General features: G+C 30.8%; 4 protein-coding genes across 5 annotated transcripts; 1 reads left to right on the top strand and 3 right to left on the bottom strand.

Annotated features, from left to right (window-relative positions):
* Window positions 1-10,882: 10,882 nt before the first annotated feature.
* Window positions 10,883-13,455, top strand: LOC148201677 (aluminum-activated malate transporter 2-like). Its single transcript, XM_088110281.1, has 6 exons — window positions 10,883-11,232; window positions 11,359-11,499; window positions 11,618-11,890; window positions 12,013-12,140; window positions 12,228-12,371; window positions 12,779-13,455. The coding sequence occupies exons 1-6, from the start codon at window positions 10,959-10,961 to the stop codon at window positions 13,247-13,249; spliced, it is 1,431 nt and encodes a 476-aa protein (XP_087966407.1). The 5' UTR covers window positions 10,883-10,958; the 3' UTR covers window positions 13,250-13,455.
* Window positions 13,456-27,582: 14,127 nt separating this feature from the next.
* On the bottom strand, window positions 27,583-30,472 carry LOC148201678 (uncharacterized). 2 transcript variants are annotated; one of them, XR_015784673.1, is made up of 5 exons: window positions 30,228-30,472; window positions 29,637-29,893; window positions 28,713-29,164; window positions 28,135-28,603; window positions 27,583-28,041 (listed from the first exon to the last, which is right to left on the bottom strand). XR_015784673.1 is itself a non-coding variant. In XM_088108376.1 (4 exons), the coding sequence occupies exons 1-4, from the start codon at window positions 30,323-30,325 to the stop codon at window positions 28,328-28,330; spliced, it is 1,083 nt and encodes a 360-aa protein (XP_087964502.1). In that variant the 5' UTR covers window positions 30,326-30,472; the 3' UTR covers window positions 28,075-28,327. The 2 variants fall into 2 exon arrangements, 1 of the variants encoding a protein (XP_087964502.1); XM_088108376.1 differs by lacking the exon at window positions 27,583-28,041 and having other exon boundaries at window positions 28,075-28,603.
* A 2,063-nt stretch (window positions 30,473-32,535) lies between these two features.
* Window positions 32,536-35,254, bottom strand: LOC124831248 (uncharacterized). The gene is made up of 4 exons (XM_047305174.2): window positions 34,947-35,254; window positions 34,226-34,482; window positions 33,287-33,738; window positions 32,536-32,958 (listed from the first exon to the last, which is right to left on the bottom strand). The coding sequence occupies exons 1-4, from the start codon at window positions 35,048-35,050 to the stop codon at window positions 32,686-32,688; spliced, it is 1,086 nt and encodes a 361-aa protein (XP_047161130.2). The 5' UTR covers window positions 35,051-35,254; the 3' UTR covers window positions 32,536-32,685.
* Window positions 35,255-43,566: 8,312 nt separating this feature from the next.
* LOC148201679 (uncharacterized) lies at window positions 43,567-46,699 on the bottom strand. The gene is made up of 4 exons (XM_088110116.1): window positions 46,458-46,699; window positions 45,660-45,916; window positions 44,722-45,173; window positions 43,567-44,047 (listed from the first exon to the last, which is right to left on the bottom strand). Exons 1-4 carry the CDS (start codon window positions 46,565-46,567, stop codon window positions 43,766-43,768), a joined length of 1,101 nt encoding a protein of 366 aa, XP_087966242.1. The 5' UTR covers window positions 46,568-46,699; the 3' UTR covers window positions 43,567-43,765.
* Window positions 46,700-60,948: the final 14,249 nt, after the last annotated feature.

Genomic DNA, 60,948 nt, shown 5'->3' on the forward strand with positions numbered 1-60,948 from the left:
AATTTTTTACCGTTCACGTGTAATCAGAAATGATTATAAATGCAAGAATGTTGTCTTTTATTATATTTACTTAAAATAATTATATCAATGACTATCAATAATTAGATAATTCTGTAAAACATTTTTTGTTTAAATGCATATGAATGACATCACTTTTTTTATCCTAATTTATATTTTAATCAGATCATTTGACACAAGAAATTTTAGTAGAAGTTAAACGTAATAAAAGTTGCAAGAGAATAAGAGAAATTTTGAATTGAACTCTTCCACTAATATTAAAATGGTTTCAAAAATTTAAAAGAAAAGTGAAAGAGGATGGAAGAGGTTGAGCTTTAAACTCTCTCACTAAGAAAACTAACTACTAAAAAAAGTTTTATTATGAGTAGAATAAACTATTCCTCTAAAAATATATAATTATTTTTTGTTTTTTTTTAAATGGTATCGTGTCATGTTATCCCGTAGTATTTTTTTTTTTACTTTCGAGGCAGTCAGGAGACAAATTAGCAACTACAACCCATAATTGATTAATAATTACACACTTCATTATTTATCAAAAAAATTTCTTATATAATATTTATTATTGAGTGAATTTAACGTTAATTTCTTACATAAATCTTGTACAACATGTATTAATGGAAGGCCACGTGAAATTCATCCAAATAAAGAATTTGGCTACAGATGGTATCAAGAGGAATATATTCCGAAGAATCCTTTTTAAAGTTAAATAAATTATAGAGCAAAGTTGTATGGCAAACAAGCCCTAGCTTGAAATCTAAGATTAGATTATATGCTGTAATGTTCAGTTGATGTTTCTACCATAAATCCAGGTACCAAGGAATCACCAACACTTTTGTTTCTTAATCGTCCTTCTCAACCGATTATAAGTTATTTTCCTACATATATGAACCTTTAGAAGTTTATAGTTAGAGGGAAAGTGCAAAAACAAAAAGAACAATGATCTAATATGCTCCAATATTTGTCAATGGCCACAATTTCATTTCAGTAAAGAAACTGATAGGGATGGATATGATTCTTCTACTGCTTCTTCTTCTTTTAAAGTATATATTTATATATATATTTTTAAAAATGAGGGAACAATAACTGAAAAAAATAATGAAATGAAAAATACTTTATGTCTCATATACAAAGAATATATTCAAATAATATGCATGTATGTATGGATGTTCTATATTGTGTTCATAACCAACGTTATTGGTTTCACGAAACTGACGAGTTCATGGTTAACGTAGAATCTCGACCACGAGAATTGTTTTAACGTACGATGTAAAGAATAAAATAGGTTAAACAGAAGGCATCTTAGCCCATGAAAGGTATAGAATTAATGAAGAAATCATCGAAAATGAGGCTTCACATCATTTCTAAAAAGAAACTCTTTTATATGCACAACCTCTTTTTATGTGATTTTTATGTTCTATTGTTGAGAATGTTTCCTTCTTTGTCTTTGCCACAATTTCAATTTTCATCAATGTGTCTAATACATGTCCAACACATGATAATGTACATGTCAATTTTATTCCAATTATGGCACCGTCAACATTTTGTTTCTTTCTCGTTTAATTCACCTTAGCAAGGGAGACATTAGTTATAGATGCTTGGATTTTTTTTATTCCATGTTTATTGATCTAAATTTGTGGGTTTTTTTTCTTTCTTCCTTTATATATATATATAAAGTATACCATGCATACGAAATTTTAACCGTTGATATTTAATCACAAATGATTATAAATGGTAAGAATGTTGTCTTTTATTATATTTACTTACAAAAATTATATCAACGATCAATAATTAGATATTCTGTAAAACAATTTTTGTTTAAATATATGAATGACATCATTTTTCTTACCCTAATTTGTATTTTAATCACATCACACACTTTGACATAAGTTTTATAAGTTATAAAGTTGATTTAGTAATACAAATTAAAAGAGAAGATAAGAAAATTTTTGACTTTAACTTTTTTCTAACATTTGAAAAACGTAAGATTAATGGTTTGAAAGATTTATAAGAAAGGATAGAAGAGATTGTGTTTTAAACTCTTCCACTAACAAAACTAACCACTAAAAAATATTTTTAATTATGAATAGAATAAATTATACCTCTAAAATTATATAATTATTATTATTATTTTTTAAAAAATGGTATCGGTCTCATGTTATCCCGTTAGTATTTTTTTTCTTTTTTACTTTCGTGGCAATCAGGAGACAAATTACCAACTACAACCTATAATTGATTAATAATTACACATTTCATCATTTATCAAACAAATTTCTTCTTCTTTTTCTTTTTCTTGAGAAAATAAACTCATGAATTCTTTCATGAACAAAATCCCCCCTCTGACAAAACCAGGTTGTACATGTTGCTCAAAGAAAATAAACCTATAGTCCCTTTTGTGGCCAACTTTAAGGATTTAAGAATAATTTATAAAAATAAAAACTCATAATAATGTTTTATTTTACAATGGATTCACATATTGTAGTTGGTGACATATTCCTCATTTGACAGGTAAATAACAACCCTAATGGACTGAAAAAAAAAACGACAGCTGTTTTTTTAGTACTAATAATTTCTACATATTCTTTTAAGGACTAAGAAAAATAATTGTGTTAAATTGAAGAACTAAAAATATATTTAAATCTTGTAATTACAATTATTTCATAGCTTTAGTACTTGATGAAGGTTATTAAATATCTCAATTACTAATGTTATTAATTTAGTAAAGTTTTTCATTAAGTGTATAGTTTTTTTTATATTATTCATTTAATATGAATGAAGTGTAGTTCTTTCTGTTTCTTACAAAATTATAGCCTTTATTCGAATTGCACATAATCGAAAATATTCTTGAATAAAATTGAGGCATAAAAGATTATGCAATATTATTAGACATAATTGTGAGAAAAGGGAAATATATTTGGATACATATAAAAGTTATGGATTAGGTGTGTTGAGATATTCGTTTTTGTGTATGAAGGAAAACTTTAAAGCTGGATGCACAAAATATGATAGTTTAGAAGGAATCATTTTGTAGTGGAATCAACTACCTATCCTAGAAAGTGAGTTACTAGCTGTATCACCCAACGCTCTACTTCAAAATTTCCACCAAACACAATACCTCACACAATCAATAATGAGTTCAATTAATTTATTTTAATTGTATTACAATAAACATATAAAATAATTTGAAAAATACTCATTAACCTTGTTGGAAGTCCTAAAGATAATGGCAAATTATAATATATAAGTAAGGTGCAAACCTCATCTTACAAATCGGGTCTTTGGGATTAAATTAGACTTAAAAATCATTTTCTAACAAACTTCTTATTAAAATAGTTTAAGTAAACATCAAATAATATCATTATGGTTATGAACTACCGAACCCGAGGCGTAATCCAAAAACATGTATAAAAGACGAGCAAATAAGTTTTTAATATTGATAATTTTTGTATCACTTATCCAAGAAAACTAGTTCGCATAAAAAAATTACATTTTTTTCAAACTCAACTCGGCTCAAACCCGTGACGAGTCGGATTGGCTCGCGAGTTTTGACACCACTAATAATACCTTCGCTTTCAGGTTGTTTTTATTATCTTCTTCATCTTTTACATAACTCTACCTATAATATAAAATAAAGCAAAAATCTACTTCATATATATGTTTGAAACGGTTAATTAAATGAAAAAAATTAAGTGATATATAAGAAAAATAAAACTTATAAATATTAAATCTTAAGATTTTGTTAAAAATGATGTAAGATTTCTTAGTTAGACAACATTATTTAGATATTTTGGTTTTTATATTGAAAGTGGTGTTAGTATCTCTTATATAAATAATTATTATACATGAGTGTTTTTCCATACATTTCTCTATTCGTTTTTTCGAATCTCCAAAATTCTATCTTAATCATTTTCATTAAAAATCAACAGTGATTAAAAATTTTACAAATTTCAAAAATCATTAAAATTTAATAATTTTTAAAAGTCAACAAATTCTTAATCAGTTTTAAAAAGCTGGTTAAGGAAATTTCTTAACCAGTTTTTGAAAAAAAAAATCATAGGATTATTTTTATTATACAAATAATGTGTATTCACTTTTTAATAATAAGTTGTGTTTTGATGACACACGCATCGACAGAATCCCCTTTAGGATTACATGATAATTCGTGAGATCTTTTCCCTTATTGTTTCCTTCATTTTATTTATTTATATATGGCAAAGAGTTTATATTTTAGAAGTTGTTTGATTCCTTTTAAGCAAATGCAACTCTAGTAACTTTTATGGGTTTAAAAGGATTAGAGTGTGCTAGTTTCCTTTCTGTTTTATTTATATTTTAAAAACAATTTCTAAAACAAATTTTCAAATTGAAAGATTATAGAAGCTAGATGTTGAAGTGCAAAAAGGAACATACGTAGCAGAAAGCTGAAAAATAATACTAAAGACATATTAATATTTTAGTAACAAATAACAATTATGGCTATATAGATTCTAATCTGACTGTGATATTATGGTAAGAAGTGAACTTTAACTCCCACAAAACTAATTTATAAGATGAGGTTTGCATCACTTATATACTTTACATTAGTCTTATCTCTAACCAATGTGAAACTTCCAATACATAATACTTGAACAATGTTTTCTTATAATTCTTGTTTAAAGGAATATAAAATAAAAAAAATCAATCACATTGAAAGAAAGTAATATGAAAAACTAAGAAAGTTAAAAATATTTTAACACAATTTATTTGAATTTACGTTTAATTTTAGTCTTCACAATTTCCGGAAGATTATTTCAATAGATTGAATATTTAATTATAACTACACTTTATATATGACAATTAATATTCCAACTTGTACAGAAGTTTTTGAACTTGGCTAAAATTATTATAACACCGTATAAAAACCTCTACATGAATGCATTAATGATAGGTAGAAGAAAATTGAAAGTAAAGTTAGAAAAATATCAAGAAAAAAATATCATTTATAGTGATGACTATTCCGATAAGATTACAAGCAAGACATTATGAAATATTTTCCAAAAAAATCTTCAAATCAAAACTCTCAATAAAGATCTTTTTTACCAAACTAAATTTTTTGGGGATTTCTTAAAAGTGACTCATCATGATTTTAAGTATAGAATAATTTATTATTTTTAATACATACTTTTGTAATTCACAATATAATCAATTATATGCTAAAATTATGATAAATTTGTATGTAATATTATTAAATATATAAAGACATATTCACACACAAAAGTTGATCATTCAAACCAAAACTGAAAAATTATAAACTAAAAGTGAACAGTGGTATTGATACTATAACAGTAGCTTTCCTCTTGCCATCTTCTTTTTGACTTGATTTTTCTTTTGGTGATATTTGAAGATATTTAATTGGTGGTATCTTTAATAGCCCAGTTCATGAATACAACGAGAATTATACATTGGTTATATTGACATTGAAAGTTCACATTTAATGACAGCATATGATCGTGTTCATGGATTTGAACATCTCATAACTTTATTTATTTTATAACTTTGACAATAATTTAATTTCTACAAAATGTAATGGTTAACGGATAAGGAGAAACGAAAAGAGATTGATGACAAAAAAGGGCACATATGATGTATCACATTGTATTATTTGAAGCTGTTACTCTTACGGGCGTTTCGACAACTTTCGAAATTTTTTAACTTAGTCAAAAATTAAAGTGTGGCTACATGACGAACGCTAACTTTAGTTAGATTTCTACACATCAGCGTCAAATTATGTAACGAGTGACTTTCTATTTTAAGAAATGTGAGAAAAAAATTTTACATGGAATGAGACAATACAATTGTTTTCATTCAATATATTTATTTTTTTATGATAAAAAAAATATAAAAAAAAAAGTGATTTTATTACAAATGCCGAGATATACTCTTATTATCTATATGTTTATTTGTTCTCACCTTCGTGTTAATAATATGTTTATCAATATTTTTATCTATCTATTTCGATCAGGTCATAGAGTTCTTAGTATAAGAATATATTTCGATGCTAAAGTCAGTAACATGATATATGTAATAAATATTGTAATTAGTGAATCTATTAAAACTTTTGGTGAACATTAACAATTTATATTACTTGTATATAAATTTGTCCTTTTTGGGACTAAGATCTATATGTTTATTCTATTTTATGGCTTCTTGACTTAATTAATTATCTTTAATTCTTTATTATATAATATAAGTTAAAAATAATGTTATTGATGTAGATGTCTTAAGTGATCTCTTATGATGCTAATGTGCTGGTTGATGTGTCATTCTCCTCTACTTTCCATACATTACAAATGAAGACACAACAAAATTAAACTAAGAGAGGAGTGTAGTGTTATCACAAAAAGTATTAAATGTGTTTTATGTCTCATAATTAACATGTGATTTAACTTTTGTGATGCAATTAATTATTGAATCAAGTTAATTGTACAATTCACTACTAATATTTATTTTGGGAAGACAAACTAATAAGAAAGGTGATTGGAGCAGATGAAAAATTACATTAACTTTATTTTTTTTAATGGTATTCCTCAAATAAGTATCTTGAAAGTAGATGATGTTTCGTTGTTTGAGTGGTTCCTATTGAAAGTTATTGTTGTGACTAGAACTTCGATATTTTAAGGAAAATTACCAATCGAATTTTGAGTTGAATGTGTGTTGGTAACATCTCATTTAATTAATTAATTGATACCGGCTACCTTACTTAAAGAATAAATTACCACATGAAATGTTTGTTGGAAAAAGTGTTTTCTGATGATGTTATTTGTGTACTTATTTTTATTGTTATGCTTATAATTAATGATAAAATGGTCATAACTTTGCATGTAATGTATTATTAGCGGATTAGAAAATAGGAGTTAAACAAAGTGAGAACTTATATCAATATGTTATATTATGTTGATGACTTGATCGAATGATATATTTGTATTGACAGTTTCTAAACATTATTTAGTAGGTGATTTCATAGAATTTAAGAGTTTTAAAATATATATTGAGGCTAAAAATAGCCAGAAAATTAGAATAAATTTTCTTTGCATCGAGATAACTTATGAAAGGAAGCAAAGTCTATAACATTTTCTATAAAACAAATTTATAATATCTATAGTCTTCTAGATGTAGGGAGATTAATTCACGTGTCTTTCATGAAGCCCGCCGTACTTAACACATTATCCTAATTTATACAACAACCTTGTATTATTGAAAGATAACTCTAAGACTCGTAAGATATTTGAAGAAAAAAGTTTGAAGCAAGTTTTTTACATGTATAAAACATTGCAATAAGTAAAATTTAAGCTTCTACTCGTAAGATCTTCGTATTTCAATTTCTAAGAATATTACAATATTATGGTAACATTTTTTTCAAAATATACATATATATGTGTATATTTAAGAATATTTTTCCTTAATTTGGAATTTATATATATATATATATATATATATATATGAAGATTTTTAATAGATCAATAATTGTTAAAAATAACAAGAGAAAATGATGGAGACACAATATAAAACTACATGATTCAAAGCATGTAGTCACTTTTTTATTTCATAGTGTTTTAGTTATGACTGGAACGAACATAATGCAAATACAAAGACAAAATGTAGACATGGAGACAATAGAAAACAAACATTAGAACTTTTCAAATTTGTTTACTTTATCTCACCAATATATATATATATATATATATATATATATATATATATATATATATATATATATATATTATTTATTTATTTATTTATTTTCTTGTCTGTTTTTAAGTCTTCCTGAAGACAATTATAAAATAAGAACAAATTATACTAATGGAAGGATTTGCATACCTACCCACTTAGTGCATGTTTAAATTTTAATTACAAAGTCAAATTAAACTCAACCGTAAAATTATCATTGATCAAAGAAACTCAGTTGTAACTTTTAAGTCAATTAGAATTTGAAAGTAAATTAAAATTTGAGCTAAATTCAACTTTTAATTAAATCTAAGAGAAAAAAAAGGAGAATATGGTGACCTATTTCTGCAATATGGTGACCAATTACAAGATTTTTTTGTAAAGTTTAAATTTACATATTATATCATTACTGATTCCCTTGTTAGTTATAATTATTTGATAGTGAGTGATAATTGAGATAAAAGTTGACGTAGAAATGTCTAATCTTTGAATGATAAAATTACATCATTTATCCTTCATATATAAAAAAAATATATGTGATGTTAAAAAGTGAACTTTAAGCTTAATTCAACCTTACAAAATAAGTTTGTAAAATGATGTTTATACTTACTTATATACTATAAACCATTGGTACAAAAGAGATACTAAAACAAGTCATTAAATTGGTTATACGAGAACCGATGTAGTGCAAAATGTAGTAGCAATTTCGAGAATACTGAAAAGTATACTAGATCGGTTGCATTTTTAACCGATCTAATATGCCATCTTTTTACTCAGGCACGAAACTCCTTTTCACTTTTCGACAAGTTCTTTCTCTTCTCTCTCAAGCCTCCACTACTCACCATTATTCAGCATTGTTGCTCACCATCGTTGCTGCAGTGCTTCACCAAACCCTTTGGCTCCAAGCTTTTAGCCATCACATTGCTTCGTTCAACACTAGGCTCCATTAGACCGTCGTCGCTGCATTGGACCACCACTCCACCTACGTTGTTGCACCAATCCAACTACGTCACACACCACTCGACCACAAGTTAGATATTTTAAACCAAGTTCTCATGTTATCTAGTAACGGATCAAAGTTATACGAATGTGATTCAAATCAATGATCTGTATGAGAATGACGTTGAAGAGTTTCTACAATTTGCTCTATGGCATGAGACTGCTTTAAATGGGAAATATTATTGTCCTTGTGTTAATTGTTTGAATGAGAGAAGACAAGAAATTAAATGGATATAAAAACATCTATGTGATGGTATCCTAAAGAGTTATGCAACATGAATCTATAGTAAAGTTGTACACCTTTCAACCATATCTCAAAGTCAAGAGTCAATACATTGTGAGGATCGCATGGAAGATATGATTCAAGATATTGAAGAAGACAATTTTCGACGAGCACACTAATATTTGTTGTCTTACTTTTAAAATTAATGCAAATATTAGATTGGTTAGTGTCATAATCGATCTAACAATCCTTTTTGAAAAATATTGTTTTAACTTTTTTAGCTAAATGTATAAGATTGGTTTGTCCATAACCAATATAATAGTTAGATATATTACATTAATTGTATATAACTGATCTAATATATCTAGGATATATTACATATTATATCTAGAATCGATGTAATATGTACTTTAGAACCAATTTAATAAACATTTTCTGCACTAGTGAACTCGCTTTATCTCTAATTAATGTGAGATTTTCAAGACACCCTGCTTAAGCTGAGATATATATACATTTTGAACACAAAACTAGACATTAATGGATGGTTCGATAACGGTCTGATAGTAGATGACACGATATGTCAAACAAACAACAAATTTTCTAATAGCGAGTAACACAATAGGTTCAACAAATAACAAAAATTCATAGTTCTAATACCATATTAAAAAGTAGATTTTAAATCTAACTCAACTAATAAAAAAATAAGCTTATAAAATAACGTTTGCATCTACTTTCATATTATAAAATCATCTTAACTTTAGTCAATGTGAGATAATGTGAGATAATGTGAGATATCTGACCATTGAATGATAACTTTGCATCATCCATGTATCAGAAAGAAGACAGAATTTAAATTTGAAGTGGTGACTTGAATTTTGGGGTTAATGAATCTTTGTTTAAAAGGGAATCATCATCCACACACGACTTCGTTATATAATTAGCAAGTTCAGATTGAGAATAATTGTTTGCAGCTGCATGCTCACTGTTGACATTAATTACATGGGTTCAGCCACTGGACCTACCTTCCGGTTTCCACGAACAATGACATTCCAAGATACAGATAAAATCCCCGTGTCATAAATTCCATTGAATTACCAAGGACTAGTCCTTTTCATCAGAACCTTTGCCTTACTATCACTGATGTTGTATAAGACGAACTTCAACAGTTGAAAATGATACTAAGTCCCAAATAATTACACATGGATGGCCATGTCCTTAATTACAAGCTCATGTTAACTTCCAACAGATGTTATTGGCCTCTGCATGTGACTGTTTTTCCAAGAAGATTGCAATTATGAGTTCAACTTGAGTTCAAGCCTCTCCTACCATGATATCCATTAATAAGCTCCAAAAAAAAAAAACTTATCTTAATGTTAAAACTTTTGGTCCTACTCAATTCCTTGTACATATCATATTCTTTTTATGAGAAAAAAGACTACAGCTAGCTACAGTCATCACATACAAACTTTTTTACCACTTAAGCTGTACTCCAATAACATTTTCCAGTTTTCACCACTTGAATGCATCCAAGTGGGTGCAATATTTCTTGTTTCACCTACCTGATTTAAGTTGTCACTGAAGCCAAGTGTCTCCAGCCATCAGTTTTTTTGCAATTCTAAGCTTGTGGGCTACTTGCAACATGTAACACAATCCACACACGTCTAAAATGCACCATTATTGTCAACTTTTGTCGCATAGCACCAATCTATTTATTTTCTTTATTAAGGGTCTATGTCAATTCAGCTACCTTTTTTTTCCACCTTACAGAGTTCAAAAACCCTTTTGGTATTTGGATAGTCTTTGTACTCTCACCGTACAACTATTAAGCGCATTAAGCCACTAACTAATGTTTATTACTTGCTTTAAAACATCATTCTCCAAAGTCCGAATCAGGTGCTTTCTCTTGCCCCTCTCACTCTATAAATAAACAAGGAAGGTGGCTAGTGTAGAACCTAATTAAGCAACAACAGCATCATATCTATCTTTGTTCCTCGTTGCCTGTTGTTTTCTTTCAAGAGAGATGGCATCTCCAAACACAAACCAGGAGAAATCAGGGGTGGTTGGTCGAGTATTGGCCTTGCCAAAAGTTCTTAAGAAGAAGGTGTTGGGAATTTGTAGGTTAACAAAAGAGATAGCCCAAGATGATCCTAGAAAAGTTATTCATTCACTAAAAGTGGGGCTTGCAATATCACTGGTTTCTCTTTTCTATTACTATCAACCACTATATGAGAATTTTGGTCTATCAGCAATGTGGGCTGTGATGACTGTAGTGGTAGTTTTTGAATATACAGTCGGTAAGCTAATAGTTTCTTCATGTTTTAACCAATCATCGTAATATACAAAACCCATGTTTGGTTTTGTTTTTATTTATTCCACAGTTAAACTAACCATTCTATTTATAATTTTTGGCACATGTTTAGGAGCCACTCTAGGAAAAGGTTTGAATAGGACAATTGCAACATTGGCAGCTGGTGCTCTTGGTGTTGGTGCTCATTACTTAGCCAGCCTTTCTGGAGCAACAGGGGAACCAATATTGATTGGTGCATTTGTCTTTGTGCAAGGTGAAAAAAAGTTACAAACTTTATAATAAACAAAGAAAAAGCCAACAGAATACGTCTCTTGGTGTAGCCATTTATGGTATAATTGTTTTGATGGATTTTTTTTTTGTTTGTTTTGCAGCTGCCATAGCATCGTTTATAAGGTTTTTTCCGAAGGTGAAGGCGAGATATGATTATGGGATGCTTATATTCATCTTGACATTCTCTTTGATATCCGTGTCTGGTTTTCGAGAAGTTGAAGTGTTGGAAATGGCACACAAGAGACTCTCAACCATATTTATAGGGGGTTCAGCTTGTGTGATGATTTCCATTTTTGTTTGCCCTGTGTGGGCTGGTGAAGAGTTCCACTATTCCATTGCTCACAAGCTGGAAATACTCGGCGATTTCTTGGAAGGTTAGTTACATAGTACAAGTTATTGCAAGTGGATAACCATACAGATAATAATATGCTGTCTTTCTAACAACAAAATGGAAACATTATCTTGAATCATGCATAACTTGTTACGTATTTTACAGCTTTTGTACATGAATACTTCAAACCACAAGAAGGAGAATCTGAAGACAGCAAAGGAGATTCTAAAGACAAATCATTTTTGGAAGGTTATAAAAAGGTTCTCAATTCTAAAAGCATAGATGACTCTTTGGTGAGTGTTCTTTGTATATATTTCTTCACCTAAATGAAATCTCATGCATGCACATGTCTCATCTAATTTAACTTTCTTATTGCGCAGGCAAATTTTGCAAAATGGGAGCCAGGTCATGGCAAGTTTAGATTTCGTCATCCTTGGGACCTATACCTCAAGATTGGTGCTCTTTCTCGCCAATGTGCATATCGAATGGAAGCTATAGATGCAAACTTTAATTCAGATATCAAAGTATATATTCCTCCATCAATCTAATACATCTTCTATTATCATGTCCAAGTAAAATATCATTAAACAGTATTAGCATGTAAAGAAAAAACTTATTACAACCATTATATATTTGTAGTCTTGATCAATATTTTTACCTGATATATAAGAAAAAAACCTCCAATATTCAATTATATGTCACGTGACCTTGATATAAATGTATTATGTGTAATAATTTTTTCATCTGTGACAACACAAATAAATAATTGGAACTTTTACTATTGTGATTCAATTTTTTACAACCTTGCATGTATTTGAATATATATATATATATATATATATATATATATATATATATATATATATAAACTTTGTTATGGCTCATGATGATTACATATATATTGACATGTTACTTGTCTCAACATCTGTAGGGATCCCAGGATTTTCGTTCCACCATCCAAGAGTTATGCTCAGAAATGAGTTTGGAATCTAGCAAAGCCTTCAAGGAACTAGGATCATCGATTAGAACAATGACTAGGCCTTCTTCTTCCGACACACATGTTGCAAACGCAAAATCTGCAGTGAAGAGCCTCAAGTCGTTGCTCCAATCATGTACAAGGAAAGAAACAGACCTTTTATCACTTATACCAGCTGCAACAGTGGCTTCACTACTGATTGATATTGTGGAAATCACAGAGAAAATAGCAGATTCGGTGAATGATCTTGCCACCCTGACAGGTTTTGAGGTTGTAGATACAGATAAATCTCCTAAAGTACCATCACAATCTTCACACTGTGAATGTGATGAACCAGTTGCCAAAACTGATCATCTCCAAGTCGTTATTCTAATTGAGGAGTCAGCACTAGCTGTGTCAGATAGTGAAAAATCAAACGTAGTTTGAGTTTGACAATTAGCACACGTAAAGATTGTAATAATATATCATTGCTTCAACTTATTCACAACAGAAAATAATGGTGCATTAATTGCACCTTATAGAGTGTTTTGAAAGCATACCCTTATGTTTTCTAAACCGTGAGGGGTATCTTATGTACAATAATGTCAAATTTGTAATCTGGATTTCAATTCATTTATGAGCACCATTCTCATTATTTTAACTGATATTTTGCATTCTGAATTTGAATCTCTTAATTAATCACTCTCCCTTTTATTCCTTAATTGTGTTGTACATATGTATAATATTCTTTTGCTTGGAACAAATATTACCAAGTTAAATTATCAACCCTTTATACTTATTTATTTTTTAATTCTCGTCATTAATTGTCATTTAGTGATCATCTCTAATTTAAATAGGATTTTTTACTATATATAAAAAGTACATGTAAATTTGGTACCACAAATATTCAGTTTGTTAGTTAACTAATTAGATGCTGCCAAACCATAAATAAACTAGGCATCTTAATTCAACACGGCAACTAATACCACCAATTAATGTTACTCGGTCAAGATCAAAACATTTTAGGCAAAAGTTCGTGGTAAACCAGCAGCTAATGATGATTACTTTTGAAATCACATGCTTAACATATATTCTCTGTGGTAAATGGTCAATAAATAAACACATAACATGAAAAAGTATAGTATATTAGGAATCCAAGTATAAGCCAGAAAAATTGAATACAGTATATAAAAAAAACTTATAAGTTTATTATTTTTAAGGTTTTAGATGGAAGTTGATGTTAATATATTATGTGAGTTGAATTTAATTGACATAAATTCTCTTAAAAAGGTCTATATTTCATTAATTAAGCACTTATCATGATTAATCTAAACGAGGATTTTTTGGACGTATGGTAGAAGATTTTCATATAACACTTCTTCCTACTTTATTCCAAGTTTGCTTAGGTTTCCAAACCTCTTTAGTCAAAATCTCTTCTTTTGTAAGTTCTAAATCGTTAGAGTGTATCTATCTAGTTCTCGACGATCAAGTCAGTGATTAATCCAATCGAGAGTTACAATAAAATCTTAAATTCACAATAAATGCAATTACTTACCTTTTTACCTTCGATCTTTATTTATAAGTTTCAATACCTCTATTTATAAGTTTTAATATGGATTTATGATTTAATGGAATCCTATTCACGACTCAATCATGACCTATTATTCATAAATAATTCTTATTAGTAATCTTGATTAGAAGTAATATTTAGAGATTTTTATTACAAGGAATCGTCCGTTCGATATCCCTTTCCGTGACCCTGAGATTCATTAACAAAGAACGTTCCCTTATCTTAGATGTTTCGACCAGAGCGAATTTGGACCGGTCACCTTGTTCTTACCCAGTTAGTTCCTCTATGCGGCTATGCGGGTATATGGCGATAAGGATTATTTTAATATTGCCTACATGCTGATAGGTATGGTGATGAGTATCTATAGCAAATGACAGGTTACTTCTTCTCAGTTGGAAAGAAAGTGGAGAGATCTAATTAGTGGGTTCATGCTTTTCACCGTCCAATTAATTCAATGAAAAAGATAATTTGCTTTCACCAACCAATACATAGAGTGTCATATCAGATGCATTACACTGCAATTATGGCAATGCTTGTTCTTGCTAAATTTCTTTACCAAAAATAAACTTGAATATTTACTTTTCTTATATATGGATGTAATTTACCACAGCAAGCACAGAGGTGGTTATCTAGTCAATTAGCTATGGTGGACATGATTTTTCATTACCTGCATAATTGTGGCCATTATTCATCAAACATTATCCAACCTCTATATAATCATGCATCACAGAAGAAGCAACATGTATATATTCTAGACTCTTCAAAAATATCTCCATCAAATTTTCTCAACCATTAAAAACAACTAGAATATAAAACATGCAATTATTTTCTCAAAATAAATATTTCTGGCTTATATTTTGTTTTCACTTATAGTATATTATTATATTTCTGGAAATTGATCTTTTATTCTCCATCACCATAACTTTTATATCTTTTTATGTAACTATGGATCATTTTTTTATCTGGTATCTCAACAGTGTTAGATAAAAGAATTCAACTAGAAATGTAAAATTTATTTGACAGCAAAAGAGCACTGAGATGCTTACTAAATAAATAAATAAGAAAAAAGCTGTTAGATGTACATACGCATGCACACTATTCACACAAGGCAGAGATATGCGCACACACATATCACTAGGAACGGTGTTCATCGCCTTTCACCAGATTTTAAACTATTATACAGACACTTATATTGAAATTTAATAATGATGTTACTTTTTCATGTTTTTTTTTATCTTATTTAATGTAAGTGGATGTTCTTTAATTTTAAATATATGTATTTAAACAACTTCAGTAACTCTTGTTTTATTTAACTTAGCATGATCTTCAAGTTTTGTAAATTTTATCATGATGATTTTCTTACATATTTTTTAGCATATTGGAGCATTTTGAAAATGTTAATTTTAGTTGAGCTTTGCAAGGCAGTTATTATTGGTGATATGATCGCTTGTTAGTAATTTTGTTTGAGGTAATATTTCCTTTATTCATTTGTCAAATTTTGAAAGTGTTTTTATTTATTTAACTATTGTTTTCAAAGTTCAAGATAACATTAATTGCTATTTTTTTCATTTATTATCTTATCATTCACCTAATATTTAATTAGTTTACATGTATGTATTTATTGTATGTATTGTAATGTAGATATGAAAAGACCAAAATACAAAAATCTTATAAATATTTAATTAAATTCAATGAAATTTATATACTTTGTGGTTTTAATAAAAGAACCTTAAATGATACTTGAAAGGAAATTAAAGGAGGTGTGAAAATTTCTCGATAACATGTTTCCATGAATTTAGATATCACAATATTTTAAAAATTGGTTGTGTTTCATTTGTTAAGAGTTCTTTTAAACTATTATATTACTTGGTGAAAAATTATGGTAAAATAAAAATAACTTGAGTGTGATAATACCTAATCAAGAATTTGAACATTTCAAGTATCAATAATGGCAAATGGTTGAAAAACAAGTTTGATGATAAAAAATTAAATTCAGATTGGAACTTCGCATATATGTATAACTTAACTTAAAGTTGTTTATAATTTATAAAATTGTTGTGCATAATATAAAAGTTAAATTTGGGAATCAGCCTATGTGAATAATTCAATTTAAACGTAAAATGTAGACTTTGATAACTTATTACCAAGTTCAAATATTATGAAAATAATTGAATTTGATATTGTAAAACTTAAAATGAATAACTTTATTTGTCAGCTAAGCTCACTACGTAATAATAATAATAATAATAATAATAATAATAATAATAATAATAATAATACTAATAATAATAATAATAATAATAATAATGATAATAATAATAATAATAATAATAATAATATATTGTAAATTTTTAAATTATGTTATATTAAGTTGTAGTATATGATATTTGTTTATTCGTAAGTATAACTTAATTTTGTTATTCGATGTGTGGCATAGCTAAATGTTTACGCTTAGTTTAATTTGTACTTTTGACTTTATGTGTAACGTAGCTTGATAGTTATGCTTATTATAACTTAGTGTGTAACTTAGTTGGATAATATATCTTGATGTTACGATTCAATGAGTTTAATTTTGTAAAACATGATTTTAACTTTTAAATTTACATACTGTATTACGATGTTTGTGCCAGGTATAATTTCATGCTTTTATTATTTTGATGCTTACACTTTGTAAATGAAATTTATATTTTGAATTTATTTAGTATAGTGTGATGTTTATACAAGATATATAATAATATAGCTTGATGCTATGACTCAATGTCTTTAAGAAGGTGACTTGTGCATGCTAATAAAAAGAAAGTTAGGGCACGAACTAAACTAAATTAGTGATACTCAATGTGGGAAATTAAACTAAAGATGTTCAAGGTGAAGATAAATTAGAAATACTTAAGATGTGAAGTCAAATTAAAAAATTCATGACACAAGATTGAGCTAAAAGTATTTCAGGTGTGAAATCAAGCCAAATATGTCCAAGAAAAAATAAGGTTAAGTTAAATATGCTTAAAGTGAAAAGTTAAGTTATAAATGTTTAAGATACATTAAAATAAAAGACAAACTGATGTAAGAGGTTCAATAATAAAAGTTTTAGTACATCCTTGTGAATACGAGAATTGTGTTAGAAAAATAAAATTTACATAAGAAATGACAAAATAAGTCACGATCTATAACTCGAAATATCAACGTTTTATATCAAGAAATAATAATTTCTTCAAACAAATTTTCATTTATTAGTCGAAAACCTCTGTCTCATCCCATTTAACCTGTTTTGGTTTGGAACCTTAGAGAAATTTTCATCACTATATTAATCATATGGAGGTGCTATCCATCTTATTAGTCCAAAACTTTTTCCCTAACTAATTTTTTCAAGCAACCTCAAAATTTAACAAATTGAAAACCGAATTCTAATAAAATTTTTATCACTAAGGTGGAAAGAAATCGAATTTCTACCTTAAACAATGAAGCTACTAGTTGGAGAAATAAACCCATCCAAAATTCATTTGGATTGATATCTTTTAGAACAATATTTGTGTTGGAAATCCAAGTGTGAGTTTAAGTCTCATATTAAATATAAATGAGAAAGTAGAACAATATATAAAGATGAAAGACCTATTGTCTTAAGGTTTTTTATAGAGAGTAGTCTCAATCCCTTGTATAGTTGGACTCATATCTCATTAGTATTTGTGTCTTCTCAGTGAATCTTCTCCTCAATAGACCCAACAATTTGCAAGAAAATGTCAAAAAGTCGGATAATTTTCCACAATGTAGGTGTTGCTAATGTATTTTTGGGATCAGGTTTAGAAATTTGTTTAGTTTAATTAAATTTTCATTTGTTTTATTTTCTATTTTATCTTGTCAATTTACATGTGCACAGTAGTTTTTTAATTATTTATGTCATGAAGAATTGAAAACTAAACACCATGATTAGAAGCCTTTAATGAAGAGTTAAATTTTGAACCACAAAAGGTTTAATTCTTTCCAACTATTCAACAAAATATTTATACTGAAGAACCTAATTAAACGCAGGATTTGGCTAGATAGAGATGATTTAGATTAACTAAAAGTAAAAGTACGTCTTCAAAGAAACCTAGGATAATTTACATTAGTTAATTTGCCTAGACAGAGATACTGATTCTCCCTCTTTATTTATTATGTAGAGAGTCTCTTTCCTAATTTAATAATTTATAATTTATGATAAAAATGTGCGTTAAAAGAATATATTGAAGATTTAGTGGTAGCACTTTTGTTTGAATTTAATACCATGCCTAATGATTTCTACAGAAACAAAATATTTAATAATTTTTAGAAAAACTGGTCAGTAGTCGTCACCAGTCAATGAGGAGAGTTATTTTATTTTGTAATAAAAGGATGAGTGAGGATTCACGTTAGGTTATGTTATGAGTAAGAATTTAGAATTGTATTTTTAAATAGAAAGTGCGTTTGAGAGTCCATAGAAACCACAGAATGAACATGCTAAAGTGTGAAAAAGCAGAAACAGTGTGTAAGAAAAAAGTGGGTTTTGAGGTGTCTTCCACCATAAATTTCTACTGCTACCACTTTTTCAAAACTCAAACAAAAGTGCTTTAATTATAACCCTTTTTGATTTGTTATAGCAGATATCACTTCTTCATAAATAATAATCTCCTATGCTTATCATCATCTATCTTGAACAACTACCACTAATATCAATTAATCATTTTAACCCACATATTACATTGATTTTTCAGAAAATTATCTAAACTAAAATACAGACACAATTTTATAATCATCATATTATATACATCAATTCAAATTTAATCATTTAATTGATAACATTTACATGATTAAGAAATAGGTTTAAGGTGAAATAAAAAAAAATGAATATTCTATTTATATATTATAAATTGATTTTATTGTAGTTAATATAAAATTTTCAATGTCTAGTTAAATTAATGATTATTAACTTTTCTTAATGATTCACATTGACAATGTAAAAGGTAATTTATAAAAGTTTTAATAATTTTTATGCAATTAAAACTATTGTACATGAGTAGTTGTTTGTTTAAGTAATGAACTTGCACTCATACCCATAGTTGTATTTAAATAATTTTAATATATATCCACACATTTTAGAAATGGATTGCTGAATAACATTTCGTGCATATTGATTTAAATAATTTCTTTTACCATGAATTCCTCACATTGTTGGACTATTAAAAAAAGTTAGGATTGTGGGTTATTATTTCTTACATTTAAAATGTTTATATATATATATATATATATATATATATATATATATATATATATATATATATATATATATATATTTGAGATTAATTTTATCCTAACTAATTTTAGAAAAGTAAAATAAGAAGAAAAAATATAATCCAAAACTTAAATTAAATTATATATTATTTTAAAATAACTTTTGAAAAATTAACATAAGTGATTTTTATGAATTAGTTAATATATGAATCAGTTTAGTTTTTATAACGAGTTTTTTCATTTTTGTTTCTGTAAATAATTGTGGAAAGTTGTTTTTTTTCAAACAAATAATATAGTGGATATGAAATTACGTTATTTAGATATCTGATTAATAATCCAGTTCTCATGCTTGTGTGGTTGAAATTTTTTTTAAAAGGCCATCTTTATAAATGAATCTTTCGAATTTTTAGATAAATTAACCATAATAAATATTTTGAAAGATGAAAAATAAAAATAAAAATAAAAGAAAAAGTACAAAATGGGAAAACGTAATACTTTGCACCTTGCTAGCTTGTTGCGTGTTGAATCATCATCATCTTGTCCCCCATTTTAAGTAAGTCGGCATTATAAACCCTTCCTTAATCTCCTTTCATTCCATTCAGAGTTTTATTATAATTTTGAAACCTTCTAAATGCTTATTTTAATCGGAATATCTTCAACACATACAATTTTTTATATTACTATAAATTGTAATTACCCTATAATATCAAATTTCGTTTTGAAATTGAATTTAAAATAATTTTTTTTCAATAATATAATAATATTGAAAAAAAGAGTTTGTAAAGTGAAAACGAACATGCAACAATAATTACCTGAATTTTATATTTTGACTTTCACGTTACCTAAACTAAACATGATGAATGGCATTACTTTAAAAAGATGTCGTACCACATTAGAAGCGAAGTACAAAATGAAGTTACGCATTTCAAAACCAAAATGGTTACCACGTCATCTCATTTGCTGACTTTTATTATTGTTTATAGTTACTTTTTTTCCTTTTAAAAAAATATTTAATTCTTTTGAATAACTTTGCAAATTTAGGTGTTTTAATTTAAGTTTTTGTGAAAAAAATTTCTACACATGTCCACAATATTTTTTACTTTCAATTTGTTTTTGAAATTACATAAATTAGGCTATTATAATGTTTTGTTTTCAAAATAATCGACCGAGAGGTGAAGAAAAGTAAAAAAAAGAAAAGTGTATGAAAGTTATAATAGGTGGAAGAAGTGGTGAAAAGAGATGAGAGGTAAATGAAGAAATAAAAAATAGAACATTCTAAGTAACAAATGAATTAGATTTTTATACGTGATGTGTTGAAATCAATTTAGTAGAATTGATTAAATTTACTGTGGTTAACAAAGGTCTCACACTCTTAAGGAAATACATATATTTATTTTAATTAAAACTTATGCATGATTAAAAATTTTGTCGTTATTTCGCAACATCTCTCTTGCCTTATACTAAAACGGTACTCACTTCTTCATATGCTCTTTATAACACACGTTATATGATCATCATACAATCATAGGCAAGGGTAAGCTTACATAAAAAAATCATTTATAAAGCAGATGTCTCAGAATAATCATACTAGACTTGACTATCTGAATGAAATGTTGATGCGAAATCTCAGGAGATCGTGAACTTGTGGTGGCCTCCACTCCTCATACAAAACAATGCCCAATACAATACATCATGTCATCCACAAGGTTAGGTTGTTAGCACCTATGGCCAAAATCAACCCATAGACTAAAATCTCATGTCACTCTCACCACATAACTCATCATTCTCTATGTGAAATTGAATGATTATTAGAATATCATGATAACCTCCAACATCAAGACTTCCACATCAACATGTACACTAATTAATTACAAACACTAAATCTCTCCATGAAATCCCTAGTAAACTCATACCATGTCCATATTCATAAACCAATTCATCATACTATATAAAATCAAATCATACACATTCGGCCCAAATTCATTTTCATAATTTAACTCATTACAAAGATTAAGTCATACATACAAATAAGTGATACAATCACTCATGATTTCACCCAAAATGGTCAAGGTTATCAACAACCTAAATTAGTGGAAAATTTATAACCACAAACCTATAGTTAAAGATCTGAATGGTAAAAGTAAATAACAATATAACTAACCCCTATGGTAAAAATTTCAATTTAATTCGACGGTTAATGAAACAAAAATCTTAAGTTTACCGAGATGACTCAAAAATAGAATTAAGATGATTTTAAGTTTCTTAAGAAATAGGATACCAATGTCTATAAACACAGGCATCCAATTAAAAATTTGAGCAGTCAAAGTGAATCAATATGTCTTAGGAACTACATATCCAAATTTTAGGTTAATCTAATTGTTAACTAGGTGAAAATTAATGTTTTACCGAGACAACTTAGAAACAAAAATAAAGTGGTGATCAGTTCACTAAAAAATGTGAAATTAATTCCTTTAAGCACAAACCTCAAATAAATAATCCAAGAAATCAAGGTGAATTAATATGTCTTATATGAACCATGTATCAAAAGTTCAGGTCAATCTAATGGTAAATGAGGTAGAAATTGAGTGTTTATCGAGATAACTCGAAAAATAGAAAACAAAGAAAGCATAGTCATGAAAACTAAACCCTCCACAAGTGGACAAGATATCTCCTCTTACTAAAACCCAGCATGCCCATGTCTCATATATTCAGATTCTTCATCCTAAAATATACAATTATCATGCACAAAGAAAAGAGTTAGCTCATATGCCTTTTTTCCAGCAACTCTCCTTTAGTTGCATTTTAGAGTGATTCTACCTCCTTTTGAAGATGTGCCATGTGTTTTGGCTACTGGGTAGGTTTGATAGTGTTTGGGTTTGGAAAGGTACTTCTCTTCATATAACTTGGCCAAGGAAACAAATTGAATCAAAGTTGAGGGCGATTGAGCAGTTACATCTATTCTAATATCCGATTTTAAGCCTCCCCCACAAAACAATCTAACAAAGCTTCAGTGGTGATACCTTGCACACGATTAACCAGAGCAGTGAATTGAACATAATAATCATGCATAGAATTTGTTTGGGTTAGCTTAAACAAATGAGACCGGGGACACTCATATGAAGAATTACCAAACTCTTATTCTAAGGCTCGAATATGAATGAAATGAATCATGAGGAGTCATCATTTGATACCAAGGTACCTCGTTCTTGTCCAAATGTATGGCAACAATAGTTAATCGATGATCATCAAGAGTATTGTAATACGAAAAAAAATGTTCAGCCTTGAAGATCCACTGCAATACATCGGATCCATCAAACTAAGGAAAATCCAGTTTGACATTGCGCACCTGAAACGGTTTGGAAGGGTTCGCAAATTTTTGTTGCAGTAATGTATCAATGGCAAACTCCAGGGTCTCAAATCTAGTGGCATTTTCTCTATCTCGTGTCTTTATTAATTACAAGATTCGCTTAACATCAACAGTGAATTCTTTAAGACGAGTATTCTCTGTCATATGAATGAAAGCACCAATGTAACAGGATAATTAATAACCAATACACGATAATTTTTTTAATAAGAAGATACTACTCTGAATGATATTAAAGAAATACTCAGGAAAAAAACTAGTAACTATGAGCCATAGTCTGTAGCTTTACAAAGAAAAATATTATGTAAGGAGAAACAATGTGGCACCGACAGAAAAAAAAATGTAGAGAGAAGAAAACAGAATCAATCTTCCTTCCTCTCTCTCCTTAACAAACAAAATATATGTACTAGATCGTGAACCAATAAAAATCCTATGGCCTAGAGTTAGTTATTATGATTTTTGTGCTTCTCCTCACTTTCAGATTATTTGAATTTGCTGCCAAATATTTTTGTTGAACTGTATCTTCAATTGATTTTTTTGACCCTATTGCACTTGTTACACAATGTGTCATTGCGCTACAACGTAAGAAATAACTGAAGTTGCCATTGAGAAAAGGACTATGATATATTAACAACTTTTTTTAACAATTTTTTTACAATAAATTGTCACTATTTTATTGGTCCGTATATTTGAAATGGACCAATTACGAGTTACCACGTACAGTAAAAAGGCTGTGAAAAAAAGTTGTAAAAAAAAAATTTTCCTTGAGAAGATCACTAAAGGAAAGTGAAATGAAAATAAAGAAGTAATGGTGATAGAAATCAAGGAGATGCAAGAAGGTGAAGGGGCTGTGAAGGAGGAGGTAGCACAAAAGGGAATGAGAAATGTATGAACTAAGGTTTCTACCTACTCAAAACAGTAATTTATTAATTTTTAAAAAAATTACAGGTACAGGAAAAAAATGGATGCAGGAAGAAAGCCCCCCACATTATCAATCGAGGTTTTTGCTTAATAAGCTCTCTCTGATTTTCTTCTCAACGGTGATAATGGCGTGGTAAAGGAGGGCATTTTAATCTTTTTGTACTGAAATTAAGTGCAGTTAGCAGTAACAGAACTGCAGGAAGAAAAGGCCCAAAATCACCCCTAAAATCCAAGGAGGTCCAAAATCTCTGCCAAAAAAAAGTAATCAAGGGCAAATTCCAACAAATATTATGAGGTGTTTTCATAGGTTGTGTTCGGTTTAAAGGAACTTCCACAAATTTTCCGCTCTGGACTCGGTCGGATTTATATGGTTCTGAATTAGAATTTCTATTTTTATTCAATATCATATTTTTCAATGTATTAATATTATAATTTTTATTCAATGAATAACATTTCTCCTTATTTCTCCTTACTTACAAAATATGTTTTAATTAGAGCGGTTAAAATGGATAATTCGACTCGAGCCAACTCAGTTCATCACAGATTGGTCATTTAATGAGTCAATCCAATCCGTCTCAACCCATCACAGGTTGGTGGGTTAAACAGGTGGACTCGTTAACTCACTTAATTATGAGTTTTTTTAAAATAAAAATTACAATTTTTTTAATTCAAATCTAAATAAATTTCACTTTAAAATGACGTTAAACTTCAAAGATAATTAAAAAAAAGCAAATATTATATAATCCAAGCGTGCATAAAAAAATTACATTTTTTTCAAACCCAACCTGACTCAAACCCATGGTGAGCCGGATTGGCTCGCGAATTACCGTCCATTTTGACAGTACTAACTTTATATAATATATATATATATATATATATATATATATATATATATAAAATTTTATAATTTAAGTACAAGATTAAAATTAATATATTACATCATTAAATTAGAAAGACCTATTCATATCCTAAATGCGTCAAATTCAGATTAAAAAAATTACATTAATTTTGTCTCAAAGACGAGTACATGCACATAAATATGTTCCCAAATTACTATAAATATATATTTTTTAGAATAAGGATAAGAAAAATATTTTTCATTAATTAAAATTAATTTATGTATTAACGAAGTTTCTCACTATAATGCGAAATTTAAAAAATAAAAAAATACCCAAATTATATACTTATTTTTAATATTAAGTTTCAAGTTTATAATAAATTTGATTATTTTAAATTAAGTCTCTATTATTTTTTTTTAAAGTTTATTAAGTACTTAAAATTTTTATATATTTTAATTGAATTCTTATTATTTAATTTTCTGGTTAAATGGAGACGTGACTGTTATTTTGGTGACTATGATCTTGTTTACTCTCTACAAGAAAGGTAAAGTTCTTTGGTTAATAAAAAAAGTGATATTACAGTCAATGTAAAATGAAGATGAGATGAGAAGATGGATGGACAAATGTAGGGTATATGACTATCCCATTCTTATTCTCATCCATGTGCTCAACTGATATAAGTTTCTTTTTGTCACATTGGAAAACAAGTATATCAATAAGTGCACCAAGTATATCAATAAGTGCACCGTATTTACTTGTTTACTGTTTGAAATATTAATTAAATCATTTTTTTTACTAAAAAATAAAAGTCACATAAAAGAAAACACAATAATATATCAACACATCTTCTTTCATCCAATATTAAATATTGAATATTCGTAAAGAAATTATAATTGTTTTCCAATATTAAATAATAATTAGATAAAGATAAAATAACATTTGCTTTGGTATATGAAAGTGCAAAAAAATTGTATGTCTTCTTATTGCTATGTTTTCATTAGCGGTTTGTGCTTTTTTGTTTTGTTGTTATTTATCCTTATTGTCCTTTCTATTTGAGGATTAAAGAGTAAAACTTGTTTTTGGTTTTTTATTTGTATTTAAAACTTCAATAAGAGCAATAAATAGCAAATACTAAATACAAATATTATATATATATATATATATATATATATATATATATATATATTGATATAGAAATCAAACTAATTATAATACTTGTTTTCTTAACACAAATATTTGATAAGGGTGTTAAAAACTTGTTGATGTTCTAATGCAATAAATTTCTCAACAAGTATAATAGATAGTTTATAGTATCACAAGTTTTGTATCCACATAAATTTGATAAAATAGATAGTATTTAAACTGGTTTGATTTGGATAATACATTGTTTGGTGGTAAGGCAAGCATGTAAAAATATATTTATTGTAGTAAAGAGTTGAATAAAAATGTGTTGAAACAAATTCAATAAAAAAAGTCTATTGCAATATGATGATGACGTGTTGAGTTTAGATTTCACCTTTTTGTCTCTCACTTGTTCCAATCAAATTATTATTTATATAAATGTAATTATTCATGTCATAGAGTACTCTTAAGTGTAACTTTAGGTCCATTCTTGAAACCTAAAGTCTAAGATCATCAAACTTTAATATGATTCTTCAGTGACTAATTGAATGAATCACTTGCATTAAGATTTGGACTCTACAGCCTGCTAGAGCCTTAGATTTATTCCTAACATCTAAAAGGAAGAAGAGATTTGGTTGGACCACAACTTGAAATCAATTTCCACTTAATCTCAAGCTAGTGAAATAAGATGAGTGATTAGTTCGTCAATCAACAAACATAAATTGATTCACAAACATGCAAACAAAAACATACTTTAATAAATAAAACACTATCAATATAAGAGAGTTTCAAAGGATTACATCTTGACCTCAACACAAGAGAGACTTAGCTCTTTATAATGGATGTAAAGATTACGTGATTTGAATAATCATGTTCTCTTATACTCTCTAAGAATAATCAATAAGTATAGATAAAAGTGTTTACAAAGCTCTCTAAAAAAGTATCTAAAATGAAAATCCAAAAATCTCCCTAAAATAGGAATATAACTCTGTTTTTATAAATGGCTCAAGGTGGGATCTCTATAGTCCCCTTGTGGTTCAACAACAGAGGTTTCCTTCCCATGGGTTTGCTTTTATGGTTCACTCTCCTACTCTAGTGCTTTGAAAATGAGTCTTCATGGCTTAGTTTTAGATTTGGTGTTTGAGGCTTTTTCTTCCAAGGATTTACTCTTTGTGGCCGAACTTCAATTCTATTACTCAATTACACAAGTTACCATTTGTCCAAAATTGCTAGAATTTCATCTAATTTTTAAAAGTTTTCACTTTGACTCTCTTTTAATGTTAAAAACTATAGAACCAATTGGATCAAAAATAAATTTAGTAAAATCTTAATATAGTAAAAAATGTATCAAATTCATCTCAAAATTAACTTAAATGAAAAACTTATCAACATGCTAACCTAATTCGCTTTTTGCAAGCTAAATGCAAACGGATCAAGATGGGACGAATGGACAACATTACCATAAATATAGAGATATGACCCATATGAAACTAAACAATGACCAAATAGATTTTTTTTTTAATTTATGTTTTTTTAATATATATTTTTAGTGCTTTTTATTTATTTGAAAATTGTTGCAACTAACCAAATCTTAAAAGAATCAATATTAAAAAAATTTTAAAAAAATGATAAATGTATAAAAAATATACTTGTTTGCATATGACTATAAAATTATTAAAATAAAATAACAAATAATAAAAATGACTAATAGTAGAAATAAATGTATAAAAATATACTTGTTCTTTTTTAGCTCTCTTACCCCAAACTAGTTTTCTACAACGATATCATTGAAGGATTGCCCAAATTAGGAGGGACAGGTTGAGTAAAGCTGCCCATTTCATGACTTTAACTCACACGTATACAGCTAGCGATGTAGCTCAAACATATCTTGATTATGTTTTAAACTCCTTGGCAACCCAATTAGCATCACCAGTGATCGTGACGCCATCTTCATTAGCCAATTTTGGCAAGAATTTATGTCTTTACAGGGAGTGCAGATTCAGTTATCTTCTAGTTACCAGTAATAAATCCTCCATGTTCCAGGGAAATTCGTTGTTGATGATGAAACTGGAAAGGAAAAGGCTCTTGAATCGGGTAGCAAGCAAGGTTGCATGCCTTGTTTCTCAAGTTCTTTTCTTCGAACAAGTTCGAGAACTACCGGAATCTCCAGAATGGTGCACAGCTTAGCAAAATTGATAAATAAAACACACAGTAATTAGTGCAATGAATACACTGTAACACTTGTACATTCAGCCTTTGATTCAATAAGACTTACATTCTGCCTTTGACTTCAATTCCATTTCTCAAGAGACAACGCTGGCCTCAAAATCAACAGGAAATTACAGATACATTGGAATCAGTTTGAATACAATAGGGAAATAATCAAACACATAGAATCAACAGATACACAACAATGACTATGAAAAGAAGAGTTGAAGATGTATATATACACCACTCACTAAACCAAATTAAGACTTCTTAACATTAGGTTCAAGTCCTAAATCCTTTCTGGTTTTCCCCACAAACAAATCTCCAGATTTGATCATGCCAGGAAGCCTTCCAAGCACTGTAATGAATGGGAACTGTGCTACTGCAGTTTTTCTCCCTAATGAGACTATAGAGATTGGTGGTTGCGCCTTGTATGTTCCCAATTTGTTCTCTTTGCCTCCTCCTTCTATCAATAACTTTAGGTTCTTGGCAACCAATTGAGCATGACCACTTGCATACACCCCTTGTTTGATTTCCTGTCACACAATTCAATAGTTCATTGCTAGCAAAGATTTTTAAATGCCACAAATATGGTGCACAGAATCAAATTACCAAAATGATCTTGTTTTGGTTAATAACACTTACTTGAACATCTGTAATATCTCCAATTGCAAAAATGTTGCTCCTGCCCTTCACTCTCAAGTTTTCATCGACCTTGATCCTTCCATCACCATCCAAGTCATCCTTCAGAAGTGTTTCTCTAAGCCATGTGGAACCAACTGGTTTCCCTATGCATAGAAAATGAGCATCTGCTTCTATAGTCTCTCCATTTGAAGTTTCATATGTCTTATTTTCTTCCGAAGAGGATTTCACTTCGACAGATTGCTCTAGTTTCACATCAACCTTCTTTGATTTGAGCCACTTCAAAGTCTTACTTGATGCTTTTTGCCCAATGTATTCCAGCAACCTTACCCCTTTATGCACTATAGTGACCTTTTTGTCAGGAAAATCAACAGCAATCTCTGCTGCAAGCTCAACACCAGTTGGACCTCCCCCAACAATCAAAATTGAACTTGCAGATTTGATTTTTGCATTTTCTGCCATGCAAAATTCTCCTCATAAGTCAAATAAATACATTTAAAATCGCTTCATATGCCAAAATTTATTATATAATGGAACTTTGACTAGAAATACACAGCTACGTGTTCTTTGGATACACTTCTCGATTAAAAAACTCACAGGAAAAGAAATAAAGAAAAGTAAAATTGAATTGAATTATTCCTATGTGTTAAAATCACCTTTTGTACTTAACTTCTATAGAACCTCTTTCATCCAACTTCTTTAGAAGCTAATTTTTGATAAAAACAATATGAACTGTTTTGTTGGAATTTTCACACAGATAAGATTAATTTAAAATATATATAAGTAGAGCAAAACTCATCTCACAAGATTTTATAGGGTTGAGTTTAGTTTAAAATTAACTTCTTAACAAATTTTATTATCTTATTTTCTTCTCTAAGTATTTACGAAAATAAATCTATCCAACCAGAATTCAAGTTAAAGTATTACCTGCTTGGTATTGGTCAAGTCTTTCAGTCCTGGTTTTGGGAATAGGTTCTGCGTGGCCAGTGGCAATAACAAGATAGTCATAGGCAATCTGCTGGCCATCTGCAGTAAACACTTCAGTTTCAGTTATGTTGACTGCACTGGATACAACAAGGTCACCCTTTTTGAAGTACTCTCTATGGTTGATCACTATCCTTTCAGCAAAAGATGGCTCAACCAATCCCCTCAAACTTGCCCATGGAATCTCAAAATATTCCTTCCTGTGTTCAACAACTCAGTCAATGCAACATACACATAACAAGCTCTATGGTAAAACCTACTCTCAAATTTTGGGTCTGCTTAAAATTGGTTATAAACTCATTTGAACTTATCAAAGAAGTAAAAGTTTATTTTTTAAACTTAATTTAATAAACATCTAGAGGTTACTTATTTCATTAAACTGTGCAATCAAGCTCTTAAGTATCAAGCACTTAAGCGTTGTTTGAAATGAGCCACAGTTTTTATACTTGTATACAACATTGAACTTCAATTAGATATAGAAAAGAGATAACAGAGAGACCATGGTACGATTACATATAGAAAGAGGGAACTCACGGATCAATAAGGGTAACGTTGGCTTGATTTTGTATATTTTTTGCTAGGGTGGCACCGGCAACACCACCTCCTACGATGACCACTTTCTTCTCCGCCATCTTTAGTGATTGCAATATACTCACCCTTGATAAGAGTTGGAATTTACTCTGTAATTTGCAATGATTGTTATGTTCCTGAAATAAGATAAGGCAACAACATAAATAGATGTCTCTGCGTCATTGCATGTATCATCAAAATGAAATGTCAAATCTTGAATTTGGACACAAATAAGACTAAAGCCAAATGGAAGCTGTAGCTGTAGTCAACCAATCACCTTCCTAGTTCACAACCAGAAAGAAAGCTGTGTTCCAACAACTTCTTTATGTGAAATTTCTTTAGGAAAATATTATTAAACAAAATAAAATGACCCCACAATTATATGAAAATTTATAATTACATGGTATAATACTCTTGAATCATTGACGATGATGGCTTCTTCAAAAAGGTTCTTAGGTGCCAGCCAGCATATGGTGTAGCTTGCTGATTCAGACTTCCTAGAGGTGATTATTCAAATGCAAAGGATTAAAATAAATCATGTTAGAAGATATTTTCCTTTATTTAATGTATTCTTTTTTCTTTTTCGTGCAAGGTGTCAAGGAGTTGGGGACAATGAGTTGGAGTTCCAACTTGAAACCACAGATTTGGCACTTTGTGATCAAATACTGCCGTAAGTTTTCTAGGACCTTCTTTCTTAGTATAGCAGCAGATTAAGAGCTAAGGATTTGATATAGTCTTGATTCGTGTAGTTTAAGATAAGGTTATTATCTTCACTTTCATCAGCTTTTGACTAATTGGGTTCAAAGTTGACTTATCTTCCTTCTAGATGAGTTAGGCTTTGGATTCTTCTTATGTCCCAATCTTTCTTTTTTGACATTTATGCCTTTTATCCTGAACTTACAGTATAAATTCACCAAGACAACCAATAGCTACAGGATCCAAGTTAGTTCGACCCAAAAGAAATAGTTTTTTCTTATTATTCTTAATACTTTTTCACCTTTGGAAATATCAATTTCTTTTCTGTTCTTATCTTTTATAATTCACCCTCATAGTTTTTTGGCAATTTCTTAGTCTTCCAGTTAATGATTTTTGTTCATTATTTAATATAGTGCAATCTTGATCTTAAGGGTGGAGCAGAAGGTACTATTTTGATTTGAGACTGCATAAATCTTTTACGGAAGACAATTTTGTTCGAATCAGTAAGAACAGAAGGACAAAACTTGTTTTTATGTTTAGTATTTAACGTAACTACATAAGACTTGAATTTAACACCACTCATTAAGCTGAACATTTTTCATATTATTTTATCTATTCACTTAGCAGCCAAAATGCTCTCTAATGCAAGATTTTTTTTTTTTGTTCTCATTCAATTCCTTATATTTCGCTGCTGCCTGTTGTGAGCAATATTGTTTTGAAAGTAACATTTTCGTTCACATGGAAAGTGACTTCTTGATCGTACATGTAGATTGAAATGTGAAACAATCGATTGACCTTAGAACTCCAATGTCATTGCAGATCAAACTTTAAAAAGAAGGAAATAGTGTGAAAACAAACGAGCCAGCACTTTATTTTGGTACCAGATTTGCGGGCGAAACACCATCATATGAAATTCAAATCACATCCTCAAATGCATGGTCTATTTCTTTTCTAATCCTATATGTACCAACAACCATTATTAATCTATACAGCTATACTTATTCGAGGGAAATAGGTCATATGGATTAAACAATACTATTGTGTTCTGTCATGAAACAATAAAGCTTTGAGATCCATTAAGATCTCAGTATTTTAAAATGGCCTCACCTAAAGTTTTTCTTGTCTTATCTTCACCAACATGTCAAAGTTGGAATGCACTCTTAGAAGTGAACAGGGATACCTTTTTAAGTAGTTAGTGGATGATTACACAAAAATGATTAAAGAATCTAATTAAGTATCCTTGCTTTTGGTAGGATTTACTCGAACTGAAGATAAGTTTGCACATTGTACAGCAAGCATAACATGAGATTTTATGCAATACAAGTGGCTTGTATGTTATTTCACCAGGGTCTATTTTGAAGTTTGAATATGTGAATATAAATCTCGACTCCTACAAACTATCAAATTATTATATGTGATATAATTGTCAATTAATTTGGAATTGGAACTGTGTGAAAATATTATTTTTCATTTTCATGTAGTGTGTCAAACTTTCTGCAGACAAACCACCCGATCAATTTTATCAACCGTACATGTCAACGATACGATGGTTCTGAATCACAATTATATCTCATGATTCCAGGAAACACCATTTAAGCATAAAGATATTTCACGTACATATGTATTCTTTAAAGGAAAAACAAATTGAAAAACACCAATCTACAGCAAAAACTATGAAACGGACTGATTTTGTAATTTATGTACAAACCATGCACACAATTTAGCGTCAAGCTTTTACAATATCATAACTGAGTCCCATTTGTCTTCTTGTTCTACCAACAAACAAATCTCCAGACTTAATGAATCCTGGAATTCTTCCAGTGATTGTCCAGAATGGTAACTGTGCCACTGCTTCTTTCCTCCCAAGTGAAACTATTGCAATTGCTGAATGTGGCTTGTAAGTTTCCATCTTACATTCTCTTGCTCCGTGTATTATCACCTTCAGGTTGTTCACAACAACTTCAGCTTGCTGCTGTGCCAAAAACCCTTGCTTGATTTCCTGTTGTATGGATTTCCATTAAAAAACCTCTTATTAGGTGCCTTGTACGAAGATTAAAATGCCAATGATCCTATAGCATTTTAACCAATTTATATGGGACAAAACCAAAGAGACTTCTACATAACGATCTCCAGTAATACACATAAATTATCAGTAAGAAGAAACTAAATTCTGGCCAAAACTCAGGCAGTAAAGCATGACTTCTCAGTTTAGCTCAAGAGAACCAGCCAGAAGACAATGTTAAAAAGCAAGAGATTCAGGAACTTATTGATTTTTTAATAAAACTATATAATTGTGAAAAGCTGAATGAGTTATTAATAGCACTTACTGGAATATTTGTAATATCTCCTATTGCAAAAATGTTGCCCCGTCCATTGACTCTTAATTTTTCATCTACCTTGATCCTTCCCTGAGAATCCAAATCATTCTCCAACACAGTTTCCTTCAGCCATGCAGTAGAAAGTGGTTTTCCCATGCATAAAAAATGACAATCTGCTTCAATTGTCTCTCCTATTGAAGTTCGATATATCTTCTGTCCATCTGTGAATCCATTCAAGTTAACTCTTTGGTCTAGTTTCACCACAACATTCTTTGATTTCAACCATTTTAAAGCCTTATGCCCAGCTTTTGCCCCTATAAACTCCAGCAGCCTCGACCCTTTGTGTACTAGTATAACCTTCTTATCTGGAAAATCAACAGCTATCTCTCCGGCAAGTTCCACACCAGTGGGACCTCCTCCAATAATCAGAATGGAACGAGCAGATTTTATCTTTCGATTCTCTGCCAGAGAAAACGAACTTCATTACTCAAGTACTGACTAAGACAAATATTACATGGTTCAACAGATGAAGCTATTCTAGAAAAAAGAAATATTACTAAATGAGCAATGTCAATCCATGATTCAATAGACTAAAACACAATAATGTAAATAATGACCGATAGCTTTAAACAAGTTAATGGAGAACCACCGTCGGTTCGAGGATGGATAGGATCTTCCACTCCTATTGATTGGTATGAATTTTATTATATTACTTTCTAAGATTATATTACTAAACATATAAAAACCCAAGAATACATCAATGTGTACTTATGAGAGAGAAAAATGATTGAACGCTTGCTTGAAACAGAACATATAATATTTCTAAAATAAGAAAATGCAGAGAGCAATTGTAATATGTAGAACCTTGGAAATTTTAGAATTTTTTTATATGAAGTTGTGTCCTTTTGTAATTGGATCCATTATTATCGGATATAGTTTCAAACTCACCTTCATTGAACTGATTAAGTCTTTCACTCCTAGTTTTGGGGACAGAATCTGCACGACCAGTGGCAATAACAAGATAATCATAGCCAATTCGACGGCCATCTGCAGTCAACACTTCAGTTTCTGTAATATTGACGGCTTCGGACGTAACGATATCGGCATTGGTAAGGTAATCTCTGTGATTGATCAACGTTCTCTCTGCAAAAGATGGCTCAACCATTGACCTCAAATTTGCCCATGGAATCTCAAAATATTCCTTCCTGCAATCAATCACTCTGAATCAGGTGAAAAACCCAATGAAAAGTTGGCAGCAACAACAACCACCACCACCATATGCATGAAAAGTTAGAAACTTCAATATCAATGCAATGTATAGCTCATCACCACTTCAAACCCAACATATTTCCTATTGACAAACATCTCCAAAAGCACACTTCTAAACCTCAAAATTGAAACTTGGAAATTTGGGAGGTAACAAAAGGCGATAAATATTCCCGAAATTGACAAGGGTTGAAAATGGTCACTCAAAACCCTTCTTTTTACCAAAAGGAAGAGAACCAGAGCAGAGCAGAATCTAAAAATACACACCATAATCTTCAACCCACTAACCTCAGGGATTAAATGCAGAAAATGGGTGCCTCAATTAGCCAAATTCAAATAAAAAATATTTCTGCTTGAATTATTAATCAAGAAAAAAAAAAGTTGCGGAAAATATTTGAATTACGAATCAACGAGGGTGACACGGGCATGGAATTGAAGAGATCTAGCGACGACGGATCCTGCAACGCCACCTCCAAGAATCACCACTCTCTTCCTGTCTTTTTCCATTTCGATTATTTGCTTCGTTTCTTCGCCGATCGCAGTTTTCTACTCCTGTTGCTATCTGGCATTATATAATTAAAGGGAAGAAGTAAAAAAATAGTATCTAACAGTTTTCTTACAGGAGAATACCATCTAACACAGTTGTCTGCAAATTTGTAAGGTTAGATAGATAGGTTGGACTGGGGTCACGACAACTACGATTATGTTCTGCTTCTCTGTTTGGGGTAAAGAAAAAGATAAAGTGAGAAAAAAAAAAGATGGTTACTCTTCAAAATTTCATTCAATTTTTTTATAATTTTTGGATGCTTTGATTTGTGTTTACTCTTACGAAATGATTATTATAAAAATGGGAATCTATATACTATGTTTTTATTTTATTTTTGGAATTTATTTAAAACAGATTAGTTGAGTAAAAAATTGGTTTAAATAACCTTATCATTTTAAGGTATTTTTAGTTTATTTTTAAAATATTTATATTTAGTTTAAATTTTCTATAATTTAAAAGTAATATAACGCGTTTCAAATGAAAAATCAAACACGCTAAAAATACTTCATACTCCCTTCTACCTTTTTATTGCACCAAATTAAAAGCATGCTTAAGTTTCTTAAAACAATACTTTTAAGAAAAATCTTAAAATTAAAGTTATTTTTCTTCTTTAAATAGTAGAGAAAAAAAATTAATTTTATGTGTTTTATTAATGTTAAGGAAAACTTTAAGAAAAATATTTCAAATTACATCATCATTTAATTAAAACATATGAAATCAATATTCAGATTAAAATGACCAAATGTCAATAACATTCAAATTAAAAAATCAAATATTCGTAATGGATCACAAAATAAATTAAACAACCAAATAGATATAGATAGTATACATAATAAATCCAACAGACAATGCACAAATGAATACAAATTGTTTTTAAATTCAAAAGACATTATTTTCTAAAAAGAGCTTTCATTCACTCCTTTATTTTAATATTTGTTTTTATAACATTTTGTTGGTAATTTACTATTTTGGGGTATGCACTTGTAGAATCTTCAACAACATTACAATTCAAGTCAATACTTAATATATTGAATATCATCATCATTTGATCTATTTGAAAACTTAGCAATATATATATATATATATGGCCAAGTATCCTTCAACATTGAGATTTTTCTAGAACAAATTATTACAAAACACACCATGAATGTTGTTTATCGAGGATAAAATGTCACATGTCGAAAGTTGAATATTACTTATCAAAGATTAAGAGCTGCATGCCGAAAGTTGAGAATTATTCGACAAAGGTTATGTGTCACATGTTGAAGGCCGAGTGTTTCTTGCCAAAGAATAAGCATATCTATCCTTGTCGAAGAATAAGCATTATCTATTGAAGATGGTAGGCTTCTTACTAAAGATTATGTGTCACTCGCCATAATTGAGTGTTGTCTACTAGTAATTGTTGCTTGTTGAGGGTTGCATGCCTTCTATCATTAATGTGTGTTGCCTGCTAAAGATAATAATGAACTACTTACTAAACGGCCTAGTCGAGTACGTATAGACCTACCACATCTAATGGTGTACCACCTGCTGTGTAACTTAGCAAAATCTAATTAACCATAACTCATTCAAAATAAATGGTTCATTGGGTCATTGAGCCCACACTCAGACCATTTAGATAAAGATCTATAAGTATTAAATTATGTTTTACAAAATATCGCTTCACAAGTTTATGAAGTTAAAGTTTCTTTACAAAATACCTCTTTGATTTTATAAGAAAACTTTGACTTTCCAAAAGTGAATAATAATAACAAAATATTGATTATAATCACTTGAGAAGAACAAATAAACATTAGTATGATAATATAATATGAAAGTTAAACAAAAAGTATAAAAAGAACAAAATGAAATAATATTGATGTTATCCATCAATCTTGAATGAAATAACACTCAACTTTGTTTTTTTTTTTTTCATTTTTATCAATACCGAGTGAAAGAACATTCAACTTTGTTTTTATTTTTTTTAATGTCTTTTTGAAGTCTAACTCTAGTAAGCTCTCTAATAACATTTATATTAACAAATAAATATAAGAACATTAAAATGTAGACCTTCAAATAAATAAATAAATATCAACATTAAAATGTAGACTTCAAGCTCAAGTATGTACTTTTTCATCTAAAAGAAGTAACATATCTACTAAATAGCCATTGTCAAATCTAGAAAGGGATGAATTTTGACAAAGGAATGAATTTTGGGTTAGCCTTTAGAACTAATTCACTATTATCTAAAAAAACTTTTGTTCCAAATTGAAAGTTAATACTATATGATGATTATAGTTCTATAAAAAAAAACTTTTGTTCCGAATTGAAAGTTAATACTAAAACACTGAATACAGTAAACTTTGTCTTTCAAAACGTGAGATTGAAATTTGTAAATTAATGTCTTCATAATTATGGCAGGAATGATATAATTCTGCATTCATATTTTCCATTTTAAATATCAAAAGTACTAAGTCAAGTCATATAGAAAATTCTAACATATTAATATTAATGATGAATTTATATTAATTATGAATGAAGTATATTGTCTATTGAAACACCATAATCTCAATACCCTTACCATTATGTTCTAGTTTTCCTTCTCTAAATTGATTTCATTCAACGAATGAAATGGCTTTTGTATGTTCATCTCTGTATATTCAAAATGTTATGCAAACATCAAATACACTAAATAAAGAAATAGACTCAAAAAAACCAAGTCGTGAACCCAAAAACACAATTTATAAAGCATGTAAAATAAAGAATGTAATCCTGTAAGCATATAAGGCTCCAAAAGGTATATATAAAAACATATAAATCAATGTAAAATATTTTTGAAATTTAAATTCAAAATCCTTAATTGTAGCTGTCAAAATTCAAAATCTCTAATCCTAATTGTGACAGAACACATTGCTTCAAGTATTCCAAAGCAGAGATTACCAAAATTGAGTAAGAAAAAAGGTTTTGAAATCTTGAAGGACTATGGTTGCAGCCTTTTTGCAGTGAACAATGAATGTAATCCTGGAAGGTAAAAGTAAAAAACAAAAACACGAAAAGTTTGAAATGGAAATAGGTTTTTGTAATGAATCTAAAAGAGTTAGAAAAGGAATACAAACATAGAAAAGGAAAATGTCGATGAAAGCAAAAGACAACATCATTTCTACAATGGTGTATGTGAAATAGTTGAAAGCAGAGAAGAGACAAAGAACAACATAAAATGGTTATCGTGACCAAAATCGGAGAGAGAATAATAACAAATATAAGAAGCATGCAATGCAATTTGAAAACCTAGCTCCAGAAGATGGTGAAGATGTTGAAGGCGTAGAATAATAGAAAATATATTTTTAATTGATAACTTTTTTACTACGTATACATGGTAATTTGTTATTGACCATTTTAAATATTTTTTTAAAAATAAATTTAAACAGATTAATAAAATAGTAACATGTGACCTTATTGTAAAAATTATAAAAAGTTACATGAGAGAAAATGTTGAATTTGAAATCGATCGTATATGTATGTAGTGGTCTTGAATAAAGAAAGTGATGTCTAAAAAACCAATTTAAGGTGACGTGGCAGTTAATGGAAAAGCCACTTGTTGAATGGTGGAGATGCCACGTATTGACGGTAAAGCATTCTACACCTTCTGTATTTATTCCAGATTACCATCAGGTCCGACCTAACCCACCACGGGTTGGTCACTTAGTGAGTCAACACAATCCGACTCATATATTAGCGAGTTAGAAAAATTCGGCTCGACCCACTATGCATTAGTGGGTAAATGGGTTGGCTCACTAACTCACTTAATTACAATTTTTTTTAAATAAAAAAATTACAAACTTTCTATAGTAAAAATTTAAACAAATTTCACTCCCAACATATGGATGTTTAATTAATTTTGAAAATAAAGAACTTAAATAACTTTTTCAAGCAAAGACAAACTAATAACTAGTTTTTTATAAAATTAAAATTAAATTTTAATAAAATACAATTATGTAGGTGGGTTGGTGGGCCAACTCGACCCACCACGGGTTCAACCCGCATGAGCCGGGTTGAAATCTGACTCACATAAAAAAAATTCAATTTTTTCTAACCAACCCGGCTCAAACCCGTAGTGGGCCAGATTAGCTCACGGGTTGACCCATTTTGACAGCTCTATTTTCAGATTTAGTTTAAATGTTTATGTTTTTTTTCAATAACTTAAAAATGCTATTTGTGTTTCCTAAATGTGTATAATTCATAGATTACTAACTATTTTTGTTCGTATCTTCGGCATAGTGATTCGTCTATGAATTTATTAAAGCAAAATCTTAATAATAAAACTTACATATAAATATTGCATTAACAATTTTTTTTTAATATTTTAGACTCTTTAAAAGAATGATGAAAAAAAAAAACTAGTTTAGGGATTAAGAGTGAAGTGAAATAAAAAAAAATATGACTAACTTAAAAGTTAAAACATAATGAAATTTTTTATGGGCTATGAAATAGACTAATGCTACTAAGTCTGTCTTGTACTTCTTTAGATGAATTGGTAAACTAACCCACATGATATCACCTTCCGAACAACGACTATCATTAATTTATAATATTTATACATATATATATATATATATAAAATTAAATAAAAATAAATTTAAAATATGAAAAATAAAAAAAAAATTAGAAACAAACTAAAAAGCACAAAATAAAAAAGTAAATTAAATCAAATGCAATGAACATATGAAAAAACTAAAAATATGACATGTAAAACCCCAGAAAATGGTGTCTTTAGAAGTGGTGGTAGTCTAAAATTAGTGAGACTCGATTATTTTAATATTCAACAGTTTTATTATAAATAGTTTTATTATAAACGAGTTTCGTTATTTTAAAACGTATCATCTCTCTAGAAACCACTTTTCTAGAGTTCTCTATCTTTTCTCTAAGAGTTCTAACTCCTGAGTCATTTATTTGACGATCAGGACTTAATCGACCACAGCAACGAGATCTATGTTTCTACCCGATCAGTTTCTTCAATAGAGCAAGTAAGTTTCGACTCCTTTTTTCCCTTTTCGTTCCTAAATCTGTTTTAGAGTAATATTGTTCTGTTGCATGTGTAATCATGCATCTCCTACATGTTCTTGATTCATTTAGAGTTCTAAGAACTCTGTCCGTTTCCAATTTGGTGTTTTATAGGTTCATCTATGTATTCCTTGCAGTTCAAGTAATCGGCGGAGCGTTTTTAGAGTTTGACAGTTAGTTTAGAGGTAAGGGAAGCTAGTAAACTCTTTAATTTTATAACTCCTGGAGTATGTTGTGCATAAGTTAAATATTGAATTGTTTGAGCTGGAATATTGTTTTATGGTATAAGAGTATGATAAAATTTGATGGTTTTTAAGTGATAAATCATGAACTGATATTTTGAATTGTATTGGGTGAGAATTTGATTTGTTTTGGTAATATGAAATGTGAGGATTCTATGATAATGTATGTGATAATGTTGACTGTCTATGAATAGAGTTATCTTGGGATGTTTAAGTTCATTTTGAGGAAATGGAGTAGTGAAAATGAGAATTAGGGATTACAGGCTCAAATGGTCAGTTGTAACAGTTTAGTCAAGTCATTTGTGACTTGTGAGAACTACTTAGTTGATCAAAAATGTGAAAAAAGGGGTAGAATGGGATTTGGGTCTATAAGTTGGTGTCTTGGAGGTTTTGAAGTAGAACAGGGTTAGAAAACTCTTTAAATTGATGTTAGTAAGGTTTAGGAACAATTGTTCAAGTCTAATTAGGTGTATAATACAATTTAGGAGGGTTAGAAATTCAGAAAAATAGTTGGAATTGGTAATTTGGAGTAGGTTGCATAATTCTGCAGATTTGGTGTTGTAGATTATGTAGACTCGTTGAGCGAGTGTATTCGCTCAGCGAGTAGTGGTAGAGGTGGATTTTCTGTCAGAGAACTTTCGCTTAGCGAATGGTATGCGCTAAGCGAATTGTTGAGGTTTGGGAGCACTGTCAGTTTTATTCGAATTGTTGAGGGTATGCGCTTAGCGACTGGTCCAGGTTTTAGTTTACTTTTTTCTTATTTGTTCTTGTTTGATTTAAATGATGTGGTGAATTACTTGGGACTGTGTATGAGTATGTAATGGATTTTATAATTATCAAAGACTTGAGTTGTGATTCAAATGGAAGTAAAGTATAATTTCAAAGTGGTTTAGTAAGTTTCAAAGTGGAATCTCTTGGTGAGATCCAAGTGTGTTTAGAATAAATGCAAGAGCTTAGTCTTGGGGGTTATCCTGAAACTCCAATGGTATTTCATTCTCAAGTAGAGAGGATTGATCCATGTCGTGAGGAGTAGCAGGAGGTCTTAGTCTTGGGGGCTTCTAGTATGCCTTAAGGTCCGAAACAGACTAACCTCGTGAGTGTGGTAGGGCGAAACTTATTAGCAATGGCTTTGTGAAGCAATAGAGGCCACCATGAGTGCACAATCCGCCATAGCTCGACAATCATTCTAAGTTCGGACAGTAAGTCTAAGTCATAATATATTTATGATGTTTGAAGTCAATTATATCATATGCATGAATTAAGTTGTGATTGTATGTTTTATTAATGTATGAATCTTTTATATCTAGCTTACCCTTGTTTTTCTGTTGTCTATGTTGTTTCTCTTTTGCGATGATCACCTAATGGTGTGAGCTTAGGAACTCATATTTTCAGTTGTTCCAACTAGAGGTGAGGGAGTAGCAGATAGATCTACAAAAGTAGATCTCTTCTTTGAAGGAGGTTTGTTTTACCTAGTTGTTCTTTTAGCATCTATGTAATGTTTCATTTTAGTAGTTTTATACTATTAAAATGAGATATTACATGATAAAAGGATAAACATTAAAAAAAATCTAAAAAATATATTTAGATTTTCTATTAACAGTTTACACCAAATATTTATAATTATATATTTTAAAATGTTAATTATATCAGTATTAATATGTAAAAAAATGTCGATACATATAAATTTAAAATTAAATATACAAAAATTTCAATTTTACATAGGTAAAATATACGAACATAAATATTTAATAATGAGATATAAACAAAATATTTAAAATTTCATTAACTATTGATTTTTTATTATGTTAACAAATGACTCAAATACTAAAGAGACCGAGATATCAACGCGTAATAAATAAATAAATAAAGTATTTAAGAATTAATCATAATTGATAATTAAATATAGGGTTAAATATGTTTTTAGTCCCTAAACTATTGACCGTTTCTGGTTTTCGTCCCTCTTCCAAAGTAAGGTACAATTTAGTCCTCAATCTTTAAAAAACGTTCGTTTTAGTCGAAAAAACGAACGTTTTGAGGACTAAAACGAGGACTAAAAACAAAATTTTGAGGACTAAAACAAACGTTTTTCTAAAGAATGAGGACCAAATTGTACCTTACTTTGGAAGAGGGACGAAAACCAGAAACGGCCAATAGTTTAGGGACTAAAAACATATTTAACCCTTAAATATACGAAAGGAAAGTTGCGAATTTGTTTAAAAGAGAATATACTGGTTCATCTTAATTTGAAAGTTAAAACTGATTTCAATTGATTGTTGTGACTACAGTACTGAGCGTATCAAATTTAAAACTGGGCTTACCTCTTTTTTTAATAAATTAATGATTTATTATATTTTTGGTATTTTAATTCTGCGTAGACAATTTTGGTCTCTGTAATTTTAGTTTTTATATATGTTTTTGCAGGAAATGTAGGAAAAGTACACTTTTATTAGAATTGCAGAAAAAGTTTCCTACATTTATTCATAAATAATTTCATATTATATATTATTATGTACGGCGTGTATGACACTTTTCTGCGAGAATAGATATTAAACAATTAACTAAGAGCGGTATACATACAGACTTTTTACCATAAATAATCTATAAATAATTTAATTTACAATTTTTTTAATATTATCTACGGATTTTTGCAATTCCTGATAACAATTTTTCTTGATGTCAGTTGACTTTTCTTCGATTGACATTTTAGTCATGCATTTTTAATGGTTTACTTTTAATTTACACATTAAGAAAAGTAATTAAAACTACGACAACTTTTGATATATTCTAAATTAAAAAATTATATCATAATAATTATACATTTTCTTAAACATTTTGTCACTCTTCAACACTGTAATGCCAACTAGTTTTTTTGAAAAATAATTTTTAAGTAAAGAATAACTTGAACTTTTCAATACTGTTTACAGCTTGTTTTCTTATGTAAATACGCATAATATTTCTTTTAATTAATAATATTCATTTCGAATTTCTTTTACGTAAAGATAAACACTGTTTTTCCAACATAAACATGCCACAAGGTTTTATTTTATATTAATTTTAAGTCAAACTTATACATTATACAGCAATACACTTCTGAGAGTATAAGTTTTTCAATTTTCACATGCCTTAATCTCTCTTTCTTCTGAAATGTAAAACATTGATTCATCTTCACACAGATGTTGTTGACTCTGAGAATATAGTGCAGAAAAAATGAGAAGGGTTAAGGTAGTATGGAACACCATATCAGAAGATTTGATTCTCTAGTAAGCTCACTCTATTTCTTTATATTATATGTACGAACAAACATCATAGTACCAAAATACATCAGTATAACATGTAAAGTATGAAACAATGTTTGGTTTTGTAGTTTGTGTACACATAATGCATTACATGGACTCAAGCATGCACAGTATGAGAATCCAGTCCCATTTGTCTCCTTGTTCTACCAACAAATAAATCTCCAGATTTGATGTACCCAGGAACTCTTCCAATGACTGTCATTAATGGTAGTTGTGCCACAGCATCTTTCCTCCCAAGTGAAACGATTGCCATTGGCATCTGTGGCTTGTAATTTTCCATCCTACATTGACCACAATCTCTTCCTCCATCTATCATCACCTTCAAGTTCTTCACAACCACTTCTGCATGCTGTTGTGCTGCAAATCCTTGCTTGATTTCCTGTTGTATACATTTCCATTACAAACTTAATTCCTATCAGATGGCTTGTCAAGAGCCTGATTTATGCAATTACATAAAACTATAGGAAATCATGCATTAAAAGTAACTTTAGGCCTTGAATTCAAGGATTTAGGACACTTCTCTTCAAGAAAATCACCTAAAGAACAACAATGAAACTCGTGGATAGGCAGTGAATTGTAGTACAATGATGTAATGAAGAGTTCAGATTCTCTATTGAATTTTTTGTTATTGTCCTCTGCGGAGCATTAAAAATACACTGATGGTGCTATATTAAAAATTTTTTTAATATATTTTAAAACATCAAAATCAGTATCCATCAGACATAATAGAAGAATAACACAAAAAATGCAGCAGAGAATCCAAATTCTGCAATGAAACAGATTCCTCTAATAGAATTGGAGAAATACTAGTTCATGAGCATACAAGCAATATACTCATTCATTTTTGCATAGTTATTTATTTTCATTACTAGTTAGGATAAACTAAATTGGCCAAACCCAGGAAACAAAACATGAACTTTTTTTCTAGTGAAAAAAAAAATCTGAAAATCATGTGAGCAGCAAAAGACTAGGTAACTTATTTTGTTACAGAGTAAGTTATACATACGAAATTATGTGATTGTGAAAAAGCTTATACTTATAGCAAGTACTTACTGGAATATCTGTAATGTCTCCAATTGCAAAAATGTTTCTCCTACCAATGACTCTCAACTTTTCATCTACCTTAATCCTTCCTTCCTCATCCATGTCATGCTTCAACATAGTTTCCTCAAGCCATGCTGATGCAAGTGGTTTCCCTAAACATAAGAAATAACAATCTGCTTCAAAGGTCTCTCCGTTTGAAGTTCGATATGTCTTGTTTTCGTATGATAATTCCTTCAAGTCAATTGATTGCTCTAGTTTCACCACTATATTTCTTGATTCCAACCATTTTAGAGTCTTATCCGCAGCTTTTGTCCCTACGAAATCCAGTAGCCTAGGTCCTTTGTGCACTATCGTAATCTTCTTATGTGGATAATCTACAGCTATCTCTGCAGCAAGTTCCACACCAGTAGGACCTCCTCCAACAATCATGATGGAACGAGAAGATCTTATCCTTTCGTTGTCTGCCAGAGAAAAGGAACTTCATAACTCAAATATACTGACTACAATAATTCATTACACTATTAACTGAAACTATTCGACAAAACAGAATAAATTCACAAGAACATTATGGCCAAATGAGCAATAAGAAACAATATAATCCCTGATAGCATGAAACAACTCCTTTGATGAAGATAATAAGCAACAACATAGTCAGCATTTAGTCTGTTATTATGTGTTCTGTGCTTCTGCTATTTCTTCCGGTTGATCCAGAACTTCCTGATCCTTCGTTTTGTTTCTCTTAATGAGCATTATAATGCTTCGTTTTCATGTCATGTAATAACCTGCTCTCCTCTCAGATTATTCCAATACCAGCAACACTAAAATCTCATTTTTATTACACGTGTAGGATCAACTAGTTCTAAATAAGTTAGAGAGTAAATTCATAGTATGTTTTCTAGGTATTTTGAACTGATTATCATAGATAGATGTTCAAAGTTCAAACTCACGTTCTACGAACTGATGAAGTCTGTCCCTCCTAATTTTGGGGACGTCATCTGCATGGCCAGTGGCAATAACAAGATAGTCAAAGGCAATTTTATGGCCATCGGCGGTGATCACATCAGTTTCTGTAACATTGACGGCACTGGACGTAATGATATTGCCATGGACAAGGTAATCTCTATGATTGATCACAGATCTCTCTGCAAAAGAAGGCTCAACCATTGATCTCAAACTTGCCCATGTAATCTCAAAATATTCCTTCCTGCATTCAATCACATTCAATCAGAAAAAAGAAAACATACATTGACGAGTTGAACAACAACAGCCGTGCGCATGAAAATTAAACACTTAAAATGCCAATGCAGTGTTTGGGGGAAAATGACAAACACAATTTCATCAACAAAATTGAAACTTGAAAATTTGGGAAGTTTCAAAATGCTATAAAGATTAAACACTTGAAATGCCAATGCAGTGTTTGAGGGAAAATGACAAACACATTAAAAAACACAATTTTGATGAACAAAATTGAAAATTGAAAATTTGGGAAGTTTCAAAATGCTACAAAAATTTCAAAAATTGACAAGGGTATAAAATGCCCCTTTTGAATTACAGACATTCTCTTGACCAACTCACGTAGAGGGAGAGAACCAAAGCAAAAGAAAACAGCCCATTAACATTATGGATTAACACAAAAAAAATTTGGTGTCTCAACTAGCTAATTTGGAATTAAAAAATTAATTTGAATAATTAAACATAATCATTGAAGAGGGAAAAGAAACTGTAGCAGAAAATGTTTTAGTTACGGATCAATGAGGGTAACATGGGCAGTGAATTGGAGAGATTTAGCGACGAGAGAACCCGCAATACCCCCTCCTACGACCACCACTCTCTTCTTCCCACCATGATTTTCCATTTCAATTCCTTGCTTCTGTTCTTCGCATGTCACTTTTTATGTTTCATGGTACTATTTGTTTTCAAAACCCATTAATAAACAAACAGGTAATTAAGTAAACAAATAGTATCTAACATAGTTTGGTGACATGACAATTCCAGAGAAGCTCCTTTTGGGAAAATAAAGCAAAGTTGATTTAAATTTTGCTGTTTTTATGCTTCTATTTAAATCATAATTTTAGGATGCTTTGAGCTGTTTCGAATAACGTTATCATTTTAAGGTATTTTTAGTTTAGTTTTCTATTTTGGTATTTGTGATTATAAAATTATGATATTTTTTTCTTTTGTTTTTAAGAGTATAAACAATTATATAAAAATAGACTAATGTTGTTTAATTGTTATTGATTTAATTTTTAGTCATTTAGTAAATTATTTCTTGGGGTGAGGATAGTTAATTGCTTATTATTAAACACGATTGATATATTTAAAATAAACTAGTGATTAATTCATTATTTAAATTTTTAGTTTAGTATGAATTAATATATTTGGGATATATAATTTTGCTAATAGTTAGAGGTTTGGTCCTAGATTTATGTTAAAAAGTATACAATAAAAAAGGTTATTCTCTTGGATAGATACTTAAAGTTTATTAGTGTTTACATTGGCATATACCACAATAAATTATTTATATTCAAGTTTTTGGTTGCTATAAAAACTGAGTACATGATATATAGTTAAGGAAGTTATTTCGATTCAAATGTTAATAGAGGAACTCAAACAATGTGTATGATATTGAGTATCTTGCATATTGAAAAGAATATTTTCTTTCATTCCATGAAAAAACGTATACTTGTTCGAGAGGTAGTTGAAGAAATAAGGTTGTGGAAACATAAAATATTCACATAAAAAAAACACATAAAAAAAACACATAAAAAAAACACATAAAAAAACTAACAATGTTATAATAAATGCTTAAATACTTACTTCGTCTTCGATGAATTTTTGTTTAGTATTCGGTTTTAAAAATGAAGACATTGGGTTCCTATGTTATGAAAAATGTATGAATAAGGTCCACAAAGAAAGAACAAGTTCAACAAATCATCAAAAGAAAAAGCCGAACAAGAAAAGCTGGACAGCAGAAGAGAGAAGAGAAAAAATATGGCCACATCAGCATTGACTTAACGTCATTACTATCAACTTAACGGACATGACCTTATTCATATATTTTTCATAACATAGAAACCAATGTTTTCATTTTTAAAACTGGATACTAAACAGAAATTCATCTCAGGACGAATTAAGCATTTAAGTTTATAATAAAATCATTGAGCATTAATCATTTATATCATGCTGATCTTAAAAAAAGGCCAATAACAAGGGGCAAATAATAGTTTGAAGATTTAGTTATTTTAATTAAAACTATCCATGTGATCCGTTTTTTTTCTTCTTATCATCGAAAATCTAATATGCCATTGAAATGAGATGAAATTTTTTATTTTGTACATTAAAATGGACTGAAAATAAAAAATAATAAAAATAAAAGTTAATTTGAAAATTTTCAAGAAAAATGAAAATGGCGAAAAATTAAGCATTAAAAAAAGTACATCTTAAAATGACAGGTATGTCACATGAAAGAAATGCGAGAAGCCGAAAGCGAAATAAATAATGATTATTATTTGTACATCACACTGTGCAGAGGAGGCTATAATAGCTCATATACAGGACACAAACTTACCTAGATAAATATTACATTATTATTATTATTATTATTATTATTATTATTATTATTATTATTATTATTATTATTATTATTGACATACCTCAGAATCAGATAGTAATATACTAATTAAATTGTTTTTTTCTGTATTCAGAGAGATTTAATTATACTATTGGTGATTATATATATATATATATATATATATATATATATATATATATATATAGAGAGAGAGAGAGAGAGAGAGAGAGAGAGAGAGAGTAAATGTATGATATAGTTTGATAAAGAGCATAAATGCTAACATGTGCATGTGCCAGCTTGTTCTGTATAGTTTTTCAACTAAAACTTTCATATTATTCTTGCCCTCTCACGTGCTTTTATTTATTTATTTTTGGCTTCTCTTCAGAACTGTATCCATCAATTTGTTTAACAGTTGCTATAGATCATGAGATCAATAATGGTACCAAACAAGCCCTCCTAAAATAATCACAACAAAAAGCACCCATCTTTTGCTTCCTCTTCACTTGCCTTAAGCCTGTCAAAGTAGCCATTTTCAAAGTTAAATCAAAGGGATTTTGTTTTTTCAGGAAATGGTTTTCTTAAAAACCAGTTTTAAGACTACCAATTATGATTAAAAAGATTGTGGAAATTCATCTTTCTTGATAAGATATCATTTTTAAATCGGTTTTTATTGCTTCAAAATTAATAACAAGTTTTAGCTATATATAGAAATAGATTTCGTGAACGAGTGTAATAAAGTATATTAATTTGGTAAAACTTAAGTTAAGTTTTTTTCCTAACCAAGTGTTTTTTTATTGATATTCATAAAAATGAATTTGTTGTAGTTATATATATGAATTGTTTTGTGACGTAAACTGAGTAAATTAAATTACAATAGTTATTGTTATACTTGTAATTAGAAAGAGTTATTTCTCATTATTAATTATATAATTTTAATCTAATAATAAATATTCAATCTAATAACTAGTATCTACCAATGAATAAGTTATATATGTATAAAATATTGTTGTCTTAATCAATTCTGAATTAGTTGTATATACTTACGGGTTATCTTAGACTCATTTTTAACTTATTTTTTGCATGATGTTGAATAGGTTTAATTAAACTTCAACTATTTAATAAGTTTGGACATTTTTAATTAAGTTCTTATTATTTTTTTTACTAAGTACTCAATTTTCTATATTTTTTAACCGAGTTATTGAGTTTTTGTTATTTAATTATTCTATTAAATGGATGACATAATTGTTATTTTACTCCTCATTTTGCTTATTTATCTTCACATATTAGTAAAATATGCAATATTTATGGTTAATATAAAATTATATTATTGTTAATATTAATTACGACTTTTATTACTCTTACTGAAAATATCTGGAATAATAATATTATCATATTTTTCAATAATTAAGAGATTGTCCTTGTCTCCATTATTGATGAGAGCGATCTTGTCACAACACATGTTTTCAATCAAAACAATAAAAATCACTCATCATTTTATATTAATATTAACATTATTTTATATTAATCACAAAATAATAATCATATTACTCAATTAACGAAAATATTAACACAAAAAAATTCAATTAATAATTAAAAAAATTTAACGTACTCAATAAACTAAAAAAATTAATAAAAACTTAATTAAAAATATTCAAAATTTATCGTAAATCTAAAACCTATTGAATCGGACTAATATTTATTAAAAATATCTTAAGAACATTGATTAATAAGATGTTTTATGTTCATTAATCATTATTATTTATTGGAATACTATTTGGGTAACTTTAGTAGAAACTCTTGGTTACATATATTTCCATCTACCAATTCTTCATAAATCATGATTTTTTCATCATGAATAATTTTATCTCTTCATTATCATATAATATTGTAAAACTTCTCATTTACTAATGATAATTCAATAAAGTTTATAAAGAGTTTCTGCCAAACAACACCAAATATAGCATTAAATTAGAAACCCAAGAGTAATCATTCCCCAGAAGAAAAAAGAACACATTTCTTTTTTTTCACGTGAAGGAATCTGTATTTTAACCTAAAAGTTAAAGAGAAAAAACCAAACATAATACTACTAAATCTGAAAAGTGAGTACATTTGATTCTAAAAACTATCAGATTCCAGTTTCTTCATATATATTTTTTGATAAATATAGTAAAATGGAGGAAGAACACTAATATACTCCAATGGTCCATGTAGATAGTATGAGTAAATTTGATGAAGATAATGGGAGGGAGAGGACCCCTCATCCCTATTATTTCTCAGCTGTTTTAGTCTTTTCTTTCTAGTTTCATATGACGATAACGTGCATGTGATAGTGAGTCCAAGAGAATATAATAACTATCACGTGAAATTACCAAAATTTAGATATAATATATAAATATATATTTGAAGTGTGTAATAATGAAAAAGTTTAAAAAATATTATTAAATTATATTTTTATATCTTTAATATATTTTTATATCTTTAATATATTTATTAGATCAATTTTATCTGAGAATAAAATGGTGAAAGTGGGCACAGTGAGAGAAGGCACTGAAACCATGACATTCTCTAATATCAGCTCTGTTTGTTTCTCTTTGACAGTAATTGAGTGTTCCTATGGCACTATCATACTCTAATCATTGTTTAATATGATTGTCAACTCGTTGGGTTCTGTGCAAATGGTGGGTCCAACGTGTTCATCCCTCGTTAACTCATTTTCTGTATCGTCTCTTTCCTCACAAAAGCACTATGTGCATCTCCCCTAAATCATCTCCCCCAAATCACTCCAAACGAACACAGCCTCAGTCTTTTCTTTTCTCTCTCGATAACAGAATCTCCATAATACATTAGTTTTTGCATGTTTTTTGTTTTTAAATATTTTAATAAAAAATTTAACAATATTTTATTATAGGTTAAATTCCTTGTCTCAATTTTCGTAGGTTTTTCTTAGTTCAATTTCTGTTTTATTAGAATCTCCAATTTAGTTTTAAAAAGTGCTAATTTAAGTTAATTAGATCCTGTCGTTAAATTGTGTTAACAAAATTAAATTTTTGATAAGCTGAGATGTTAACGTGGCATGTTTTTTTAAACGTTTCATGTTGAAACCTGTATACGTAGCATTTTTTAAAAGATTAGATTTTATTAATAGGGTTTCTGAAATGGGATTTAATAATAGAATTTTCGGTAAATCGATTTTGCCATCGTCGGTGCTTCTTCTTCCAGTGAATCACCACTTCCAACGGCTCCTCCACGCGCCAATCACATCGCGGCCTGGTGGGATCTAGTGAAGACCCTCACTCTCAAGGATGTGATCTGGTGCGGCCAGGCGCAGATAATGGGTCTGGTACTCCAGATTAAATGGAAGGGTCCCAAACTCTCGTTTAGCTGGTTGTGTAGAAACGCCATAGCCAAGAACCTCACCAGAGAGGTGCAACCTCAACCTGACGACGTCGTTTTCTGGGACGAGGAGTTTCACATGCTCTGCACCCTCTCTGCCTACAAAGACAATGCCTTTCACTCCTGGAAATCACTTTCTCTCTCTTCAATGTTTGTCTCTCTTTCTCTCCCTCCCTCTCTATTTCGTGTTTTTTTCTCTGCTGCAATTTTAGAATTTTAGATTAATTTTGTTTTGGGTTTTTTTTTCATATCTCGTAAAATGATTTTTTATTTTATTTTAAAGAAGTGATTTTGGGGGTTGATTGGAAAATGGGTGTTTTTCTTTTTTCTTTTCTTGTTTTTGGAGGTTGATTGATCGATGCTGTGCTATTTTTCCAGTTCTTTCATTTTCAAGAATCGTCTCTGATAGTTCTTTTAGATTGACAAAAGCAAATGAAGGACCGATTTCAATGTCTCTTCTTTCTTCAACAACACCATAATGATGACATACCAATACTATCGAAAGCAACATGCATAGCAACAACAACACACAACTAAAAGCAAAAAATGTTTTAATTTCGAAAGGGTCGATAGACATTGTTGATAAGCAAAACTAAACAGTAGAGAACACACTTCAAAATTAATCAAGGAAGATAATAATAACCATAGTTAGATTTTGGAAAATGACGAGAAACGGTTCACTTCCTCTTCCAAAATGGTTCACCAAATGGCGAGAAATGTCGAACCGTGCATCTACCACTAGCGCTCCAACCACCATTTCCACTCTTCTTTCCCATTGCTTCCTTCTTCTCTTTCTGTTGTCTCTCTCTCTCTGTTGTCTCTCAAGCTGAGAAGAAGATTTCTATGTAGGATTTCTGGGTGCTGTTGTAATGAAGGATGATTTTTTTTAAATTTTTTTAATCAAACATTTTTCACGTTAAACTTAGGAACTTACACGTAACATCCTGCCACGTTTAAAAAACATGTCACGTCAACGTCCCAAATAGTTTGTCCCTCATGATGAATTTTATCAATTTATTTGTATCCAATGACTGTCTTCAGAAAAAAAAATTGTGACTTATATAATAAATATTATTTTTTTCTATAACAACTTTTGAAATAAAAAATGTATTATTAATTTTTTTTGAAGTATTATATTACTTGCTCTCAATAATCTTAAATATTGACATGGGTTATGATCCACATTAAATGCATGATATAATAATAACATTAAAGTTTTCTTGATGGTTATTACATTATATTATGAAATTCTAAAAAGTTAATTCATCAAAAACTAATTAGCATGATTATAATAGTTTCGATCATACCCAAATACCTTATGATAGATCCACGGCATTTAACGACAATGTGAATTTACTGTCCAAAACATTGTATACATTAATGACACTAGTAAAAAAGAAAAGTAACTAATAATTCATAAACTTATATTCAATGAACTAAAAACTATCTGATTATTGGATAATTAAAACATACTCTTGAACTACAAATTTCGTGTATATATTTCGTTATATATGTATTTAGGGAAAGCTTAAAGTTTTGGAACCTTAAACAAACTTAAAAATAAAGATATTTTATTTAAATTTTATTTTTGAGCTTTTTCTATGTAAAATTATTTATTAAATTATCATATATAATTTTATTTAACATTTTTTTTCTAAATAGATAATAAAATTAATCCGTTTAATATTTCTTGAAATATAATTTATCTTAAATAAATCTTTAGTTATGGAAAGCTTCTTTTGACTGAAGCAACTTGTGAGAACCTGATAATTAACACACTTAAATCCATCCTATGATCACTGTTTTAATTCACCTTGCCACGTCAAAATTCCACTCTCTTTCTCTCTGCATGCACTGAATGCCATATGTCACTTTGGAAGCTTCTAAAAGCTGTAGTGGAGACCAGGTGGCAGTGAGTAACTGCTCAACCGTTTGACGAGGGAGAGAAAATAATTTCTCTGAAAACTCTTCTCTTCCTTTCATGCAATCTTCTTCTTTCTCTCGAATTCTGATTTCTCATCTTCTCTGTATTTCCCTGCACTCTTTCATCTTCTCTCTAAAATACCTCACTATCAACTCCTCTGATCTAATTTCAGAGACCGTAGACACCTTCACTGCACCGTGAGCATCAATTTGATCCGAACAGAACTGAGAACTGAACTGGTAAGTTCTCATTCTGCATAATTGTCCATTTAGTTCATGCGAACCAAAATTCTGGTTGCATGCATGATTAGAAATCTGATCTGTTGTGATTCTGGTGTATCAGATTTAGTGGAATTGGTTGAGTGAATTCCTGGATAGAAAGCCGTGAGTGTAAGAGTAAAATTCTAAGCAATTGGAAGTACACTGCAGTAACAGGTAAGGGAAGCTTTAGTAATTTAATTTAATATATGTTTGATCTGTATGACAGTAATGAATTGTGATGGATGTCTGAAATGTATGCATTATGCGAATTTTGAATATGTGTGATGAAGCAGAATTGAAATGGATGTATATCAGAATGTTGTATGAAATAATGCAGTGAATGAAATGTATGAGTTGTAATGTGATTGATTCTGCCTAATTTGGAATGATTTTGATCTGAACTGTATGTTGATATGATATGTTTGAAACTGGAAGATGGAAGACTCTGTATTTATGGATTGATAATAGGAATTTTGGAATGCATGAGAGTTATGTTAAAGATAAATTCTAAGTTATGAATCGTATGTAAAACTGTGAAATTCTCGTGTTTGAAAATCTGGAAAGTCTGGTCTTCTCTGATTGATGGTGTACGCTCGTCATCGAACGGTCTTATACCGTTCGGTTTCACTGGACAATAACTTAGAGTAAGAATTCTTTCATTTGGAGAGGATTCGGATCGAGAACGAGCGTTATTTGTGTCAAGAGTTAGGTTTGAGCGTTCGGCTCAACTTAGCGTGTCCAACCATTTAAAAATTAAATTGAAGGGTAATAGTACGCTCGGTTTTGTTCACCAGCGTTCGTCATAAGTGGCGCTTAGTATTATATTGAGCGTTCGCCCAAAGGAACTCTCGATCTTAGATTGAGCGTTCGTTCTAGTTAGCGTTCGGTCTGATACTGAACGTTCGTTCCCATACGCGTTCATTTCCATGCGCGTTAGTTTTATTTGATGCTCGGTCATTGACTGGCGTTCGTCCTAAGCAGTGTTCGGTTTTATAACTGAACGCTCGTCCTATCCTGGACTCGTGAGCGAACGTATATGGTGTTCGTTCAAATTCTTATTTAACGTTCGGTTTTTTTTATGACAGTGTTCATATCTGAATTTCTTTCGTATTCTGGTTATCTATTGAAATATATCTAAATTATACTTATCCTTTTTATTCAATCTCCAGTATTATACTTAGAATTATTCTAAGTATTATTCAGATCTTTTTGATTCAATCTCAAATAAATTCTTAAGTGTTCTTAACTCACGTAAATGGATACAGATTCGTTTCTTTTGTTCAGAAACGAGACTACAGTGCACTGTAATACAGTCGTTGTGATCTATTAAAAAGTAACTTGTATTTAAATTAAGAGAGTGGAATACAGAATGCGAATCTGAATAAGAGAAATTGTGAATATGTACAAATGGTGATTTGAATGGAATTATGAGATTTGGATTGTGAATGAGCGTTCCAAGGAGGAACGTCTCCATGATGTGAATATGAGAAGTAGTGTAGTATGACCATGGATTAAGCTACTGATGGCTGTTCATCCTGATATTCCGTGATTGCTCATCCTCATGTAGAGGAGAGTAGTTCATGCGTGGGAATGGCAGGAGGCACTAGTCCTTATAGTACTTGGGCTGATAAGGGTTAACCTCGGGTGGCAGCTGTTGAGGGTATCCCAGTTACTACATCACCCGGGTGCAAGAACGCCTGTAGATACATGGATCATACAGTCCGGACAGTCTTTAATTATGAGAATTTGGATGAGTCACTGTATGCGTGGATATGTGTTTAATATTGTATGAATTGTATGACTGATTTTATATGTTAAATTATGTTGATTGTGTTGAATTAAATTACCTAAGCTTACCCTTGCAATTTCCTTGTGTTGTCTACTGTTTTCTGTATGTCCGTCTTGTCAATGCAATGATCATCCGTTGTGGATGTGAGCAGATGGTGAGGCACCCCTTGAATCTATGCTGGAAGAAGAAAATTTGGAGGATGCCAACCTCGTAGAAGTTGAAGTTAAAGCTGAGCAGTAGAGGCTCATTCCGTAGCAGTTTTAGGATTTAGTTCTATACTGTATTTTGACAGTTCTGTATATAGTTTTGCAGAATTGTAAATACTGAACTGTTTTATATTTTGATGAGTTTCTGAACACTGTAAAGTGCTGCAAGTTCAGTTTTAAATGTTGAGCATCTGCTGTAATGAACTGTACAGTACTGTTTATTTTTATACGTGCTGTTTTCTTTTGGAGCAGCTGTTATTTAGTTTAAAACTGCACTGTATTTTCTGTAAATGTGATTAGTTCTGATTAATGGTAATTACTATTTATTGGGATGTTACATTTATTGGTATCAGAGCAGTTTTGTTCTTTTATGGACATATAGGGTATGAGTGCACTGTGCTTTTCGTTGTGTGCTTGATATGTGTTTGATGAGTTATTAATTTTTAACTCTTGAACATAGCTAACGTACGTTTTCTCTGATCCAGAAAACGAATGGCTCCTAGACTTCCTCCCCCACCTCAGCCGAATGAATCTGATGCACCAATTAGTGCCCGTGTGTTGGAGGCAGTCATAGACAGACTTCAACAACAAAACACAACTTTGGTTGAGCAGAACGCTGCCTTGATGAGGCAAAACCAGGAAGCAATGCAAAGTATGGAGGCTTCTCGTGTTCACTCAGAAGCAACGCAAAGACAACTAATGGACATCTTGGCAGCTGGCCGAGGCACACCAGGAGCCTCCTCCTCTAATGCTGCACCCCATGCAGAATGGAGTTTGGAAAGCTTCTTACAGCACCATCCTGCCAAGTTTAATGGGAAAGGACTTCCAGATGAAGCGGATCAGTGGCTTAGAGATATGGAGCGGATTTATGAGGCCAAGAGATGTCCAAATGAAAACCGTTTGGCATTCACAGAGTATTTGTTGACGGGAGAAGCTAGCCATTGGTGGTCAAGTGTGAAGATGTTGTTGACAGAAGCTCAAAGTCCAATTTCCTGGGAGGTTTTCAGAACTAAATTCTATGAAGAATATTTCCCAGACAGTGTGCGTTTTGCTAAGGAGGTGGAGTTCCTTCAATTGGTGCAAGGCAGTATGTCCGTCTCAGAATACACCAACAAATTCAAACATCTTGTCCGTTTTAATACCATGGCAACCAGTGAAGAATGGCAGTGCAGGAAATTTGAAAATGGGCTGAGGAGTGATTTGAAGGTGTTAATATCCTGCTTATGTATCAGATCTTTCCCTGCCATGGTTGAAAGAGCAAAGGTATTGGAGAAGAACGTTGCTGAGGCCGAGCAACAGAAGAAGCAGCAGTTGAACAGGGGGCAGGTTGCATCCAGAAACCCACTGAACTTAAGAAGATCCCCATACGTTCGTCCAACTCAGTCATCTGGTGGATCACAGGCCTTGGTTCCGGTTGGCCAAACTGGACAGTCAAGGACTGTGACGTGCTATCAGTGTGGAGGACCACATTTGAGATGGGTTTGTCCTCAACTGGCTGGAATTAAACGCTGCAACAAATGTGGGAGAAATGGACATTCAGATCAGGAGTGTAATGTGGGAGGCCGTGCGGTAATGAGACCTCCAAATGCTGGAAGAACTCAACAAGGTAGAGGTGGACGTGCACAAGCAACAGGAAGGGTGTACGCTATTACTGGTGCTGAAGCTGCTCGCTCAGGTACCCTTATCACCAGTACTTGTTTACTGTTTGGAAAGCCGTGTGGTGTATTGTATGATTCGGGGGCGACTCACTCCTTCATCTCGAAGGCGTGTGTTGAGAAGTTGGGGCTAGTGGAGAGCGAATTACAGTTCGATCTGGTGGTGTCAACCCCAGCGGCTGGTGGGATCAAGACATCTACAGTTTGTGTAAGATGTCCTATAGAAGTTGAGGGGCGTAGATATAAAGTTAATCTCATTTGCCTACCCCTTCAAGACTTAGAAGTAATTTTGGGGATGGATTGGTTGGCTACCAATCGGATCCTCATTGACTGTGGGAAGAAGGAATTATTCTTTCCAGCTGAAGAAGATGAAGAACTGTCAATCACTCTTGGGCAGTTAAAGGAGGACATCATGGAAGGAGCAAGCTGTTTCCTTATCATGACATATGAAGACAATGAGATGGGGCGTTCATCTGATGTTGATAACAGTGGAGGGAGAACAGTAGTGGATGAGTTTTCAGATGTTTTTCCGGATGAAGTACCTGGTTTACCTCCCATTCGTGAGGTAGAATTCACGATTGATTTAGTGACCACTGCTGCACCCATCTCGGTCCAACCTTACAGAATGGCACCAGCTGAATTAGTGGAACTCAAGAAGCAAATTGAAGAATTAATGGACAAGAGGTTCATCCGTCCAAGTGCTTCTCCTTGGGGAGCGCCTGTATTGTTGGTAAAGAAGAAGGATGGCAGCTCACGGCTATGCATTGATTATAGACAACTTAATAAGCTGACCATCAAGAACAAGTATCCTCTTCCAAGGATTGATGACCTGCTGGACCAGTTGCATGGTGCCTGTGTATTTTCTAAGATTGATTTACGTTCGGGCTATCATCAAATTAGAGTGAAAGAGGAGGACATTCAGAAGACTGCATTTCGGTCTCGTTATGGCCATTATGAGTATGTGGTGATGCCCTTTGGAGTGACAAACGCACCTGCAATCTTCATGGATTATATGAACAGAATTTTTAGACCGTACCTGGATAAATTTGTTGTGGTGTTTATTGATGACATCCTCATATATTCCAAGAGCTTGGAAGAGCATGAAGACCACTTGAGGATTGTCTTGAGCGTGTTGAGGGAGAAGGAGCTGTATGCCAAGCGTTCAAAGTGTGAATTCTGGATGAAAGAGATCCAGTTTTTGGGGCATGTTGTTTCTGCTGGCGGCATTGCAGTGGATCCAGCCAAGGTGAAGGCAGTGCTGGATTGGGAGAGTCCACGTTCAGTCACGGAGGTTAGGAGTTTTGTGGGACTCGCTGGCTACTATAGGAGGTTCATTGAGGGATTTTCTAAGATAGTAGCCCCTCTGACTTACCTCACCAGGAAGGACCAGCCGTTTGCTTGGACAGATAAATGTGAGGAGAGCTTCCAGGAATTGAAGAAGAAATTAACAAGCGCTCCTGTGTTGGTCATTCCAGACACAGCCAAACCTTTTGAAGTGTATTGTGATGCATCATATCAAGGTTTGGGCTGTGTACTGATGCAGGAAAGAAAGGCAGTGGCGTACGCTTCCAGGCAGTTGAAAGTTCATGAGAAGAATTACCCCACACACGACTTGGAGCTGGCAGCAGTGGTGTTTGCGTTAAAAATCTGGAGGCATTATCTGTATGGTGCAACGTTTCAAGTATTTAGTGATCACAAGAGTCTCAAGTACCTCTTTGATCAAAAGGAGTTGAATATGAGGCAAAGGAGGTGGCTTGAATTCTTGAAGGATTACGAATTTGAATTACTGTATCATCCTGGAAAAGCAAATGTGGTGGCTGATGCATTGAGTAGGAAAGCCGTAAGGGTCTCTGCAATGATGGTGAAGGAGCTGAATTTGGTGGAAAGCTTTAGAGATCTAAGATTGCAGTTTGACTTGGGAACGGATGTTATCAGATGCTGTAATCTCAGAATTTCCAGTGATGTATTTGACCAAATCTGGAAGAAGCAACGTGAGGATGAAGAACTGGTGAAGATATTAAGCGCGCTCAGTTTGAGTAAAGATAAGGATTTCAATGCAGGAACAGACGGTATGTTGCGTTACCGGGGAAGGACGTGTGTCCCTAATGATGGCGAGCTGAAGAGAATCATATTGGAGGAAGCACATCACAGCCGTCTTAGCATGCATCCTGGCATGACTAAGATGTACCAAGACCTTCGTTTGTCATTCTGGTGGCCTGGTATGAAGAGTGACATTGCACGTTTTGTGTCCTCTTGCTTAACTTGTCAAAGAGCCAAAGCTGAACACCAAAGACCAGGAGGATTGTTGCAGCCTTTGGAAATTCCAGAATGGAAGTGGGATAGCATCTCTATGGATTTCGTGACTCATCTGCCACGTACAGTCCGAAACCATGATTCAATTTGGGTGATTGTGGACAGATTGACTAAGAGCGCTCACTTCCTGGCTGTTAATTTGAAGATGTCTATGACAAATTTGGCTAAGCTATACGTGAAGGAGATTGTTAGACTGCATGGAGTTCCTTCAAGCATTATATCAGATAGAGACACGAGATTCACATCTCGTTTTTGGCAGTCACTGCAAGGAGAATTGGGAAGCAAACTGCAGATGAGTTCTGCTTATCACCCTCAGACGGATGGCCAATCCGAGCGAACCATCCAAACTCTTGAAGACTTGTTGAGGACGTGTGTTATAGATCATATGGGAGTATGGGATGAAGTTCTGCCGCTTGTTGAATTCACATACAATAACAGTTATCAAGCAAGCATAGGAATGGCACCGTTTGAAGCTCTTTATGGAAGAAAGTGTAGAACTCCTTTGTGTTGGTTCCAAGAAGGTGAAACTGCAGTCACTGGACCAGAATTAATCCAGCAAACAACAGAGAAAGTGAAACTGATCCAAGAGCGTTTGAAGACTTCTCAAAGCAGGCAGAAATCGTATGCAGATAAGAGAAGAAGACCCTTAGAATTCACTGCTGGAGATCACGTGTTTCTGAGGTTGAATCCAATCACTGGTGTGGGAAGAGTCCTTCGTCCAAAGAAGCTTTCTCCCAAGTACGTTGGACCTTATCAAATTCTGAAGAGGATTGGAGCAGTGGCGTATGAACTGGCGTTACCACCTCAACTGTCCAACCTTCATCCAGTCTTTCATGTCTCTCAACTCCGCAAATATATAGCGGATCCATCACACGTATTGGAGTTAGAAGATATCCAACTTCGGCCAGATAGAACACTGGAGATGCAACCAGTCTGCATTGAAGACAGCCGCACCAGACTTTACAAAGGAAAGGATGTTAGTCTCGTGAAAGTGGTGTGGAATGCAAAGACTGGTGACTCAACATGGGAGGTTGAAGAGGCTGTGAGAGAATTGTATCCGCACCTATTCTCTGGTAAGCTTTAGAATTTTCGAGGACGAAAATTTTTGTAGTTAGGGGGAATGTG

This window comes from Vigna umbellata, chromosome 3 (genome assembly GCF_029865625.1).
Source record: "Vigna umbellata cultivar VRB3 chromosome 3, Vumbellata_1.0, whole genome shotgun sequence".
Classification (NCBI taxonomy): domain Eukaryota; kingdom Viridiplantae; phylum Streptophyta; class Magnoliopsida; order Fabales; family Fabaceae; genus Vigna; species Vigna umbellata.

Bases quoted from the DNA above. Each gene is read 5' to 3' on its own strand.
- LOC148201677 (XM_088110281.1), top strand. From the start codon at position 10,959: ATGGCATCTCCAAACACAAACCAGGAGAAATCAGGGGTGGTTGGTCGA. The intron at 11,891-12,012 runs GTTAGTTACATA...CGTATTTTACAG, and splicing joins ACTCGGCGATTTCTTGGAAG to CTTTTGTACATGAATACTTC. The intron at 12,141-12,227 runs GTGAGTGTTCTT...CTTATTGCGCAG, and splicing joins AAAGCATAGATGACTCTTTG to GCAAATTTTGCAAAATGGGA.
- LOC148201678 (XM_088108376.1), bottom strand. From the start codon at position 30,325: ATGGCGGAGAAGAAAGTGGTCATCGTAGGAGGTGGTGTTGCCGGTGCC. The intron at 29,894-30,227 runs GTGAGTTCCCTC...TGTTGAACACAG, and splicing joins AACGTTACCCTTATTGATCC to GAAGGAATATTTTGAGATTC. The intron at 29,165-29,636 runs GTAATACTTTAA...TTTGCATGGCAG, and splicing joins ACTTGACCAATACCAAGCAG to AAAATGCAAAAATCAAATCT.
- LOC124831248 (XM_047305174.2), bottom strand. From the start codon at position 35,050: ATGGAAAAAGACAGGAAGAGAGTGGTGATTCTTGGAGGTGGCGTTGCA. The intron at 34,483-34,946 runs GTAATTCAAATA...GATTGATTGCAG, and splicing joins CGTGTCACCCTCGTTGATTC to GAAGGAATATTTTGAGATTC. The intron at 33,739-34,225 runs GTGAGTTTGAAA...TTTCTCTGGCAG, and splicing joins ACTTAATCAGTTCAATGAAG to AGAATCGAAAGATAAAATCT.
- LOC148201679 (XM_088110116.1), bottom strand. From the start codon at position 46,567: ATGGAAAATCATGGTGGGAAGAAGAGAGTGGTGGTCGTAGGAGGGGGT. The intron at 45,174-45,659 runs GTGAGTTTGAAC...TTTCTCTGGCAG, and splicing joins ACTTCATCAGTTCGTAGAAC to ACAACGAAAGGATAAGATCT. The intron at 44,048-44,721 runs GTAAGTACTTGC...TGTATACAACAG, and splicing joins GAGACATTACAGATATTCCA to GAAATCAAGCAAGGATTTGC.